We start from the raw sequence: 72,089 nt of genomic DNA on the forward strand, positions 1-72,089 counted from the left end.
CTGCCTGAAATGACGAATCTGGAGTTTATATAGACCCCCAAACTGCCCCTTCCCTCCTGAGAGAAGCAGAGAAATTTTGCTCCCTAGTTATTAACAATCTTTCGGAATGTAAATGACTGGCTCCGGTATCTGTGGTTCAACACCTTTGAAATATAAACACATTGGGAGATAAAAATCCCAGGAGGTCTCTGGCTATTCAATTACCCTTCAGCTTCCCAGGCTAGTTTTTCAAGCCAGGTGTCATACAAAGTTTGCTCAGAAAACTCTGTGCAAAAATATGAATTTTTCACTTCCTGGCAGATTGTTTTCCAGCCTACAATTCAATCCCCAGCCCAACCATCAATACGCGTGAAGGTAAAACGGATCTCACAAAGCTCACTCCTATTCTCTCCTCAGACTGAGCACGTGCTCCTCCACCAAAGCAAGAGAATAAATCAAAAGACAGCATGGGGGATTTCCTGGTGGCGCAGTGGTTGAGAGTCCGCCTGCCGACGCAGGGGACACGGGTTCGTGCCCCGGTCCGGGAGGATCCCACATGTCGCGGAGCGGCTGGGCCCGTGAGCCATGGCCGCTGAGCCTGCGCGTCCGGAGCCTGTGCTCCGCAATGGGAGAGGCCACAACAGTGAGAGGCCCGCGTACCGCAAAAAAAAAAAAAAAAAAAAACAGACAGCATGGGATCCCGGAATACTTTTTAGAGTAAGATTTATGTTTCTTTTAGATGCATCTCCAAAGGCTGAGAATGTCCTTAAAATAAGAGAAGGAAAGCCCAGGTTTAGTGGCATTACATCAAGTGTGATTTGAATGATTCTACTAGGAGTTGTGACAGGGTGGGTGGAATCATCCATATCCCCTTTATTTTGAAGTGGCACAAACTTAAGTGATGTTCACCAGCTTCCCAACACCCCTCTCCTACTACCTCTCACAGGTATTGAGGAACTTGGACCTTGGGATCACCTTTGGTGCCCATTTGGAGTTAGAAGGCAGGCAATTCAAGTAATTACCTTAAAAATGCCTAAAGGATCATCAAAAGGAATACAAACAACAAATGTTGGTGAGGATGTGGAGAAAAGGGAACCCATGTGCACTGTTGATGGGAATGTAAATCGGTGCAGATACTGTGGAAAACAGTGTAGGGGGTCCCTCAAAAAACTAAAAATAGAACTACCATATGACCCAGCATTTCCACTCCTAGTTATATATCCAAAAAAAACCCAAAACACTAATTTGAAGAGACTCATGCATCCCAGTGTTCATAGCAGCGTTACTTACAATTGGCAAGATATAGAAGCAAACTAAATGTCCAACAACAGATGACTGGATAGAGAAGATTTTATATATATATATATATATATATATATATATATATAATGGAATACTACTCAGCCACAAAAAAGGAAATTTTGCCATTTGCAACAAACATGGATGGACTTAGAGGGTATTATGCTAGGTGAAATGTCAGAAAGAGACTAACAAATACTGTATGATATCACTTATATGTAAAATCTAAAAAATACAACAAACTAGTGACTATAACAAAAAAGAAACAGATTCACAGATATAGAGAACAAATTAGTGGTTACCAGTGGGGAGAGGGAAAGGGGTAGGGGCAACATAGGTGCAGGGAATTAAGATATACAAACTATTAGGTATAAAATAAGCTACAGTGATATATTATACAATATAGGGAATACAGTCAATATTTTGTAATAACTATAAATGGAGCATAACCTTTAAAAATTGTGAATCACTATACTGTACACCTGTAACATATAATACTGTACATCAACTATACTTCAATAAAACAAACAAAAAATGCCTAAAGGGTATTATCCCAACTAATTAAATAATTACAGAACAATAGACTTGAAACCTGAAATAAACTTAAAGATCATCTAATGCAACCCCTCCTTTGTATCAAGGACTCAGGAGGATAAAATCAGTTACTCAAAGTTCTCATAGCAAATTTAAGGCAGAGAGGAGACTGAAAGCCAGGAGTCCCATCTTTTCATTGATAGGAAAATAACAAGAAAATACAGCATTCATCATGTGTAGAAACCTTCCATAGATTATTTCACTTAATTCTCATATTACTAGTGTCCCCTTTTATAGGTAAGAAAACATAAAACTAGAAAGGTTCAAGTATTTGTCCCAGGCCACTGAGTGGTGGAACCAAAATTCACATGCAGCTCGTCTAAATACAGGGCCCACACTCCAAATTACTGTACTGGATGGTGTCACTCACAGAAATATTTTCAAAGTTTTTCAGTTGCAAAAAAAACCCCACAAAACTAATTTTAGAGATTTTACAGTCATAAGTGCAGTGCACAGCTAAAAATTCAGTTACTATAGAACAAGAGTAGAATGGATACTGGAAGATAACTAGTAGACAGCCATACACAATAAAAACAAAAAACAACAAATTTAGGAACTTGGGAGTCTGAAATCAAATCTTAGTCTTTTATATTAGGAAGTTTTAAGAAGAGCCAAAAGTTTTATATAAACTAAATAGACCATGTACATACTTAGTATTCTACTTCAGGCTGCTTATAATTCAGATATTAATGTATCTTAACTTACCAGAATCAAAGAACCTAGGTTTGAGCCCATTTAAAAAATTTTTGTCTGTAAAATGACAATAATATCTATCTCAAAATACTGTGAACTAATTTAAAAAATGTAAACTGTAGCGCCTTCTGTAGATGTCAGATATTAATTAGCATACGTCGAGTTCCACTCTATCTCCAAAGTTAAATTGTTTTCAGTGCATTATTAACATATCGCTTAAAAAATGAAAGCAATACAGTAAGAGTTGGGAACTTTAACACCCCACTCTCAACAATGGATAGATTATACAGATAGAGAATCAATAAGGATACAACGGATGTGAACAACACTAGAGACCAAATGAACCTAACGGTCATATATAGAACATTTTAATATAAAACAACAACAGCAAAATACAGATTCTTCTCAAGTGCCCATGGAACATCTTCTAGGGTAGATCATATGTTAATCTACAAAACAAGTCTTAGAAAGTTCAAAAAGATGGAAATCATAACAAGTACCTTCTCTGACCAAAGTGGCATGAAACTAGGAATCAATAACAAGAGGAAAACTAGAAAATTCGGAAACACAATGGAACGTGAAACCAGAACTTACGGGATGCAGTAGAAACAGGTCTAAGAGGGAAGTTCATAGCAATAAACACCTACATTAAGAAGCAAGAAAGATCCCAAATAAACAACTTAACTCTACACTTTAAGGAACTACAAGAAGAAGAACAAACTGAGCTCAAAGTTAGCCGAATGAAGGAAATAATAGAGATTAGAGCAGAAATAAATAGAGAACAGAAAAACAATAGAAAAGATTAACCAGACTAAGAGTTGGTCCTTTGAAAAGATAAACAAAATTGACAAACACTTAGCTAGACTAACTACGGGAAAAAGAGAGAGGACTGAAATCAACAAAATTATAATTGAAAAAAAAGGTAACATTACAACTGATACCACAGAAATACAAAGGATCATAAGAAGCTACTACAAACAACTATCTGCCAACAAGCTGAACAACCCAGAAGAACTGTAAAAATGGAAACATTCTTAGAAACATATAAATTACCAAGGCTGAATCGGGAAGAAACAGAAAATCTGATTAGATCAATTACTAGTAGGGAGAAATTTAAAAATGGAAAAATCTCAGAAACAAACAAAATACCAAGGCTTAATCAGGAAGAAATAGAAAATCTGAATAAACCGATTACTAGTTGGGAGATTGAATCAGTAATCAAAAATCTCCCAGTGAAGAGAAGATCCCAGGATCAGATGGTTTCACTGGTGAATACTACCAAAATTTAGAAAGAATTAACACCACCTTTCTCAAATTCTTCCAAAAAAATCAAAGAGGATGGAATACTCCCAAACTCACTTTATGAGGCCAGCATCATGCTGTTACCCAAGCCAGGTAAGGACACTACTATCCCTGACAAATATAAATGCAAAAATCCTCAACAAAATAAATAATAGCAAACTGAATTCAGCAGCACATAAAAAGGTTCACCGTGATCAAGTGAGATTTATCCCTGGGATGCAAGAATGGTTCCTCATATACAAATCAATCAATGTGACACATCACACTAATCGAATGAAAGAAACGAATCAGACGATCATCTCAATAGACACAGAAAAAGCATTTGACAAAATTCAACATCTGTTCATGATAAAAACACTTAAAGGTAGGCATAGAAGGAACATATCTCAACATAATAAAGGCCATATATGACAAGCCCACAGCTAACATCATACTCAATCATTAAAATTTGAAAGCTTTTCCTCTAAGATCAGGAACAAGACGAGGGTGCCCACTCTCACCACTCCTATTCAACATAGTGCTGGAAATCCTAGCTAGAGCAATTAGGCAAGAAAAAGAAATAAAAGGCATCAAAATTTGAAAGGAAGAAGCAAAACTGTCTCTATTTACAGATGACATGATCTTATGTACAGAAAACTCTAAAGATTCCACCAAAACACTGTTAGATCTAATCAATAAATTCAATAAAGTTGCAGGATACAAAATTAACATGCAAAAATAAGTAGTGTTTCTATACACTAACAATGAAGTATCTGAAATGAAAAATATTTAAAAATTGACCCCATTTACAATAGCATCAAAAACAATAAAATGCCTAGGGATAAATTTAACCAAGGAGGTGAAAGATCTCTACTCTGAAAACTATAAGACACTGATGAAAGAAATCAAAGAAGACACAAGTAAATGGAAAGCTATCCCATGTTCACGGATTGGAAGAATTAATATTGTTAAAATGTCAATACTAGCTAAAGCCATCTATAGATTCAATGCAATACCTATTAAGATTCCAATGGCAGTTTTTTTTTACAGAAATAGAAAAAAATACTCCTAAAATTTATATGGAACCACAAAAGACCCAAATAGCCCAAGAAATCCTGAGAAAGAACAAAGCAGGAGGCATCACACTTCCTGATTTCAAGCTATACTATACTATACTATAAACCTATAGTAATCAAAACAACATGGTGTTGGCATAAAAACAAATAGACCAATGGAATAGAATCAAGAGCCGAGAAATAAACCCAAGCATGTGCACTTAACTAATATTTGACAAGGAAGTCCAAAATACTCAATGGAGGAAAGACAGTGCCTTCAGTATATGGGCTGGGAAAACTGGATATTCACATGTAAAAGAATGAAACTGGACCCTTATCTGACACCACCCACAAAAATTTACCCAAAATGGATTAAAGACTTGAATGTAAGACTTGAAACTGTGAAACTCGCAGAAGAAAACATAGGAAAAAAGCTCCTTAACATGGGTCTTGGTAATGATTTTTTGGAAACCACACCTAAAGCACAAACAACAAAATTAAAATAAACAAGTGGGACTATATCAAACTAAAAAGCTTCTGCACAGCAATAGAAACCATCAACAAAGTGAAAAAACCCTACAGAATTGGAGAAAATAGTTGCAAGCCATATATATGATAGGGGGTTAATATCCAAAATATATAAAGAATTCATACAATCAAAAAACCCCAAATAGACTTTGGGATTAGCAGATGTAAACTATTATATACAGAATGGATAAACAACAAGGCCCTACTATATAGCACAGAGAACTATATTCAATATCCTGTGATAAACCATAATGGAAAAGAATATTTTGAAAAAGAATGTCTATATGTATATAACTGAGTCACTTTGCTATACAGCAGAGATGGGCACAGCATTGTAAATCAACTATACTTCAATTAAAAAAAAATAAAATTAGAAACCTAAAGAAAAAACACCCCAAATAATCCAATTAAAAAATGGTCAAAGGACCAGAATAGGCATTCTTCCAAAGATATATAAATGGCCAACAGGCACATGAAAAGGTGCTCAATTCACTACTTATTAGGGAAATGCAAATTAAAACCACAATGAGATATCACCTCATGGCTGTTAAAATGCCTGACTTCACTTATATGTGGAATCTAAAAGATAAGTGAACAAACACAGCAAAACAGAGATGGAGTCATAGATACAGAGAACAAACAGGTGGTTGCCAATGGGGAAGAGAGAAATAGTTGAGGGAAATTAAGAGGTACAAACTTCCAGTTACAAAATAAATGAGTCACAGGTATGAAATGCACAGTGTGGGGAGTACCGTCGATGATTATTTAATATCTTTGTATGGTGACAGATGGTAACTAGACGTATCATGAGGATCGTCTTGAAATGTCTAGAAATACCACATCACTATGTTGTGCACCAGGAGCTAACACAGTGTTGTATGTCAGTTATACTTCAGAAACAAACTCATAGAAAAAGAGATTAGATTTGTGGTTATCAGAGGTACAGGGTGGGGGAGGGGAACTGGATGAAGGTGATCGAAATGTACAAACTTCCAGTTATAAGTACTAGGGATGTGATGTACAACATGACAAATATAATGAACACCACAGCAAGTTATATATGAAAGTTCTTAGGAGAGTAAATCCTGAGAATTCTCATCACAAGGAAAAAAATTTTTTTTCTCTACATCTTTAATTTCGCATCTATATGAGATGGATGTTCACTAAACTTATATGGAAAAAAAGTTAGAAAATTCTTATGATCTCATAATTCACAGAAGTGAGTTTGGGAAAATAATGATTAATTATATAGCACCTAAATTTAATTCATTGTTACCATTTTTCAGTCCTCATTTCTCAATGTCACATTTTGTTATAGACTATTAAATATAAACTTTTTGGTTTAAATTAAGTAGGTCACCATTTTTTTTTCTTTTTTAATATTTATTTATTTATTTAGGCTGCACCGGGTCTTAGTTGTGGCATGCATGCAGGATCTAGTTCCCTGACCAGGGATCGAACCCAGGTCCCCTGCATTGGGAGCACGGACTCCTACCCACTGGACCACCAGGGAAGTCCCTATTAAATATAATCTTGTCTACACTTATCAGATCAACTGATTCCATAGCCTTCCAATCTGGTTAATACTTTCTGTTTCATACTGGCTGAAAGCTTGTTGGAAGATTGCAGAAGAGTAGCTAAAATATTCCAAGAATTAGAAAAACCAGTACTAATACACACACATTTCATTCAATTAAATGTAAACAGCATAAGAATGAAGTGCAATTAAGTTCCCTTTTACCCTTCTAACCTTCTCTATCGGTCATCCTGAGGTCGGTAACATTTTAAATCAATTATATCTGATCTTAAAAAAACATTTTAAAGCTAAATTTCCTACCTGTTACTTATGCAAAACAATGAATTTATCTTTTGAAATAATAAGAGTGGGGTAAACTGGGCAGGCAATCACTGTTTGCATTTTGGCTGAAGGAATTCAAGAGATTATATAACCAGCCCAAGGTGGTGACAGCTTGAAAGCAGTAGAGGTAGAACCTGAATTCAAGTTTTCTAGCACTTTTCAGAGAGAAGGGGGTGGGTGGGAGAACTCCTGACATAGATAACCATTTTTATAAACACAATGAGTTAATTTTGGCACCAAAGTAGATGGCCTCTGGTCTGGTGGGACTTCCCTGGCTCACTGCATGACGGAACGTGTAAAGAAAGCAGACGGGTAGCTTTGTTATTTTGCAATCATCCATGACATTCTATTTGCAGTTTTCCACATTATTTGGGGGCAGCCTCTAGACCGGAAGAGAGGCAAAACAATGTTGGTTAGTAATTCGGGCCCTCAGATGGGAAATATCTTACAGAAATTAAAATACTGGGACCAATTTATTATACAAACTCAGGGGCAGCTATTTGTGTAAATGCCCCCTCTGTCCTCCAGCTGCTCTCCCTAACAGTGGACTGAAGGTGGTAAGAACATGTGCACGGCCAGAGCTGCTCCTTTCCTGGTTTGAGGGCATATGAAACCTAAGAGCACAGGCCCTGGGGGCGGGCTTGTTCTTGTGTCCTGGCTCTGATAACAACTTGATATTGGAGGCATTTTTAACTTCTTTGAATCTTGGTGTCTTCATCCCTAATAATGTGTAACCTGAGAGTTGTCACAAAGCATACAAAGAGACTGTATACATAGTGCCTGATACCTGGTAAACATTCAATATATGCTTGTTTTCATTATTAAATTCCTGACCCTCCTGACTATCCAGTGACCGAAGTTCAACCCAAGTGAAAGCAAATAAAAAGAAACAGCCATGATCTACAAGAATCACTTATAGGAATTATCTAGAAGGCTTCTGCCCTCCGATTGAAAACAAAAGATAACCACATTCCAAATAAGTTTACTAGCACAGGATGCTTTCCACAGAACTCCCTCGAAATGACAGTCTGCCTTATGGTGATCTAAAACTAAGAGACGAAATTTTTTTTCAGGTTTCCCTTAGCTTACTTGCTACCCTACCCTGATCCATGGGCTCTAAACGAGTACCTGCTGAATCTCAGTTGGATACCTTGAATTGCTCATGGAGGTCCCTCTTTCTGAGGTACTAATATCCTTGTTCAAAGCTGCAGGAAGCCAAGGTTACCACGCTTTTACTCTTCTAATTTTCATCAGTACCCTTTCCTGATGACAGGATCCATTATTTTTTTTTTAATAAATAAATAAATAAATTTGGCTGCGTTGGGTCTTCGTTGCTGCACGCGGGCTTTCTCCAGTTGCGGTGAGCGGGGGCTACTCTTCCTTGCAGTGCACAGGCTTCTCATTGTGGTGGCTTCCCTTGGGGCAGAGCGTGGGCTCTAGGTGCGCGGGCTTCAGTAGCTGTGGCTTGCGGGCTCTCTAGAGCGCAGGCTCAGTAGTTGTTGCCCACGGGCTTAGTTGCTCTGCGGCATGTGGGATCTTCCTGGACCAGGGCTCGAACCCGTGTCTCCTGCATTGGCAGGCGGATTCTTAACCACTGCACCACTGGGGAAGTCCAGAATCCATTATTTTTAAGAAATAAACCATAGTCTCATTTTACACTCCTGTTTCCAAAGTCCAGTATCAATGAGAGAAGTTCAGAACCATTGAAAATGGTAATATTGTAATACATTTTCTCAGTACACATTCAAAAAGTCATCTGAGAATGTTTCTTTTGGTATGACTAAATTTCATGACTATGTACTAAAAATGCTTAATTACCTTCTAAAGTATATTCCATGAACTGCATTGAAATACATGTCACAGCAGAGCTTTTAAAGCATTTTTCATATTTATGATCTTTTGTTAAATCTTTGTAAAATTTTGTAAGACTTGGAAAAGTCATCGTTTAACTGCATTCTGGACCGTAAGCTCCATGAGGTTGAGAATGGTGTCAATCGCGTTCACTGTCGCATCCCCAGCCATCCAGTCCAATGCCTGGCACACACAAGACATGCAGTAAGCATTTGTTGACTGATATACTTTAATCTTACGCCATAGAAAGTACTTTCATGTAAGAGGGATGGAAATATCCTCCAAAAGAGAGCAAAGTGATTCAGTAAACTGGTATTCTGGAACTAAAGGAAGATCAGAATTCTTGTGCAGTAGATCCAGCCCCTTTGGGGAGAAGACAACAGATCATCTTGGAATTCATACAAACCAGAAAGGGAAAGGTCAGGTGTCGACTCAAATACACTCAATTTCTGAAAAGCAAATGTAAACATATCTCCCCAAATGCATGATTTCAGAGATGAAACTCAAAAGCCAGCTCTCAAAATTGCAATTCTGACTCTGCCATCACACATATTCCCCAAAGAACAGCAGGGAGCCACCCAGAACCCGGCGTTTACACTTGACTACACTCCCACGACCTACTTAAAAGATGGGGGATTACAGAACCAAAGACAACTCTAAGAGGAATACAGGAGTTTGTGAGGACAAAGCTGTGAACTGGTTGAAGATTACAGAAATGCTAAGATAAACACAGCTTCTGTAGATATCACAGAATGAGGTCTAGGTCTACAGCTTGGAGCCAAAGATGGACAGATGTCAGTGTCAAGAGAAATTCAATCTTGCTTCTGCTTCTGTATTGAGAATGCCCTTTAAGAAGCAGGGAACATTTACAGTGCACCTCAAAAGTAGTAGGTGTGTACTGGTTACCACACATCTTCACAGCAGGCCATGAAGTAGACATCCCCCTCACTATTTTAGAAATAATGAAATGAAGGGTCGGGGCAGCTAAGAATTTGCCTAAATTTATACGTTAATTGGAAAGCAGAACCAGGATCCAATTCAAGTTTGACTTCAAAATTCTTTCCACTAACCCACCCTCTCTCCTTGCTATCTTGAAAAGATTTATGTGAAGAAGGGTAATTGGGAGCATCTCTGGAAGATATCATGGAATCACACAACTGCTGAAATCTGTCGCAATCCAGAGAAATCACATCCAGGGCCCTTGAGAGACGATCAGTATGGCGACCTTTAAGGAATCAGGAGCAAACGCCACCTTCAGCCCAGGGCCTCACACACAACGCTCGAGACATGCTGAATTAAGGACACACTGTCTTCACGTATCTGAAGCTTTGTCAAGCAGGACTAAACATATTTTGAACAGTTCCAAGGGGGAGAAAGTTCCCAGTTACAAGGGGGTAGGCAAAAAACAGAGACAGAATGCAAGGCACAAGGAGCAGTTAGACGTTTCAGGATGGCAGTGGGCGTTGATTACATAGGCAGGGAATCCCCATCCCTCACGTGCTTACAGCTTTCAGTGAAGTATTAGAAGGAAGCAGGATACATTTAGGCCCTGGTCTCTCACTGTGATGATTTTCAACGGTTACCTTGCCTCCAGCTGGACGTCTTATTAGTCTCCCATACATTTGGTAGGGGTGGTGTGCTGGGTAAAGGAGAAAGGCAGGCAGATGTTCAAGGTAAAGGGAAGACAGGAATGTGAGAGTCGTTCCCTCCCTTTCTCTTTAACTCCTAACTCAGAACTCCAGACTAGAACCCTTAGCAGACTAGTTCAATTCCACTTACACAAAGGGCTTCTACATCTGCCCTGGAACTAATCACTACTAACAGCATTACTCCGGAAAACGAATTCCAGGCTCCCAATGACTCAAGTTACAGATAACCTTACAGGACACAATCCATTCAATTGGAAACTGCATCAACTTGCCTCACTCTCTCATCACAATTTTTTCCCCCAACACAATAGGAGGAATTTGTTAGTATGAGCCTCACTTGATGGTGACCTCTGTAATGTCTAAAAATTCTGTATTTGTGATCAAGTTAATTAGCAGGCAGATAACCTACATTTTAGACTTCCCAAAATTCCCTTCCTCAATCACTACCAATGCTGTGCAAGTTGGCATCAAAAGCTAAATCAAGTTTGTAGACATTCTCTTTGGACAAATAGAAAAAAGGTAGGTGGTTTTTGTATAATGAAAAAGTGGTGACGTTGACACTGGAATTTCCTTCCCTCTCACAAGGCAGATTCAGTGTAAGCATGTTTCAGAATTACCTCGCTGTGATGGGAGGTACCCTTGAACTGCTGGACAAGAGGGCTTCATCATCCAGGGGACACGAAAGCCAGCTGGGTGGGGAGAGGCAGGCTTAATGACCAGGAGACAGGACAGCTGCCACGGCATGACTTTGCTGCTGCCCAGAACACAAGGAACACATGCACAGATGAACCCAGCACCGGTGCCAGAAATTAAAACACAAATATATTTCTCATGCAAAATAGGACAAATGACACATATTTACATGATGCAAATAAAGTGCTGAATATTAAGCTTTCTTTTTGGGGTACCACCATGCTTAGATAGTTTCAATGAGGGTTAATGCCACATGGTGAACTTGCAATTCTATAAAACCGGGACGAAGACAGTATAGAAAATGCACTTTAGTAGAAACCTGGGTATGTGACAGGTTGCTAAGAAAAAATGAAAACAGGAATGACAGAAGTATATTTTCTTTTATATACAAAAACGAAGGCCCCAAAAATGATTTGCTGAAGTAGGTATCCACAAGATGTTAAATTATTTTTCCTTTGCTTTGGTTAAAACAGTCTAGGAACAGCAATCGGTTCCCTTTCTACTAATAGTATATAAACACAGTGACAGGACCACTTTTAGGAGAAAATAATCAACTTTTAAGAAAAACAATTAAATTAGTTTTAAACTAAATTAAACATTTACCAATAAATAAGTTTCTTAAAAAGGTAGCATCTTCATCCTACAATCTTGGGCGTAACATATACACCAATTTAAAAAATAAAATTTATCTCACAATTATAATTACAGGTGTTAATGCAACAAGCTAGGAAATGAAATTACTTTAATATATCTTTAAAAAAAAACCCTAGCAACCAAAAATAAATTTTAAAAATTGATATTTTTCGAAAATGGTACATTCTAAAATAATTAATACTTTATTACAGAACATAATTCAAACTATTGATGGTATTTCAATATATTCCTAAAGAATGTTTAAAAAGAAGTTTCATACACCAGAATTGGAACAGCACTTATAATTCCATTTACAGCTATGAAAAGGCAGTCAACTTCCACTTAAAAGTGTAACCAGTGATGAAATATACTTCAAAAACAAAAACATTTGGTCTGACAATCTTTAATACTGGTTAAAAACAGACAGATGTTTGTTGCTGATGGAAGTAACTTTAATCCAATGTGCAAAAAAAGGGCAGCTGTCTACTTGTACTTGAGATACATAAGACCAACGCTTCTGTACTATTTACACACTTAAAAAATTTTAAACATATTGATTTAAGGAAGGATACTGCATCTCCTTAATGGATAAATCACGTGCTACGGAGAGCCCAAAAGCTTGATGACACTCTTTTAAGTTACACAAATGTATCCGAAGAGGCATACCTGTTCTTGTCTTAATTTTGATCCTAAACAAAAATCCAATTTCAAAATCAATTAGGAATTTCTTTGATCTAGAAAAACTTGGAATTGTTGCAAATGTGCAAGCCTTGTCTCTGAGAGCCAGATTCCTATATTCCTTTTTCTAACCCTCTCATCACTGGTCCATCCCACAAACCCCGTCGGCTGCAGAGTGGCAATGCCCGAAGTAAGAGGAATGAAAAAACTCAGCCCTCACACCACCAACATGCCTTCGGGACGTGTGATGAAACCTTTGCAGGGCAGGTATGGGCAGTCAAAAGGGATGAAGAAACACTTCAGCAAAGCAACCATTATTTGTCCACAAAAATCATGAAAAACAGTGATAGAAAATTAACAAACCAAGTATATAAATCTGAGACCATTTTGCATTCCCAGAACTTGTTTTCACATCTGCGCACGCAGGGTTCTTGGTCAACCACCCACCCGTATTTTCTGCGTCGACACAAGGTACTTTTACCAAAGTTCTTAAAAATGCTGTTGTAACCCTAAGTCACACAGAACGGTGATGATCAGGAAATCGATTCACTCATTTATCACTCTGTGTAGTGCACTCCCCGGTGCAGCAAGCAGAGAGAGGAATTTAAAAAAGGGACAGAAGTCTCTCACTTCTGAACTGGACACAATAGTTCTCAAAATTAAAATCATAAATCATAAAAAAGTGGGGCGGGGGGTGCGGGTGCTTACTGGCAACATTAATACTAGACACCAGACGGGACAGTGAAACTGTTTGGTCAGAACCAAGGAACAGTATTTCCTTGAAAAGTTTTCAAAACACCCAACCAAGCACTGCCTTAAGTCCAGCGAGTACAATGCTCCGCAAGTTTCCACCGAAATGCAGTGGCTGGCGTTCATGGGTCAGGATGCAGGATGCTGGCGGAGCATCCCTGCCCCGAGCATCCTGGTCCCCCTCCTCTAGCTGCAGGCGATGGTCTCCAGCTGCTGCTCGGCCTCCGCGGCCATGGCCGCCGCCTGCAGCTGCTCTGTCTCGCTCTGCATGGCGCTGGGGGTGACCTGCTTCCGCTCGCTGTGCATATTGTTCTCGTGCCGTTTCAGATCCGACGCCTTGGCGAAGGCCTTGGTGCAGGAGCCGCACACGAAGGGCTTCTCGCCCCGATGCCTGCGCTCGTGGTCCTTGAGGTGGGACTTGTGTTTGAAGGCCTTGTCGCACATGTGGCAGGCGAAGGGCCGCTCGTTGCTGTGCACCCGCTCGTGCTTCTTCAAGTCCGGGGCGCGGATGAACGACTTGCCGCACACCTCGCAGCTGTAGGGCTTGTAGCCCGTGTGGATCTTCAGGTGCTCCTTCAGGTGGGCCTGGGTGGTGAAGCCCTTGGTGCACATCTCGCAGACGAAGGGCCGGTCGGCCGTGTGCAGCTTCTCATGCTTTCTCAGCCTGCCCTCGTCCGAAAACGTCTTCCCGCAGGCCTGGCAGGCGATCTGCTCCCGGTGGTGGCCGTACAGCAGGTACTCAAACTTCATGTCGCTGGCAGCTGTGGTCCAGCCTGGCGTCTGTTCGTCCTTCACTTCACTCATCCCATCGTTAAATGTTAAGGCTTGAGGGGTCTGGGATCCCAGATCCTTGGACTCGGGGGTCTCCATGGATTCGACTTCCTGGCCATAGCAATTGACCTTCCGCACCTCCTCACTCCCCAGCTCTTTCAGGATCGCTTCCTGGACCCTGAGCGTCGTCGTGGGCGACTTGCCGTCCTCCTGACTTGGGGGGGTGCCTTCTACCGTGTCATCCGAGGGACTGTCATCTTGGTCTCCGATTTCCTCCACGTCATCATCCTGAGTGTCAGCAGCATCTCCAATGGGGCGATTGATCTTGAGGCAGTACTTGCTTTTGGATTGGCCGTTATTTTCGTCGGGACTGGACACGTCCCGCTTCTGAGAACAGAGTTTATCCAAAAATCGGATACCGAGAATCTGACCTGATGACATCATTAAGTTAACATCTTCTTTTTTCACAGAAATCTTTGCCGTGTACATGTAATTCAGGACCTCTTCAAATATATCAGAACGGAGAAAATCTATTTCTATCACTGAAGAGCTATCGACCTCAAGCTTCTTGAAAAGCTTTTTAAAGTAGGTACTGCAGGCGGCAAGGACACACCTGTGCGCCCTGAACTTGACATCCTCCACCACAATCGCGATATCGCAAAATTCTCCTTCCAGGCGCTGCTCGTTTAGGGTTTTCAGAAACAGAGTTTTATGATCATCGTCATTGTATTTAATGGTTTCAGACATACTGATGAAAAACTCCTACAAAAAATGTTTAAAGAAATACTTTGGTAATTATGCACAATACTTTTCCATACAGAAAATACAGGGAGATTCTCATTTTCTGATCAATTTCCGGTCCCTAACAATTTCAGAAAGTCAATGCCAGGAGTGGTTCAAGAATATGAGGAGAAAAGACGGATCCCAACTTAGGGATTTCCACACTGTTCCTTCTACTTATCTTCACTGTACTCCGCATTTGCCTACTCATAATAACAGCAACTTCTACCGAGCACGTAATACCTGCCTGGCATTGCGCTATGTGCTTTTCTTTCCACGTCTTCACAAATGCAATGATCAGATGGCCTGGAGAGATAGGTATTACTACCCCCACTTTATCGATGAACTGAGAAACCTGCCCAGTATTCTAGCTATTTAGTGGAGTATCGGGGCTCAAATCCAGGCACTCTAGCCCCCAAAGCCGTGCTTCCTGACAACTACGGGTAATAATGACAAATAACTCAGCTTCAAGGTTTAAGAAACAGGTCTCCGGCAAGCATCCACCAGTGCCATCTGCTGCGTCTACTCTAATTTCACGCAGAGGAAGATTCAGTAAAATTTCACACAGAGGAAGATTCAGTAAAATAACTAGCAGCTCTCAGTGTTCTGCTTCCTTGACGGAAGAGACAAATCGCTGCTGCAGAACCAGAGAGGGATATCATTGCCAGAACATTCCATTCAGTGTTGTCTTCTAGTTTCTCCACACCAGTTTCGGGCCACTTGTGAACAAGTGTCAAGGTTTAACAAGACCCTCAGAGAATCAGATGACATTTGGGAAGACAGTGACGAGAGGCTTCAGCCCCTCTGGATGCCGACCTATCTGCCATCCAAGTTGGATGCACTTGACAAGTGCTGCGAGTGTTTTACAAGCAAAAGAAATCTAGAACTGGCATGGAAGACACCTGCCGTGTGTTAAAGTGATCTTTTTAAAATAATGTGTCCTGTTGCGTTTCTTTTCAAAAACATTGTTTCTTTCTTTTATTCAACGAAGTATAAATATGAGGAAAATACATATGTCCCCTAAAGAATGCTAACACATAACCGAGAGAGAGACATTTTAAAGCTAACACCAAACAATATTTTCAGGACATAATATCCAAAGTCATAGTTACCATGAACAACTCAGGCTATTATCTTAATGCTTTAAACACCAAATTCTTCGGATCAGAATAACTCTGATCAGGGGCACGCCAGTCCTACAAGAGAAAAGGACATACAAGAGTAAGGTAGGCTCTTCCCCCATCCCAAATTCTAAACAAGAGTGTTTTCAAGAATTGATTTTTAAAAAGAAACTTTCCTTTTTTGTCTTGCCATTGGCACCTGTACCTATTTTCAGGTTGGGAACAGAGAGGAGGGTGGCTGGCAGCATCAGGTCCAGCTCTGAACAGATACGAAGGAGAAAAGGTAAGGGCTGGAGCACTTGCAGCCTTGGGGGGGTGTGTGTGCCAGGAATGGGAAGGATGGGTTGGAGAACCACTGAGGGATTTCCCCTCACAAAGCCTGTGTCCGTATTTGTAAGGATGTTGATTGCGGCACAGATAGAATAAAAGCCAGTAAATGCCCTCTACCCCTACCGTTTCCTGCTGGATACACAGCCTTCACATTTTTCTCTAGGCTCATATAAACATAGAGTATATATGCTTTTAATAAATATAGACAAAGTTAGAGAGGTACGTACACCCAACATTTAACATCGGAGCAGAGGGAACAATAGCTGCTTTCTTCCATCCACACTTGTGTGTGATGTAACATACATTACTCAAGCTACTCTGGTCTTGAAGCTTGCATTTGAGAAATCCAGGTGTTTTTGCCTCTATCCCTACACGGAAGCTCAAAGAATTCTAGATTTTTGCGAGTTTTAACTTTTACCAGAGGGACTCCATGCGGCAGCCTAACATCCTGAAAAACATAAAGTCTCCTCTACTGAATGGTGACCACACAAACTTGAGTGTGGTAGGACCAGAGTCCTGAAAACCCTCCGAAGTTCCCTCTACGGAAAAGTGAAAACACCGTTAAGCTGCCTGAAGTGGCAGACTGTTTTCTTATCTGCCAAGTGTGAGGGTTGAGCAGAATTATTTCTAAGGATGCTTCCTACTCTGCCTGTTCCCTGGAGGCACCCCAGCCTGTAGTCACCCCCAACGGAACGCAGTCAGGCGAAACCTTCCTACCGGGTCACTTCCTACAGTTGCCAGTCGCTCTCCCTAGGGCTTGTGGGATAAAAGCTCAAGGACCAGGCCTAGGAGTGGTGTACAGTACCCATGGCAACATAGGAGTGTGTTGGGTTTTTTTTTCTTCCTTTTCTCGTCAGTGTGTTATTTGACCCCCACTCTCTCTCCAGATCTCTAAGGACCATTTTTTTCTGTTGAGATGCTAAGTTCAGGTGAGTCAAACTGGAAGATACCCGTGGCCAGTATCCCTGTAGGTGGGGGGAAAGATGAAGGCCAACCACACCTCCAGAACGAAGCTGCCCCTTTATTACGCTTCTCCAAACCGCCGCGCAGGGCTGGAGCGAACTCCTGTAAAGCCAAACTTACATAAGCGGCGGCGGCGGCCGCCTCCCCGACCCCGGGGCCGCCGCGACAATGGCGGCGGCACCCCTTCCCGGTCGAAAGCTGGCAACTTCGGGATGCGGAGGAAGCAGAGAACGGAGCGGAGGACCCAGGGAGCCTCCAGAGCCTCTCCAAGCCTCGCTCCCATCTCTTTCTGCACAGGAGGTGGGGGACGGAATCAAGCCGTGTGCATTGCTTCCCGAACAAAAGCTCCCGCCCGGGTAGCCGGGAGGTGCCAGGGCCGCTTTCCCTTTTAGAATCCGGCTTTTCGGCGCGGGCTGGGGCCGCGGCTCCGAGCGCGGGAGGGAGGACCCACGGCGGCCCCGGCGGCGGGGAGCGGGAGCGGGCGTGCGGCCCGGCTCCGCAGCCCCGCGCCGCGCCGCGCCCCGCTCCGCCCGCGAGCCCGGAGCTCGCGCCCCGCGCACTCCCCGGCCGGCTCGCGCCGGGCCCTCCCCCGCCCTCCCGCGGCCGGGGGCGGGGGCGGCGCGCGGCCGGCTTCCCGAGCTCCGCGGGCGCTCCCGGGAGTGCGAGCGCCAGGGTCCCGGCCCCCTCCTCCGAGGGCGACTGGGGGCGGCGCGGCGGAGCCCGCGGAGCGGAGGGGCGGCGCCCGGCGGGCCGCGCTCGGCGCCGGGTTCCGGGCCGTTCCCACCCCCACCGCGGTGCACTGCGGCGGTGCGAGCGGGGGCGGCCATGAACTCCGCCGCCGAGGCTCGGCGAGCGCGCGCGCGGGGCCGCCACTGCCGCCGCCCGGCCGCTGCCCGAGCCCGCTCGCCGGCCTGCGCGGCCCCCGGAGCGCCCAGGCCCCTTGCCCGGCCCCGCTCGCGCCGCGCCGCCGGGGCCGCCCGCACATCCTGGAGCTGACTGGTGCCCCAGAGCGCGGCGAGAACGCGCTTCTTCCGGGCAGCCCCGCCGCACCAGCCTCCGGCCTCCCCCGCGCCCCCGCGCCCGCCTCGCGGCCGGCCCGGGCCCCTTCCGCACCCCCGGCCCGCGCTTACCTGCAGCCTGGCACAGCCACAGACACTTGCCGTGGGTTCCCCGCGCTCACTGCACGCAGGCCGGGGACGGGATGGACGCGGGGCGCGGGGGCACGGTGGGTGGCAGTGTGTTTTGGATTTTTTTTTTTTTTTTTAGTTTGGGGAGGGGGCGGGGTGGGGAATCGTGCACGTCCCTGATGGTAGGAGCCCTCCTCCTGCACGAGCACAGAATGTCTAGCCGGCCGTGAACACCCCCACCGGCACCCCCCCCCTTCCCGTGCATGCGCGGTGCGGGCGAGGGGGAAGGCGCGCCGCCGGCTTGCGCAGGCACGGAACCCGACTGGGCCTCTAAATGGGTGAGCAGGGAAAGGGTTAATCCGGGACCTTGCGACGCTTTCGTTGGAGTCTACGGGGCCGCCCCTGGAGGGCCCTGGCCTGCGCACGCGCGCGCAGGCGCGCGACTTGGGGCGCGCGGAGCCCGCGCGCGGGAGAAGCGGGGGGCGGGGCGGGGCGGGGGCGGGGCGGGGCTTCGGGAGCGGTGGAGCGAATGCACGAGCGCCGCTCGCGGGCACCCGCCCCGCCTGCAGCTCCCGCCTCCCGCTCGGACTCTCGAGCTCCCGCCCGCGCCCGGCGCCGGCACAGCCCCGAGGACGCGGGAGCCCGGCGCTCCCGTGCGTGTGCATGTGCGTGGGCAGTGCCGCCTTCGGGCGCGCGCAGGCCGGGTGCTGCGTCTACGGGGCTCTCCCGCGACTCCAGGGCGGGCGACCTGAGCACACCGGAGACAGCGAGACGCGCGCTTGCGGGCGTTGAGTCTTAGCTGGTACCGCTGCCACATTTTTGTATATGGGGAAGTGGTAGGCGCTCAATAAACATTTGCAGAACAAATGCAAAAAGTGACACGTTTCATCCCCCAGTCCCGCATGAGAAAGGGATCACCCCTAAAGCTCTGGATCCAGCCAGGGGCGCGCCCACGCTCCCGCACATCCCCGGAAACTCGCAAGGAGAAGTCGGGGGGGCTGGAGGCTGTAGCTTAACCCTGGCAGTGGAGCACCTGGGCTCGGTTTCATTTGCAGCTCCTCCCGGGAACTCGGATGACTCAGGACTGTTTCCTACATCCCTGTTCAGCAAAGTAATGATTCCACTACTGTGGAAGCATCGTCGCGTCCCCTCTAACGCGGTGACGGACCTGGGAGGTCCCTCCTGCGCCCGCGTTTTCTGCTCACCTGAACACAAGAAGCTGGACGGCCCCCCAAGGCTCCGTAGAGTCGCTTGGGGGGCTTTATCACACTTGCTTTAACAGCGTTTCGCCAGAACATTCGTAATTTAATCTAAAAATTAGTGCAGGACCGTCCACGGGGGCTTGTATGATGATTACAGAAGATAATGCTTGTAACAGGTACATAAGGTACGTAAACGTTAAAGCAATTATATTGTGATTGTGTTAAATTCCAGAGAAATTCTGTACGGTCCGAGGTGATTCTGTAGTACTAATTGACGTTGGTTTCAATATTTCGAAAGGTGCTTTTTATACACATCCTTTTTGATGTTCACAAAAGCATGGGGGTTAGTGGGTCTACTGAATGAAGCAGGGTAGAATAGACCAGTTCTAGAGTCAGACATATCCAGCTCAAATACAGGGTACATTATTTAACTTCTCTAAACCTCACTCTTGTTCTCTGATAAGAGCAGGGAATTGTGAGGATTAAATGGAATAATGCTCAGTGAAGTGCTTAGCTCTAATACTAGCCTGATGGTGTTAAATGACCTGCCAGCTCTCTGTGGATAGCGGGTTTAAGTGGCAGGGGCAGAACCGGAACCACCAGAGTTCAGGCTCACACTTGACACCTAGGTGGCCATGTTCCCTCTGATGCCATGCTGGGCCTGGTTATTCTTACATAGCTTTTAAGGTTACACGTCAATCCTGTCTGTGTTTTTAATAGGGGGATAGTAATAGTACTATATCATAGGATTATGTTCTCAAGCACTAAAGCTGTCACTTCATTTAGCAGTGTGTCTGAAGCATCCCCCTTCTCCCATACCACTTAATTGCGTAGGTTTATACACTCATTCTGCATATATTTATCTGTCTACTATGTAAAGACCGTCTTTTTGCATATGGCTAGGTAAAGTCTTCTCAGGATTTGACTAATTCGATCCAATTAAAATAGTTTCGAAGAGTTCTCAAGCACTAGAATGCATTTCTCAAGTGACAGGTTCCATGACATCTTGGTTTTGTATCAATTAATCCTCCTTTTCATTTGCTTTATGTGCTAGTCACTTGGTCTCTGCCTGGCTGTCCCTTACTTCATGGGAATCATGGGATGAGTCTAAATGAAAGGGGACACTCTGTGGGATGGAAAACTACAAAGGAAGGGCCTTACCCAGACCTGGCACCTCACCTTAACCCAGCAGCCTTACCCGGGCGCCGCCCAGCATTCATTAGGCCCTCAATAAATACGGGCGTACAGATAAGTGACAGCCCAGAACTCAATACCATGGGGAGTTATAAGGACACACTGTGGGGTTGATGGGGGGGGCGGGTCAGGACCTTTCTGAAATACACAGACCTGAGGCTGTTGAAGGAAGTCTTCTTGCCTCTCCTGCCAGGAATGCTGTCACTGTACGTGGGGCTCTCAGGCCGACAACTCTGCTGGGAACACCTGTTCCTCACCTGGGACGCCCACAGCCTCCTCTTGAATGGGCCTGCTTGTTAGGATTGTGAGGCCTGGAATATGGGGCCTGTGGCAGGAGTCTGGGGTGCCAGGGTCTACAGTGGCTGTGAAGCAGCCCCCAAAGGACATTGGTAATGTTAGATCATTTGGGTGGAGTTGATTTCTCCATCACACTGATCTTGGGCCCTCTGACCAGTGGAAGATGGGCAGACAAGAGGATGCATGAGTTCTGAACAGAGGCTTTGAGAAGCAGCCTGTGTTCCACTCTCCCACCAGGGCTTGTGCAGTCCGCCGTGAGGGGACCGGGCCCTGGTTGCCACTGCCTCTTCTGTCTGGGCCCTCAAATGACAAGCAGGTCTCAGAGAATGAAGCTGACCTGAAACCCAAGCCCAGTCAAGCCCAGGCAGGCAACAGCTCATCCACAAGACCATGAATGAGAAAGAAATGCTCGCTTTGTTAGGCACTGGAAGACTGTGTTTTATGCTTTGTTATTGCAGCCAAACCTAAAACACCTGCACAAGGAAAACTATCCCACCAAATGCCAAGAGCACCCTCCCCTTGCTGCTCTGAAAACACTGGACACAGTAAATGAACAAGAAATAGATCGAATCCCTGATGACACAGAGGTATGGATACACACATTCAAATATAATCACATAAATAATTATACAATTGCACACTGTGATAATGCTACTAATGAAAAGGTACACATCCCAGAGCGTTATGGTAAAGAGGAACTCATACTGATTGAGAACTCAGTGAGAGCTTCTCCAGAGATGTATATTTGAGACCAAAAGGATGAGGGAGGACAGGCATCTTTGGGGTTGCGGGTAGCATTCAGGCAGAGAGAGAATAGCATGAACGAAAGGGTGGGAGGGGCTTGGTAGCTTGAGGCTCTGTGGGAGGACAGAGTGACCGGAGCCCAGTGGGCATGAGATAGGTCAGTGGAACGGTGGAGCTCAGCACATCTGGGGCTCTGGTCCATAGTGAGGGCTGTGGATTTTATGCTATGCATAGTGAGACCCATCAGAGGGCTTTTCTTTTAAACTAACGTTTACTTAGGTAAGCATGTTAGTCTCATAACTAGGGTAAATGCAGCCCTTGGAATGCAGATATGGTCTTTGAATTTCAAATACCTCCAATGGCACGACTGCTCGTATAAAACTTTTCCCATAGTTCAGGTTATGGGGAATATTTTCGACACCATCAACTGAAATACTATCTTTCACTGTCTAGAAATAAAAGTTAACCATTTACTCACGAAATTTACTTTTGAATAAAATACATTTATCACACTATCCTAAGAAGTATTATAATATGATTCTGGTCAGACTTCCACGTGAGCAACTGTATGACAACTTAGCAGCTTTGAAATGACATGAGGGAAAATGGTAAATTAGCAGAGAGACAAAATATTGCTCTGTTTCTGGGTCAAGAGAAGAAACTTGTTAAATGGCAACAATAAAAATACTATACACTATCCAGAAATGAAATTAAAAATAGCAAATTACTAATGAGATTCACATTTATGGAATATACATTTATGGAACATTATCCTAAGAATTATGATTCCATGAAGTTTTCACTGGAGTTACTGTATAATCACTTAAATAATAGCAATGAAACCAAAAGAGAAAAAGCTCAAACTTATTTTAGAAGAAAGATAAAAAATCATTATTGCTGTGTTTCTGAATGATTTTAGGGGTCTTGCTAAGAACAAAAATATTGTAATTATACTACCTACAAATAGAATAAAATGGAAGCAAATAATTGATGATTCACATTTAAATAATCTACAGTTATAAAACGTTATTCTAAGAGTTGCAATTATACCAAGCTTACATTTGAGCCATTGTATAATCTCTTAATTAATAGCAATAAAACTAAGAGACAAAAAAATCAAAGTTTCTTTAGTAGAAAAGGGGAAAAAGCACCTTGCTATAGTCCTGTATCTTCAGAAATAGGCTTATTGGAAGGTGGGTCTGCTTATCACTTCTGTTTTCTGGCTTTGTAGATACAAGATTGAATCGAGCCCTTGCTATGGATATTTCTTGTTGACCATTTTGGTTGTGCTGGGCCAGGGAAGTCCCTTGGTGGAGCGAATTTCTGAGGAGGAAGAGAAGAACACGGTGTCCTCAGGAACTGCCCCCCGGGACTTCTCTGTCACATCTGATCTCTGAAGAGAGAACCTGGGCTAGCAGCTCCCTTTCAGGAGGGAGGGTTGAATCAAAAAAGTTCTGAACATCTTCCAAGGTAAGGAGCACCAGGACAAGCTTTGCCTTGCACTTGGGGAAGAACTGCTGCATAAGGATAGAGTTGGCTGAATGAAGGGATCCTTCCCCTGTGGGTTTGAACTTGGTGGGGCATCTGGTCTACCCTGGGCATCAGACCCTGGATCCCCATGCCAAGATAGCCTTTGCTCCTCCTCCTCTGGAAACTGGTCATCCAGAGGATCCTCTCATGGTTCTCTTCGGTTAACATTAGAGGGAGCTGGGAGAAGGGTTTAGAGGAAAACTGTTTCTTTTTTTTTCTTTTTTTTTTTTTTTTGGCGGTCCGCGGGCCTCTCACTGTTGTGGCCACTCCTGTTGCGGAGCACAGGCTCCGGACGTGCAGGCTCAGCGGCCATGGCTCACGGGCCCAGCCGCTCCGCGGCATGTGGGGTCCTCCCGGACTGGGGCACGAACCCGTGTCCCCTGCATTGGCAGGCGGACTCTCAACCACTGCACCACCAGGGAAGCCCCAAACTATATTTTTGATAACTCTTCTGTATATGTATTATTTCAAAACAAAAAAATAATTACTGTATAGGTAATTATTTTTCTCTGGTTACTTTCAAGATTTTTTCCTTGTTTTTAGTTTTCAGCATTTTAGTTATATTTCTGGGAATGCATTTTATTAAGATTATCCTATTTGGGATTTACTGAGCTTCTTGAATCTGTAGGTTTATATATTTCTCTAATTTGGGGAAATTTTCAGCCATTATTTCTTCACATTCTTTTTCAGCATCACATTCTTTCTTCTCTTCTTCTGAGACTCCAATGACATAGACAATGGATTTTTTAAAAATTTCTCTTAGGATTATAATATTTTTCATTTTAAAAATATTTGTTTCCCTCTTGTTCAGATTGAATAATTTCTGTTATCTATCATCAAGTTAACTGATTTGTCCTTTTGTCATCTCCAATCAGCCCATTCAGTGAGATTTTTCATTTCAGTTGTCTATTTCAGTTCTAAACTTTCCATTTTCTTTTTCTTTTAGTTTTCTCTTTCTTTTCTGAGGCTTTCTATTTTTTGATTTGTTTTAAGAATGTTCATAATTGCTTGTTGGAGAATTTTAATAAAAGCTGCCTCTAAGTTTTGTTATTTAATTCCAACATCTTTGTCATCTCACTGTTACTTTCTGTTGATTGTCTTTTCAAAAGTCAGTTGAGATTTCCTGGGTCTTTTCATATGGAGTAATTTTGGATTGAGTATGAGGTATTTTAAATATTACATTACAAGACTCTGGGCCATGTGAAATCCTATGGGAAAATATTGATTTCTTTTCCTTTAAATTTTAGCAGACAATCAGCTAGGTTAAGTTCTGGTCACAGGTTTTAACATACATTCTGTGGGCTCTTGCTTGGTATATTTGCATGCTATTTGGATGTGTCTCAAGTATTTTCAGGCACTGGCCAGTGTAGAACCTGGGCAGCAATCTACTGGTTCAGTTCTCAAAGTCTTTAATGTGCTGATTAGGATCAGATCCACACATGTGCAGCTCAAACGTGAACCTAGGATTTGTAAACAGCTTTATGGCTGTTGCTTTCCTGGGCTTCTTCCTCTTTGTGACTCCCTGGCACCTTCTGCCTTACTGGGGCTCCCTTTTTCTTTCTTTTTTTTTCTTTGGTACGCGGGCCTCTCACTGCTGTGGCCTCTCCCGTTGCGGAGCACAGGCTCCGGACGCGCAGGCTCAGCGGCCATGGCTCACGATACCAGCCGCTCCGCGGCATGTGGGATTTTCCCTGACCGGGGCACGAACCCGCGTCTGGGGCTCCCTTTTTCTATCCTCAACCAGAAGGTAGGGGAGCTTGCATGACTGCCCCTGCATCTAGAGCCAAGTGGTTGGAGAACCAGCAGGAAAAAAACTGGTAAACTTGTTGCTGGTTTGGTGATAAGCTTGCTTGTTTTCTGATACATTTATTTTAAAGAGCTATGCATTTCTTCCTCGGGACTGCTTTCCCCTTCCCCATGTATTCTTCCATGTAGTTTTATTTATATTCAGTTCTATGTATTTCTTAGGTTTCTTTATGCCGTTTTTTTGTTTTGTTTTGTTTTGTTTTGTTTTGCGGTACGCGGGCCTCTCAGTGTTGTGGCCTCTCCCGTTGCGGAGCACAGGCTCCGGACACGCAGGCTCAGCGGCCATGGCTCACGGGTCCAGCCGCTCCGCGGCATGTGGGATCTTCCTGGACCGGGGCACGAACCCGTGTCCCCTGCATCGGCAGGCGGACTCTCAACCACTGCGCCACCGGGGAAGCCCATGTCTTCCTTTTTTAACCCATGTTATTTAATAATCCAAGTGTGATAAATGTTATTTTGTTTCTAATTATATGGGAATTTTTTTGACCTTTTTTTATTTTATAACTTCTTATTTTGAAAGAATATAGTAAGAATTCCTATATTCAGTTTACCTTTATCCAGATTTACCACTTGTTAACATTTTACCCCCATTTGTTTAATCATTTGTTCACTGGCTCCCTCTCTCTCTTACTCTTTCCCCTCTCTTTCCCCCTCTCAGTCTCTATGTACACACACACACACACTTCTTTTTCTGAACCATTTTTTAAGAGTAAGTTACAGATATTATGCCCCCTTTCCCTAAATCTGTCAGTGTGTGTTCTTAAAAATGAGGACAATCTCTTCCATAACCACAGTACTATGATGAAAATCAAGCAGTTAACATTGATACACTATTATCTAATCCACAGCCCGTATCCAACATTTCACCAATAAGGTCCATTACAGCCTATACCTTTTTTTTTTTTTTTTTCCTGGTTCGGGATCCAGGGTTACCCATGGCATTTTTGAATTTAGCTATTATGAAGCTGTACTTTCATCATTTATTTCCTAACCTTTTTTATATGCTTCAATACCAATACTGGTCCTTCTTCCAATTCTGTGGTTTGTGTTATGCTAAAACATCTCTATGAGGATGTTTTGTATCTTTTAAATTTTAGAATATCAGAGGCAAGACTCCTTCTCTTCCCTGCTGTCATCTTCCCCATTGTCAGAGAATGCTCTTATCTTCTTATAGGCCGGCATTCCTAAAACCTCAGAAAAATTTTGGTTGCCATTTTTTCTTCTTCTCTTTACCTTGTGTCAGTTGCAAAGCTCAGCTACTTGATTTACAACAGAGTAGAGCATTGATCTACACTTGAGAGTTTTCTTCATTTCCGGAGAACAAACATTAAGATTTGACTTTTGTCCTTGAGCAAAGAATATTTCATCTGCTAAAGTGAAACACATATTCTTATATTACCATTAAAAATATTTTATTCTCCTTGAGCTAGCATGTTACTGAAGCTGAAATTGGTCTCCTCTGTGTTTTTTTTTTTTTTAAAAAGGTGAACACTTTTGATGTGCGGTACAGCTCTTCATCCAACATATGGGCTGATGCTTGTCAATTACCCTTCTCCAACTCGGTGACAGTGTTTGGACACGTGACACTCCAGGCTGTCTGAACTATTGCACTCCAAAAGAATGACACTTTTCTAATTTGGAACTGTAATTCACACAAAATCTCCTATTAATGATACTAGAAAGAAATATCTACCAAATTCTATTTATATCTAATTCCTTTCTCTGTGACCCAAACTGTTTATGATTATTTTCCCACTACTTTTTGAAACTGGTCTTCTATCATGTTGACATTATAAGCCTAAAATATGTAAACTATGTGTTATATTATTTTTGATGTTTAGTGAGCTGTCTAGTTTATGGATCACATATAGAATCGTCATCAGTTTGCTTTAGAATTTAATGTTTTAATTTATCAAAATTATCATCATGATGCCAAATATTATTAAAACATTTCAAAAAAACTGCAAAGTATTTAACCTTAGTTCTGGTGAGCTAAAGTTATAGTTTCCTTTTAGGTACAAAAAGTATATTGGTAAATTGTTTTCTCAGTCATAAGGACTTCACGTTCACCTTAGTAACTCAGTGAAAACTGAAATAAAAATTTCTCCAACTGGAAGAGGGAGCCTCCTACACTGTTGGTGGGAGTGTACATTGGTGCAGCCACTATGGAGAACAATATGGAGGTTCCTCAAGAAACTAAAATTCAAATTGCCATATTATCCAGCAATCCCATTCTTGGAAATATATCCAGACAAAACTATAATTCAAAAGATACATGCACCCCTATGTTCATAGCAGCACTGTTCACAATAGCCAAGACATGGAAACAACCTAAATGTCCATCCACAGAGGAATGGATAAAGAAGATGTGACACACACACACACACACACACACAATGTAATACTACTCAGCCATAAAAAGGAATGAAATAATGCCATTTGCAGCAACACAGATGGAACTAGAGATTATCATACTAAGTGAAGTCAGTCAGAAAGACAAATACCATATGATATCACTTATATGTGGAATCTAAAATATGATACAAATGAACTTATTTACAAAACAGAGACAGACTCTCAAACATAGAGAAAAACTTATGGTTACCAAAGGAGAAGGGAGGGGGGAGGGATAAATTAGGAGCTTGGGACTAGCAGATACAAACTACTACATATAAAATACATAAACAACAAGGTCCTACTGTATAGCACAGGGAACTATTTTCAATATCCTGTGATAAACCATAATGGAAAAGAATATGAAAAATAATTATATTTATTTTTTACTGGATCACTTTGCTGTACACCAGAAACTAACACAACATTGTAAATCAGCTATACTTCAATTAAAAAAAAAAAGAAAAGAGGCTCCTGCTTCAATTCATTCACTTCACAAGTGCACATGGAGCACCTTCTATGCATAAGGGGCGGAGGACATAGCCATGAGCAAGACAGACACAATCCTGCTCTCAAGGAAATTATAATTTAGTCACGGAGGGGGAGGAGGGTGGAGAATTTGGTGTGGTAGAGGTAAAACAGTCTCACGATACCAGAACAAAGGGGTCAGTTGCTGGAAAAAAAAAAGATGTAGCAAATTGTAGCTGCAAATAAAGTCACCCCCAGTAGATTAATAAGTTCACAATTAAATACTAGGTAGGGTCCTGGTAATGTTTTAGAAGAGACAGTCATCATGACTGTGACAGTAGTAAGTACTGTACTAATGGTTAAGACACAATGTAAGTTTCACTTCATTTCTAATATTCCTTAAAAAAAATCTTTCTGCCAAAGTTTGTTTCTCATATTTCAAAGGGAAAGGCCTTTATCACATCTGTATTTTAGGGGACGCAAACTGCAAAATGTTTGAAATTCATGAGGAGACACATTTGTTTCTGGCCCCAAACAATTCTCTATTCCCCAAAGACAAAAATTTCCAAATGTACCTTACAACGTCCTGGCAATCTCTGGAAGCTGAAAATATTCTAGTACCTGAGATTTCAGCTAAAAATAATTCTTTGAGATTTCTCTGCTGACAAGAGGGAGATTATGATATCTTCTTTAATAGATAAAGGTCCACGGAATGGGCGATATCTGATAACTTATCTTAAAAAATCTTCATGTGGAATGCTGGCTTTATTTTGAACTTCCAATCCAGCTCATGGGCATGCATGCATACTGTTCAGATTTCATTATTTATGATTCTGACCTAACTTTAAGAATAGGCAGTTAGACAGGAAATAGAAGCAATTATTTAGCCTCCTAGTCAGCATTTTTATTTATTGATGCTGACTCATAAATCCCTTGATATGGTCACGTCTAGCCAACTCTTCCTTAATTTGCACGCAGTCACAAGAAGGAATTACGACCCTGAAATCACAGCCGGACGACCCTGAAATCACAGCCGGATATCTCTCTTTCAGCTTTCGTGACACAACAGGGCATCCATTGATAACTGGCTTGTCATGTGCTCATTTTTACCTTTGCTATTATTTTATCCCCACACAAATCACTTGCCAAATGTTTCTGGAAGCAGCACAGTTGTTTTCACTTGAAACAACCCCCTGCTGGATGCTTATATTTCTTCTGCTATCAAATTCAGTAACTTGGTCCGAATTGCTATAGCTCTAGTCACAAGTAAATCAGCGCTTCATGTGAAAGTTCTCATTTTTATTGTCGAGGTATTAAACGCAATCAAGACTCATAAAATGACTTATTCCCCTGTGGAGTAGAAAGGACAGTAATCAAGTATATCCAAAATCTTTATAGTCACCACAGCAGCCAGATTGAACTAGAATCCAAATGATCTCTAGACTCCGTCATGCATCCTAAGTCCTTTTTTCTCTTATATTTGCTGGTCTTAGAAAAACAAATATTCATCTCAGTAGCCTTTAGTTGAGGTGGTCATTATGATTTTTGTACAGTGCTATGAAATTAACATTCACATGTATATTTCACGTGGGTCCCCTGCATGTAAAAATGCTTTGGGGAGAGCATTGGATTGGGAGAGTCAATATTTCTTTTTTCTTTATTAATTTATTTATTTTTGGTTGCATTGGGTCTTCATTGATGCACAGGCTTTCTCTAGTTGTAGCAAGCACCACTCTTCGTTGCGGTACACAGGCTTCCCATTGTGGTGGCTTCTCTTGTTGCAGAGCACGGGCTCTAGGCGTGCGGGCTTCAGCAGTTGTGGCGCATAGACTTAGTTGCTCCGTGGCACGTGGGATCTTCCAGGACCAGGACTTGAACCCATGTCTCCTGCATTGGCAGGTGGATTCTTAACCACCGCGCCACCAGGGAAGCCCAAGTTAGTATTTTGGAAATGGAGAAAACAAGACTCGGAAGCTAAATGACTAGTCCAGGATGATACAGGTACCAAGTGGCCCTGCGGATGCTGGAATCCTCTGACTCCCTGACAAGGCTACCCTCTCTGTACTCCCCTCAACAAACCAAATAAAACAAATGAAGTTAGAAAGTAGAGGTGATGTGTCTGGCAATTGACAAAAGGATCTCCTTGCTGGGATGGACAAGCAAATGTGACCTTTTGTTTGGTTCTGTTAAAAAACCATGATCCTCTGTCTTCCATTTGATGTCTGTAGTTCCTGGGGTTTCTTCCACGCCTTTAACCAATTCCATTTGATAGAGCTGCCCTTTTGTCTAACGTTGCTTTTACTTTCAGACAGTGAAAATAGTATGGGGTTAGAAATTTTATCAACCTAGGTCTGAGGGTCAATTCTGCTACCATTTGTGTGACCTAAAGGCATGAAAAAAAATCTCTCCCAAGCAAAACAGTAGCTAAATGAAAATTTACCTCGTCATTGAATTGCTGTGACTTTTTAATGACAATTCCGTGTATGCATAGTGCCTGGCACAGCTAAGGTAATCCACAAATGCCTTTCCTTTGATATGATCACATTCTGCCTTCTGTGCGCATTTAGGTTATATACTTGTTTCATAGTTACAGTGCACTGCAATGACGGCCAAGAGAATAAGGGAAAAACGAGGCTCAGACGGATTCAATACACATCCTCTAAATATAATAGTTATCTGGTCTAACATCTGTATCAGCGTGATGAATTTCAATTAAAGCGTCCAGAATCTCCTACTGGAGCAAAAAGCTCTTAGTAATCTGTAAGGCCAACTGGCCCGAGGCAGGGGAGCGCAATCAGACTCACAGGTTGCATCAGACCGAAACTTTCCGGACCACCCAGTTCCAGGAACTGACCTGGGGGCTTTCCACCCGGGCCAGCCTTCCCACCTTTCGAGGGGCGGGACTAACGGTCCCAAGACTGTTGCGACTGGCACCAGATATTGCCACGATACCCGAAAAGACCACCAAATAAGGAATACCCTGCGCCCTACCGGATTCACCACACCCCTTTCCCTTCTTCCCCTATAAATTCTGCCCAAACCCTCGCCGAGAGCGCGACTTCTCTGGCCCCTTTCTCTCGGACCAGTGAACCTCTCCCGGGAGCGTTCCCAAATAAAGCTTGTATAAGCTCTCCCCCGTTTCTTGGTGCCGTTCCTTACATAATCTATACGTGCAAATTATTTAAACCTTATATTTAGAAAATGGTGAGCAATACAGAGATTCTTTTAATCCAGTGCCATAGACTCAACGTGAAAGGATGCGTGAACCTAAGTGTACCTGGTTAGCTACCATTCCCTCATTTATTAAATAAACATTGATTGAGTTCCTTCCTGGAGCCTGTTAGTTTCCAGGTAGAGAAGCAACCAAAAGTTACCACGGCATTCTTGAATCCTAATGTGTCTCTAATGTGGGGAAAGATGGGTTTCAAGTAAACTTGGAATCCATATAGTTTCAAAATTGACCTGACACTAAGGATTCCCTGCAACGATCAAGCTATTTCATGATGGCGGGTAACCGGAAGAGGGAGCTGGCCCCTTCTGTTCAGTGTCACCAGTGTTCTTTCTACCACACTAAAGGGGTTACCTATTGTGAAGTGCTGCCTTCCAGCCAGCTGTCTCCAGACTCCTGGACACACCTGGGAAAATGGGAACATGACATAAGAATGTTCCTTTCGATTTGGACTCTGATTTTAATCATGAATGTCAAAGGTAAAAGAAGCCTTAGATCATCTTATCCATGCCTCTATTTTACAGATGAGGAAACTGAGGCCCAGAGAGGCAGAGCCTTGACATATGTAAGTGTGCATATTTATACTAAATATTCGTTGTTTATCTGAAATTCAAATTTAGCTGAGCACCCTGTATTGTTATTTGCTAAATGTGCAACGATGTCCAACAAAATAAAATGTTAATCCAATGTAAGCCTTTAAACAGTGTTATCAGCCCTGTTTCTATAGTCATTTTCTTATTTTTAAAGGTCTCTATAGTATTCCTAATTCATATTATTTGGGGATCTGTAACTTCAAGGATGCCTTTCATTTGTTGGAGTGGAAATGATTTTAATAGTGATCTGAGATCATTTATATAATTGTAATTAAGCTTAAGTAGAGTACTTGAAATATGTATGCCCCACATTTAAGAGTAATTCTAATTGGTAGTGGGTCCTTTTCTTTTTCAGATTTAGCCTGATAACCACTGAGAAAGGGAGAGACTGAGCCTACACTCAATTCATTACAAAAGCCATAATCCCAGTAACGAAGATTTCTTCTTGTAACAAAGAAGACAGTAAAATCAAAGGGGAAATATTTAAAGTGGAATGAAAGGAATTGGCACTAGAAAAGACGATGTGGTGACTGGAGAAAAACAGGAAAAGATTTTAGAAGTTCTCCATTGTGGGGGGACTCTACAGTCACTGGCTTTGTCTCTTATCCAGTTTCCTTCCCTATTGTACTGACCCTGTGCTTCCTGGATGTCTGCTCCAAACCAGCAGAAAGAGGAAAGGTTTCCACATGCTAATATGTAAATCCAAGCAGCCCGTGTCTGCGCGGAGCAACCAGTGACTCAGTAATGCTCAAAAGCAAGGTCAGAGGCAAAGCAAGCCTGCCTTCCCCCAGATGCTTGGTGACTGTGTCCTAATTATCCACCCTGAAAGTCAGTGCCTGAGGGCAAGTATGCAGCAGAGAACAGCCGGCACAGAAATACCTCAGTTCCTGCAGCGGAAAAGACAGAGGGTCAGAAGTTCTAAATCTTGGACACCACTCTACCAGCAACGAGCTCTCATTTTGGACAAGTTCTTCATCCTCTCCCTTTATAGAATGAAGACATCGGACAAGACTAAGCTCCTTATCCAATGGAGCTCCAAAGCACCTTAATTGAATTACCCCCAAACCCTCACTTCCCTTGCCCATCTTTCCCCCCAAATCTACCTAGCACAGCTCTAACCCTCAATCAGCCCAACTCTTCTAATCTTTGTGTCGCTGCCCCCAAGCAGCTGAGAAGCACGGGAGAAAGTGTCGCAACTGGGAAGGTGGGTGCCACCCCCGATCCAGAGCGAGCAGCCTCCCCCTTTATGCAGCAAAGGTCCTCCCTCAGTTTAGAGAGAATAGAGAACCCCTCGGTCCCTGCCTTCTGCCTGCTCTGCAGACTCACTGCCGCCACAAGGGATCTCCTCTTCCCATCTCAGTAGAAGAGGGATATTTCCCTGGACGACGCTCCACTGATTAGCATTTCTATGAGATATAACTTTCTTCCATTTTACTGCGGATTTCTTCAGCATAAAATGCTTCTACAATCTATTAATTTTTTAAAAGCCCTCCCTTGTGTGTTCTGAGGGCCGTTTGCTTTCTTGAGTTAAGCTCAAGAAAGGGTGGTCTGTGACAATCATGCCCACTTTCTTTCTTTCTTTTTTTTTTTTTTTTCCCCGGTACGCGGGCCTCTCACTGTTGTGGCCTCTCCCGTTGCGGAGCACAGGCTCCGGACGCGCAGGCTCAGCGGCCATGGCTCACGGGCCCAGCCGCTCCGCGGCATGTGGGATCCTCCCGGACCGGGGCACAAACCTGTGTCCCCTGCATCGGCAGGCGGACTCTCAACCACTGCGCCACCAGGGAAGCCCATGCCCACTTTATCTCAACTCCCTCCTTCATTCACTTTTACCTGGCTTCTGCCCCGGCCACCCCAAGTGAACACCCCTCTCCAAATTATCACCTGCCTTATTGCTAAAGCCAGAGGACAGGTTCTAGTCGTCATGCCTAATAGCACTTGCACTGAAACGTCCTTTCCCTTGGCTTTTATAATCCCCCTCTCTCTCTGTCTCTCTCGCTCTCTCCGACTTAAATGTCGATCTCCCCCATCGACAGTGTCTCAGGCTCTTCTTCCCTGATTGGATGGATTTACCAACTTTCTAGATTTCGTTTTTCCAAAACCGAACCAGTCATCGTGCTCTCTAAACCCTCTGTGTCCTGCTCAACTTGAGGTACCAGAAGTCACTTTATCACCAATATCAAAAACCTTAACCCCATTCTTGAATTCACCATTTCTTTCACCTTCATTATAGTTGGTCATTGAATCACATCAGTTCCACCTCTGTAACGTCACACTCGTTATCAGGCAGATGTGATCTTGTCATCACCACCAACCACCTCTGAGACACCACACTGAAAATTTTTAGAGGTTCCAGAGCACCGACAAGATACAGTGCAGTTCTTTGCCATGGACCTCAAAGCCTTCTGAAAGCCGTCCCGTACGTACTGCACTGATCTCACGTCCAGCCACTCTGTGCTGTTGCACTCTGTATTTCTGTCAAAACAAGTGCCTGTGGTCTCCAGAATATCTCATGCTGGTACTCACCCAGGGGCTTTGCACATACTTCTCCTTCTGCTAATTTCTCTTCCTACTCCTCTGCTCCCCATGTCCGCTGACTCGAGTCTACCTACACATGCTTCAGACTCAGCTCCGGTGTCTTCTCCACAAAAAGTCTTTCTTGGTGGCCCAGTCTTTGTTGGTCTAGTCCACTATCTGGAATATAGCAAAACGTTTCAATGTTTTTGACAGTTCAATGATCTGCTTCAATGATTTTCTCTTTTATTTTATTTTTTAAAATTTTATTTATTATTATTATTTGGGGGGCTGCATTGGGTCTTCGTTGCTGCACGTGGGCTCTTCTCTAGATGCAGCGAGCAGGGGCTTTAGGAGCGTGGGCTTCAGTAGTTGTGGCGCACGGGCTTAGTTGCTCCGTGGCATGTGGGATCTTCCCGGACCAGGGCTTGAACCCGTGTCCCCTGCATTGGCAGGTGGATTCTTAACCACTACTCCACCAGGGAAGTCCCGTGATTTTCTCTTTTAAACAATTCAATTTACCCTCATTTCATACGCCTGATCTCTAAAGTACCTCAACTTTATTTGTGCTTCACTTACTCTTCTTTGGGTCTTTATCCCATTTTCAGTGTTATCACTTTTAATTCTGTCTTAAACAGTTCTTACAAAATATTTTCCGAATAAAAATGTTAAAGAGAAGCAGATGAAGGCATGGGATTAATAGAAAACTGTAAAATGAAAACGAGATGGGGTTGGGACCTAGTTTACCATGGCATATCTGGCCCTCCCGCTATTTCCCCCATGTGATATTTCCAGAGCTGCTTCAGTTACAATTCCTTAAATTTTAAATATTGTATAAAGCTTCTAGCTGCCTTGAATGTAGGAGTTTTCAAAGAGGGCGTAAGTACTATCAGGGTGTGTTTAAATGTGAATATGAGTGTTAGTAAAGACACAGGCTAAGCTTCTGTGATGAAGAAACTCAAAAAAAAAAAACAACCCCTGGCTCCAACAAGGTAGAAATTTATCTCTCATATAATAGCTGTAGCCAGACAGTCCAGGGAGGCTGGGCAGGTCTACACAAGAGACTCAACTTCCTTCTGCCCTCTCGTTCTGCCATGCTCTAGAACTGCTCTGTCCAATATGGCATCCACTACCCATGAGTTCCTGTTGAGCTCTTGGAGTGTGGCTGGTTCAAACTAGGACACGCTGCAATACATGTACAAACACAAACCAGTTTTCAAAGACTCCGTAAGAAAAAAGAATTCAAATATTTCATTAATAACTTTATATTGATTGCATGTTGAAATAATATTTTGGATGAATTGGGTTAAGTAACATATGTTATTAAATCTCATTTTATCCATTTTTTTTGTTTGTTTAGAAAATCTTTAACCACACTTGTGGCTCACATTATATTTTGCTTCGACAGTGCTGTTCTAGAATGTAGTGTATTATCTTCATCTATATGGTAAAAGCTGGCTCACAGTACCACATATGTGGTCAGAAAAAAGCAGGAAAGAAAAATAGCAGAAGACAAATCTCTAAGGAGATGATGTGCGATCAGTTCACTCAGATTCCATTGGTGAGGGCTTAGTCACGTGACCCCATCAAGCTGCCCAGAATATAAGGAAACGTAGTGTGTGGCTGGGCAGCCATGTGCTGTACTGGAGAAAAAGGAGGGAGAATGGATTCCAGGGTAATGTATACTAACTACGTGGTCTCTGTCACGGGTATGTTTCTAGAAAGTGTTATCAGAGTTGACTTTGAGTAGAAGGGCATTGAAGACGTTCCCTTGGTTGAGGGGATGGGGAAAAGAGTAGAAGGACATTCAGACATCCAATGAAAAATAATCAAAGTAAGATATTTCAACACCTGGTTTGAGAAAGTAAAAGAAGGAAGAAGAGGTAAACAACGGCTCCAGGAAAATAGGGGGTTGGCCAAGCGGGAAGATGTCCTTATGTTCAAGGCAGTGCTTAATAGAAGAAGGTAGGAGGGTGAAGGTAGTCAGCTTTCTGCTTCTGTAAGTGGGGCGGAGGAAGGTGGGATATGACTTTGCTCCTACATGTTGGAGAATTAATATGGGAAATCAATAGTCAACTGAGATCCTAAGAGGCTCAAGAACTCAAGACAGAGGATGATGAAGAGAGCATGTAATGGGCACAAATGCACATGGATGAATCTCCCAGACACAGTGTTGAACGACAGAATCAAGACACCAAAGAATATATACAGTATTGTTCAATTTATATAATGTTCCCAAAGTGGCAGATCTAATCTATGGTTATAGACAGCAAATGCTGATTGCCTTGGGGAAGGGTAATGCATGAGACAGGCTTCTGAGTTGCTGGTAATGCTCTGTATCTTGATCTGGGTGATGTTTATATGGATGTGTTGCTTGGTAGTAAGTCATTATTCATGTGTCAGTGCTTGTCTGTATTAATATTATATTCAATAAAAACTGTATAGAAACAAACAAGCAAACAAGGGGATGGGTGACTGTGAGTGATCGAGTGCCTACGTTATAGACCAACCATGATTCATTCCTTGGGACTGGGGAGTGGCTGGCATTACCTGAGCACACTGCTGCTCACTTAATACCTGAATGAAATCAAGGTTCTGTTTACAGGGAAGCAGGGGAGAATGGCTGTTAAGTAGGCAGCAAATAGTGGCTGATAACATGCAGTTATTTTTCAGATGACTTCACTTCATAGCCATTGACCTGGGTGAATATCCACCATGAATTTTGAAATAAGAAAGATAAGATGCTAAGTAATATTCTCATTCTACTAAAATTATCCTTCCCATATTTGGAGAGAGACACACCAGGCTATCAAAACTGGGTCCCTGAGGACAGGTGGATGGGAAAAATGAGGGGCAGAGCTTGGAAGGGTTTTCTTGGTTTTGCATTGTTTCACTGACTATAGGAAGCATGTGCACTTTTATATTTTTTTTGAAGCAGAATTTACTAGGAAGTTTAAAATGAAAAAAGGTTCAATAATCTGGTCAATTAGAAACGAAGGTACTAGTGTAACAGAAAAGAACAAACCTGACTCCATATTAGATCTATTTCCTTTAGCTTTAACTTTGTGCTCTATTGCCTGTGCTTAGTCTCGCTGGCTCTCCACCTTTTGTAAAACAATGTTGCCTATAGCCTGAAATATACGTGGTAGCCCATTCTCAAGGCCCTCTGACCCATAAACGTGTAACACTTTTCCATTCATATAGAGATAAAAAGTTGCAGAACAGAGAATACAATTGTCTTGTTGGAGGTTTATAGGCACATTGTGACCAGACCTATATGGACAGCTGTAAGAACGAATTGGAAGATAGTTCTTGGGACACTAGTCCGCCATCTTCTCGGTCTGCTGGCTTTCCAAATAAAGTCACTATTCCTGTCCCAACACCTTGTCCCTCCACTTACTGGCCTGTCGTGTGGTGAGCAGTACAAGCTTGGACTCAGTAATACTAGGAATGGGTGAATTTCATAAAGCAGAGTAAGGATAAGACTAGACTAGACTCGAAGGCCAGGTAGCAACCCTTTATCTTTTACTCTTATGATGTCATTAAAAGAAGCACTGTTTTAGCTGATTGCCCCCTTAAATAAGCCCCAGAACCAGATGGTACGGTGCTTTCTAAGTGCTTTTGTTCCTTAGAACGAGTTCTTGAGTAACGTTTGAAAACTATTAACATAGAACAGAATTCTCAGCAGGATTCAATTTCTTTCTGTGTCTTAAAATCTGTGGAGAAGGGGGAAGTGGGAAAAAGTCAATTTTGTCTGGCAACACCCACCTGTCAGAGGCATTTGTTTGCCGGGAGGAGAAAAGGTACCACCATTCTGAACAAAATCAGTTTTTCAGCAAATCTGATTCACAGATCTGAGGATTCAGGGCATTCACACAAAGCTTTTTCATTAGTTATTTGGGCATCATTACCATTTCATCTAATAAATGCTAATTAATACTGACACTACAGTGTCAGATTCACCTTCAGGACTTTTCCTCATTTGTGGAGGTTGCCTTAACTTTTTCTCAGGTGTGAAGCAAACAGCAGTAAAAACGTTAAATTCTTCTGTCATTTGTTTAGTACTGAAATTACTCATTTTTGCCTTCCTTCTTGACTCAATTTCATATTCAGCTATGCGTAAAACATCTATGCAAATACAATTAAAATTCACTGTCAAACTGGTATGCATAGACTTTTTTTTTTAAAAGAAACATTTCTAGAAATATTGGCTTTGGAGTCTTCAAATTAGAGTCAAGTCCTTTTAAACAATGTGACAATTTAAAAAATTATACATATATCATTTTGCACATACTGTGTGACTGTATCTATAGAATTACCAGAAGTGAACGTTTTTACCTTTTTCTTTTTTTTTTTTGGTTTTATAGGATTTTTTTCTTGATTGTCAAAGTACATCCTTACTATCAAAATATCTATATCTATATATATGTAAGGTGAAAAGGAGCAGAAAATAGTCCATCACACAGATGGAACCACTGTTAATATTTTAGTCTATTATTTCCAATCATGTATCTTTGGAGTCAAATACTCCAAACTTTTGCTCTACTGATGATTAGCTGTGTGACCTTAAGCAAACTATTCATTAACTCTGAACCTTAGTTTCCTTATCTGTAAAATAGGGAGTATCTATCAATACTTATAATTGTTATGTGAGTGGACTGGAATATGGTATGGTAAAGTCACTGTCTCTTTTAAAAACTCAGGTTTACTAAGGATAATTTACATAGTATAAAATTTACATTTTGTAGTATTAATTTTTTTAAGTTTTGACAAACATATACAGTCATGGAATCACTACCATGATGAAGATATAGGGAGTTTCTGGCATGAGCAATAACTAATCTAATTTCTGTCTCTATAGATTTGTCTATTCTTGACTTTCCATAGAAATAGAATCATACAATATATGGTCTTTCATGACTGATTTCTTTCACTTTGCATAATATTTTAAAGGTTCACCCATGTTGTAACATGTACCAGTAATTCATTCCTGTTTATTGCCAAATAATAGACTTCATTGTATAGATATACCATATTTTATTTACCCATCAGCTGATGGACATTTGGATTGTTTCCACCTTTTGGCTATTATGAATAGTGCTGCCATGAGCATTTGTGTAGAAGGCTTTTTTGTGTGTATGGGGAACATATGATTTCAATGCTTTTGAGTGTATAGCTAGGGGTGAAATTCTGGGTCATTTGATAATTCTATATTTAGCGTTTTAAGGGACTGCCAAACTGTCTTTTAAGGCTGCTGAACCATTTACGTTCCTACAAGCAATGTGCGAGGGCTTCTCCCACAACGTAGTCCATATTTCCTTTGTCCTCAACAAGCACCTCGGTTGGTTGTGGCTTTTTGCCTGGTTGGGTAAAACAAACATTTTTTCCTGAAGGGTCTGGGCCGTTAGTATTCCTGCCTGTGTTGGGTTGCTGTAGTTTTCCATTGACTTTAATTCCAGGGCACAGTAGTAATAAGGGCTCACCAACACTCTAGGCGTACTCTTTCTTACTCCCTTGTGGAATAGCAGTCCACTTCCCCCTTGGGAGGTAGGCTCCATTGCCCCAGACAGCACAGTATCTCTTTACTGTGTCTATTGATTTAGAGGCAAGACTGGCTGGGTGGCAATCTTATCTTCCAGTTCAATGGAATCATTGTTGCATCTTCTGGTGGAAGCATTCCTCCCTTTAGAGTAAGACCTGCAGGCCAGCAGAGCATGAAGTCAATGGGAACAGGAAGCAAAAATGTTGCTACTATATCATTAGGGGTAATAGTAAGTGGTTCTACTCCCATTTCCACCCCTTGATGCCTGGACCTGTGAATCCTGGCTAGGACAGAAAGAACATCATCTATCGAACGCTGACTCAGGACAAGGTCAGCCTCCTGGAGAACCCTGCCCCAACCCTGCAAGGTATTGCCACCTAGCCGACATGATAACTGAGTCTTCAAAAGGCCATCCCGCTGTTCTATGGAGACAGCTGCTTCAGGCTGGTGAGAAACATCTTAAGACCAATGAATTCCCTGAGCATGGGCACACTGCTGCACTTCATTTGTGCTGGAGTTCCTTGGTCAGAGGCAATGACAGTGGGTAAGGCACTGTGGAAGCCCATAGAAGGTAGTTTTGGCAGAAGCACTGCGTGCAGGGAAAGCAAACCTGTATACCAAGTAAGCATCTATTCCAGTAAGAACAAAACACTGCGCTTTCCATGATGGAAGTGGACCAATGTAATCAACCTGCCACCAGGCTGATCACCCCTGGGAATGGTACCATCCTGGGGGCTCAGTCTTGGTCTCTCTGCTGCTGGCGGACTCGGCACTCAGCATTGGCTGTAGCCAAGTTGGCCTTGGTGAGTATAAGTCCATTCTGCTGGCTGCTTATACAACCCCCGTCCCTGCCACCAGGGCCACTTTGTTGATGAGCCAATTGGTGGATGGCAGAAATGTCTGGGGGAAGAAACTTGACTGGTATCCACAGAAGGGGTCATCCTGTCCACTTGATTATTAAAATCCTCCTCTGCTGAGGTCATCCTTTGATAAATGTTCACATAGGACATAAATATCTTCATGCTTTTCACTCATTCAGAGAGGTCTCCCCACATTCCTTTAAACCTCCTTGTCACCGATTTTCCAATCATGTTCCTTACAAGTCCCTGACCACCCAGTCAAACCACTGGCCACAGCCCATGAATACATAATATTCAGCTCAGAATGTACAATTGCACATCTAGCCGTTTCTCCTTCCAAGAAAAATGAACAACCAGGTGCACTGCTTAAAGTTCTGTCCGCCGGGCAGATTTCCCTTCAAAATTGTCCCTTAGGGATGTCCTAGAGAGGGCTTCCAGAATGCAGCTGTCCACTTTTGGGTGGTTTCTGGGTATTGAGCAGAACCATCTATAAACCGGATCCAAGTTCTCTTTTGCTCTGTCAGCTGATTGTAGGGAACTCCTCACTCCTCATAGGCACAGGCTGGGAGAGCAGGAGTGGAGACCACGGGCATTTGGGCCACTGCTTCACGTAACTTACTTGTGCCGTCAGGGCCCACTTGAGCCGAATCTTGTATATTCCACCTCCACTTGATGGTGGGGTGCTTCTGTGAACCCCCGACTTTATGGCTTGGTGGGTCAGACAACACCCGCAGTACATGATGGGTAGCACAGGGTCACACAATAACTTGATGGCCCATGGTTAATTGTTCAGCCTTTACGAAGGCCCAGTAGCAAACCAAAAGCTATTTCTCAAAAAGAGAGTCATTGTCTGCAGAGGATGCCAGGGCTTTGCTCCAAAATCCTAAGGGTTTGGGGACTTCCTTGGTGGTCCAGGGGTTAAGACTTCACCTTCCAGGGCTTCCCTGGTGGTGCAGTGGTTAAGAATCCACCTGCCAATGCAGGGGACACGGGTTCGAGCCCTGGTCCGGGAAGATCCCACATGCCACGGAGCAACTAAGCCCGTGCACCACAACTACTGAGCCTGCGCTCTAGAGCCCGTGAGCCACAGCTCCTGAAGCCTGCGCGCCTAGAACCTGTGCTCCACAACAAGAGAAGCCACCACAATGAGAAGCCCACACAACGCAACGAAGAGTAACCCCCGCTCACTGCAACTGGAGAAAGCCCGCACACAGCAACGAAGACCCAATGCAGCCAAAAGTAAAATAAATAAATAAAATTTTAAAAAATTAGCCCTTCTGATGTATATGTGTGTAATGTACAGTGTATTGTTGTTGTAATTTGCATTTTCCTCTTTACTGATGGTGTTCAACACTTTCATGTGTCTTTTGGCCATTTGGGTAGCCTCTCTTATGGAGTGCCTATTCAAGTGCCCATCTTCGTTTTTCTTCTGGGCTGTTTTTTCTTTTTTTTGTAGAAGTTTAAAAAATATATTTTCTAAATTAAAGTCCATTGTTAGACATATGTTCCCACTTTCTGCTTTGTTTTTAAACTCACAGTGGTGAATTTGGTGAATAAAATTTCTTACTTTAAATGCAATTCCACTTATTCAACTTTTCCTTTATAAGTATTATGGTCCCTGTTGATGAAGCCTTTCCTTATGTCATGCTATAAATTTGTATTATATTTTCCTTTCACATTTATATCTAAAATTCACCTAGAATTGATTTATGTGTATATTGTGATGTAGGGGTCAGGATTTATTTTGTATGTTTGGATGTTCAGTTGTCCCAAAACCTTTTATTGAACAGGTCATTTTCCCACCCTGCTCAGCTGTGTGACCTTTTCATAAATCAATCATCCATGTAAGTGTAGCACTGATTGTAGATTCCTTTCCTGATTGTAGATTCTGTCCTTTGGTGTATTTGGCTATCTTTGCAGAAAAACAACACTCCCTTAATTACTGTAGCTTTATAATAAATCTTTTTATCTGCTAGAGTAAGTCCTCCTGTTTTTTCCCTTCAACATTTTTTTCAATATTCTTGGCCCTTTGCGTTTTCAAATAAAATTAGAACTATTCTAATTTTATACAAAAGAAACCTGCTAGCATTTTTAATGGGATTTTATTAAATCTATAACTCTATTTGGGGAGAATTGACTTCCTTAACTTTAACCCATTAATATGAGTTCCAAGTCTTAAATCAATTAATCCAAGTCTTTAACTCATTAATATGTTATGTCCCTTCCATTTATTTAGGTCTCAATAACTTTTTTTAGTTTTTGGTGCAATGGTTTTTACACAGTTTTCATTTGATTTATTCTTTAAAATTTCATATATTTGATGCTATTTTGAATTAAATCATTTAAAATTATATTTTCTAACTGTTTACTGCAGGTATGAAGGAATACACTTGGGTACCTGATGATATTGCTAAATTCTAACAGTTTTTGTCTTATTCTGGATTTGACGTGCATAATTACGTCATCTGCAAAGAACACTTAATTTTTTATTCCAATCATTATACCTCTTCTTTATTTCATTTATTTGTTTGTTTGCTTGTTTACTGCCTTACTGTGCTGGCTAGGACACATTACAGTGTTAAGTTTAAGTGGTAAGAGTGGTAAGACTGAGAACCTTGTCTGGTTCCCAACTCACAGGGAAAGCTTTTGTTTTACCATGAAGTACAATGCTTACTATAGGGGTTTTGGTACTCTTTATTTAGATTAAGGAAGTTCCCATCTATTAATAGTTTGCAAAATGTATTGACCTTGGATGGTGAGTTTTATTGAATGCATTACTGTCTATCTGTTTTATGACCATATATGATTTTTTCTTTATTAAAATAAAGAAACGAATTGTAGTCATCACTTCTCGAATGTTAAAACAACCTGTGTTCTTAGAATAAACCCAACTTGTTAGCAATGAATTATTTTTATATAACTTGGACTTGATTTACTTCTTTTTTTGTTTAGGATTTTACATCTATGTTTATAAGAGGTATTGTCTGTACGCATTCTTTGATTTTATTTCAACTTCCCCATAATGACAACAACTTCTTCCCAACAAGATGTTCTTGGTACAAATGAAAATGTTCTCATTGGCTATGAACTGAATTGTGTCCCCCTCAAAATTCACGTAAGAACACTAACCCCCAGTGTGACTGTATTTGGAGACGGGGTCTTTAGGAGGTAATTAAAGTTAAGTGAGGTCCTAAGAGTGGGGCCCTAATCCAATAGGACTGGCAGCCTTATAACAAGAGGAAGATCTCCCTCTATCCCCTGGTGCATGCACTGGGGAAAGGCCATGTGAGGACATAATGAAAGGCAGCCATCTACAAACCAGGAGAGCACTCACCAGAAACCGAGTTTTCCTGCACCTTGAAAATGGGCTTCTAGCCTTCAGAGCTGTGAGAAAGTAACTATTTGTTGCTTAAACCACCCAGTCTGTGGTCTTTTGTTATAGCAACCTGAGCAGACTAAGACATCACCTGTATCCAAGAAAGAAAGGTATAAAATTCCACCAGTTACATATCTATCCACCTCTGGGTGTTTTTTTGTTTGCTTGTTTTTTTCGGCCACACAGCACGTCATGCAGGATCTTAGTTCCCCGAACAGGATTGAACCTGTGCCCCTGCGGTGGAAGCTCCGAGTCTTAACCATCAGACCCCCAGGGAAGTCCCTCTGTGTGTTATTAACTAACGGGTTTCCTAGCTCATTTACGAGCCCACCTGAGTACGCTATAATGCAAAGACTAAACTGCAAAGGCAACAACCATGAAATTTCTTTATACCAAGTAATATAGAAAAGGAGGATGATGGCAGAAATATTCAAAACATGCCAAGTCATAAAAACAAGCAAGAGAAATAGGCCTCACTGCCACAGTCTTCATTTCTATTGCTGACTGCAAGGCTGTAGTTGATAATAATAATTTCATTTTATTCTACTAACAATTCCATGGTTCCTGGGCCCTCAACCAGCACCTAAGCTAGTTGGGAATTTTTACCTGGTGAAGTAATCTGAAGTTTCATTTCTGAAGGGCTTGAGTTCTTAATGGTTCTGTCTTTGCTGGATTGCAGTGGTTTTCTGTTAACTTTTATAAATGGACAGGGAAGTAGTAAGAAGTGCCCCCAGGGAAAGTCTTCTAAGGTCCACATTTTATTCGCTGATGCCATTTCATAATAGGAATCGACATGGCACTGACCTGGTTATCAGAATCAATTTCCCCAACTAGTCTCTGTTAGTTCAGGGACATAGGACCTGAAATGGCCAGATGGCAGACTCTACTTCCAATCCAACACATCCTTTTATTGTGTCTCCTGGTGGAAGCATTCCTCCCTTGGGAAGCAAACCTTGAAACCAGCAGAAGCCAGATGTGTAGGAATTAGAAGCAAAAATTCTGGGAATGGGTTTTAGGTTTGATAGTGAGAGGAGCCACTCCCACATTCACCTCTTAATTTCCAGACCAATATATGCCAGGAGTTAGAGAAATGGCATCATATATTGGGTGCTGCCTCAAAGCATATTCTGTATGATAATGTCCAACATAAAATATGAGGGGGGGTGGAGTAAAAGGATAGAGTTTTTGTATGTGATCAAAGTTAAGTTGTAATCAGCATAAAACAGACTGTAAAATCTATAGAATGCTTTATGTAAGCCTCATGGTAATGACAAAGAAGAAAACCTACAGGGACTTCCCTGGTGACACAGTGGCTAAGATTCCATACTCCCAATGCAGGGGGCCTGGGTTCCAACCCTGGTGGGGAAACTAGATCACACATGCATGCCACAACTAAGGAGCCCACGAGCCTGCTACAACTAAGACCTGGTGCAACCAAATAAATAAATAAATAAAATATTTAAAAAAAGAAAAAAACCTACAGTAGATAAACAAAAGACAAAGAGAAGAGAATCAAAGTATACCACTATGGAAAATCATCAATTCATAAAGGAAAATAGCAAGAGAGGAAGAAAGGAACAAGACAACTACAAAACATCCAGAAAACAATTACTAAGATGGGATTAGTAAATCCTTACATATTAATAATTACTCTAAAGGCAAATATATTAAACTCTCCAATCAAAAGGCATAGAGTGGCTAAGTGGATTTTAAAAAAGGACTCAACTATATGTTGCCTACAACAGATTCACTTCAGTTTTAAGGATATACATAGGCTAAAATTGAGGGTTTGGAAAAGGATATTCCATGTAAATGGAAAACAAAGAGATTAGTGGTAGCTATAGTTATATCAGGCAAATAGACTTTAACTCAAAAACTGTAACAAAAGATAAAGAAGGTCATTATACAATAATAAAGGGGTCAATTCATCAAGAGGATATAATAATTGCAAATATATGTGAATCCACCATTGGAGCATCTAAATATATAAAGCAAATACTAAAAGATCTGAAGGAAGAAATAGAAAACAATGCAATAGTAGGGGACTAGAATACCTTACTTTCAACAACGGATAGATCACTCAGACAGAAAATCAACATGGAAATGCTGGATCTGAATTATACTTTATAGCAAATGAAGCTAACACACATATGCAGAATATTCCACCAACAGCAGCAAAACACATTCTTCTCAAGTGCACACAGAACATTCTCAAGGATAGATCACAAAACAAGTCTTAAGAAATTTTTAAAAATTGAGATTATACCAAGTATTTTTTCTTACAATAATGGTATGAAACTAGAAATCAATAACAGGAGGAAAACTGGAAAATTCACAAATGTGGGGAAATTAAACAACACACTTCTTATCAATCAATGGATCAAAGAAGCAATCAAAAAAGAAATTTAAAAAATCTCAAAACAAATGAAAATGGAAACACAACACACCAAAACTTATGGGATTCAGCAAAAGCAGTTCTAGAGGGAAGTCTATTGTGGTAAATGCCGACATTAAAGGAAAAAAGATCCCAAGTGAACAACCTAACTTTACACCTCAAGGAAGTAGGAAAAGAAGAATTAACTAAGTTTGTTAAAGTTAGCAGAAGGAAGCATATAACAAAATCAGAGCAGAAATAATGATATAGAGACCAGAAAGATAATAGATCAGTGAAACGAAGAGCTGGTTGTTTAAAAAGATAAACAAAATTGAGAAACCTTTAAGCTAGACTAAGAAAAAAGAGAGGACTTAAATAAATAACATCAGAAATGAAAGAGGAGACATTACATAGATACCACAGAAATACAAAGGATTGTAATAGACTACTATGAACACCAACAAATTGGAGAGCCTTGAAGGAATGGATAAATTCCTAGAAACATACAACCTACTAAGACTGAGTCATAAAGAAAGAGTAAACCTGAACAGACTAATAATGAGTAAGGAGATTGAATCCATAATCACAAACTTCCCCAAAAAGAAAATCTAGGACCAGATGGTTTCACTGGTGAATTCTACCAAATATTTAAAGAATTGATACCAATCCTCCTAAAACTCTTCCAAAAAGTAGAAGAGGAGGGGACACTCCCAGACTCATTTTGCAAGGCCAGCATTACCCTGATAACAAAGCCAAAGACACTGCAAGAAAATAAACCTACAGGTCAATAAACTAATGAATATAGATACAAAAATTTTCAACAAAATATTAACAAATAGAATCCAATGAACATTAAAAGGATCATACACAATGGTCAAGTGAGATTTATCCCTGGGATGCAAGGATGATTCCACATACACAGATCATTCAATGTGATACACCACATTAATAGAATGAAAGATAAAAACATATGATCACCTCAACAGATACAGAAAAAACATTTGACAAAATTCAACATTCCTTCATAAAAAAGTTCTTAACTAATTGGGTATAGAAGGAACATACCTTAACATAATAAAGGTCACATATGATAAGCCCACGGTGAACATCATACTCAGTGGTGAAAGGTTAAAAAAATTTCCTCTGAGATCAGGAATAAGACAACTATGCTCACTCTTACTACTCCTATTCAACATAGTACTAAAAGTCCTAACCCAAACAATTAGGTAAGAAAAGGAAATAAAAGGCATCCAAATTGGAAAGGAAGAAGTAAAATTGTCCCTGTTTGCAGATGCTATAATCTTATATGTAGAAAATCCTAAAAACTCCACCAAAAACTAGAAGAACTAATAAACCAATTCAGTAAATTTGCAGGATACAAAATCAACATACAAATATCAGTTGTGTTTCTATATACTAACAACAAATTAGCTCAAAAAGAAATAAAGAAAACAATCTCATTTACAATGTCATCAAAACCAATAAAAATACTTAGGGATAAATTTAATGAAGTAGGTGAGTTATCTGTACACTGAAAACTGTAAGACTTTGATGAAAGAAATAAAAGAAGACACAAATAAATGGAAAGATATTTCATGCTCATGGATCAGAAGAATGAATGTTGTTTAAATGTCCATACTACACAAAGCCAAGTATAGATTCAAGGCAATTCCTATTAAAATTTCAAGGATACTTTTCACAGAGATAGAAGAAAAAAATCCTAAAATTTGTATGGAACCACAAAAGATCCCGAATAGCCAAAGCAGTCTTGAACAAGAACAGTGGTGGTGACCTTACACTGTCTGACTTCGAACTACATTACAAAGCTGTAATAATTGAAACGGTATGGTACTAGCATTAAACAGACACATAGACTAATGGAACAGAATCAAAAACCCAGAAATAAACCCTTGCATATGCGGTCAAATAATATTTGACAAGAGAGCCAAGAATAATCAATGGGGAAAGGACAGTCTCTTCAATAAACAGTGCTCAGAAAATTAGATAATCACATGAAAAACAAAGAAACTGGATATCTATTTTATACCACTCATGTAAATTAACTTAAAATGGATAAAAAACTTAAACATTAGACATGATGTTGTAAAACTCCTGGAAGAAAACATACAGAAAAAACTCTTTGACATGGATCTTGGCAATGATTTATTGGATATGACACCAAAAGCAAAGTGACAAAAGCAACAATTAGTGAGGGGGACTACATCAAACTAAAAACTTCTGCACCACAAAAGAAACAATCAAGAAAATGAAAAAGCAAACTATGGAATGGAAAATATCTGCAAACCATCTATCTGGTAAGGGGTTAGTATCCCAAATATATAAAGAACTCATACAATTCAATAGCAAAACTCCAAACAATCTGATTTAAAAAATGGGCAGAGGAACTGAGTAGACATTTTTCCAAAGAAGACATCCAAATGGCCAGAAGGCACATGAAAAGATGCTCAACATCACTAATCACTGGGAAATGCCAATCAAACCCACAATGAGATACCATCTCATGCCTGTTAGAATGGATATTTTATATACATATAAAAAGACAAGATGGTGGTGAGGATATGGAGAAAAGGATGCCCTTGTGCACTCTTGGTGGGAATGTAAATTGGTACAGTCACTATGGAAAACAGTATGGAGGTTTCTCAAAACAATTAAAAGTTGAACTATCATAAGATACAGCAATCCTGCTTCTGGATATACATCCGAAGGAAACAAAAATAGGATGTCACAGAGATAACTGCTCTCCCATGTTCACTGCAGCACTATTCACAATAGCCAAGAATGGAAACAACCCAAGTGTCCATTGACAGATGAATGGATAAAGAAAACGTGGCATGTATATATACAATGGAATATTATTCAGACAAAAAAGAAGGAAACCCTGCTATTTGTGACAACATGGATGAACCCTGAGAACATTATGCTAAATGAATAAAGTCAGACAGAGAAAGACAAATATCGTACAATTTCACTTAAAGAGTCGAACTCACAAAAACAGAGAGTAGAGTGGTGGTTACCAGGGACTGGAGGTGGAGGAAACGGGGAGGTGTTGGTCAAAGTGTACAAACTTCCAGTTATGAGTGAATTCTGGGGATGTAATATACAGCATGGTGCCCGTAGTTAACAATACTGTATTGTATTAAGAGAGTAGATCTTAAATGTTCTCCACACACACCAAAAAATGGTAACTATGTGAGGTGATAGAGGTACTAACTAAACTTGTTGTGGTCATCATTTCACAATATGTATATATGTGTGTCAAATCATCACACTGTACACTTTAAACTTACATATATGTCAATTATATCTCAACCAAATGTAAAATAGCTAGCTAGTGGGAAGCAGCCGCATAGCACAGGGAGATCAGCTCGGTGCTTTGTGACCACCTAGAGGGGTGGGATAGGGAGGGCGGGAGGGAGGCTCAAGAGTGAGGGGATATGGGGACATGTGTATGCATATGGCTGATTCACTTTGGTGTACAAGAGAAACTAACACAGTACTGTGAAGCAATTATACTCCAGTAAAGATCTATTAAAAAAAAATAAACAGAAGAAGAGAAGAAAGAGGCCTAGGATAAACCCTAGGGAGAGAAAAGGAAGCTTACAAAGAATTAGAAAAAGCAGCCAGAGAAACAGGGGAGAAACAAGAAGAGTAGGCGTTGTGGTAGCTAAGGAAACAAAATATCTCAAAGAGGGAGATTGCAGTGGTGTCAAATGGTGCAGAAAATGAGGAATGATTGGGGAGGTCTTTGATGACCTTGGCAAAAGCACTTTGGGGGAATGGTGAGGGTGGAGACAAAAAGGGGAGCGGTGGGGGGGCTGAAGTCGGAGAGGAGGCGAGGTGGTGGGGCAGCTGTGGTCAGAGTGGGGCGTGTGAAAGCCAAGTCAGTTTCCTGAGTTGCCTTTGCAGTTCTTTCTCTGCCCACTGGCTCCCACCCCCGCCTCACGCCCACACACGTGCGTTCCTCTACAAATACTGCTGGCGGCAGGAGCCCCGTACATCCTGAAATTGGGTGGCAGACTTCCTAGATGTCTTTCATCCTTCATCCCTCAGGTCCACCCCCCGCAACCGCAGGCGCAAATGGGTCGTTATCCGTAGCTTCCCAGCTGGCTTCCCCAAAGCTAGTTTTGTTTGTTTCCAATTTCACACGCCACACTGCCATCAACTTTTAAAATGCAGATATGATTATCTTTTCCCTCTGATTAAATTAAGGACACTCCAGTGCGTGTAAGTTATGTGCAAATTGCTCATCATAACCTCCTAGGCTTTCCAAATTCTGGTTCCTGCCCCTCCCTCTCCTCTTGGCCAATGAAGCTACGCTCTTGTAACTACAGCTCCTCAGACTTTTTTCAAACTAGCCCTGCTCTTGTGTCTTTTCCTTTTTCCAGGTGTTTGGAAGAGTTTCTACTCATCTTTCAAGATCAGCTTCAAGCACTTCTTCCATGGTAATCCCCTCCCTGTCCACCCCATGATCACTCCTGTCCTTCATTCTTTATTTCTGTTATTGTTTGCTACCTTTTATCCCATCCATCCTTTATTGTGTTGTATGTTTACCTTCCCCAGCAGACTATCACTTCCTGGATCACAAAAACTATGGTATTCATCTTTGTATTTCTAGGATTTATGACAGTGCCTGGCATGGTGAGTGAATCTTAAATTGCTGTATCAACTACAACTAGGGGAGCAGTACTGATATTTCTGATATCTCTGTTCCTGCTTTACCAATATCAGAGGTCTGTCTGCAGAGCAATGAAGGATGTGCGCCTCATCATCACATTAAGTCCCCAGGTGTCCCTGGGCTCCAATGAGCAAGCATCCTCTCCTCAGCAGACCTGGGTCTTTTGTTCAAGTCCACCTGAGATATCAAAGACCTTTCTTCCCATTGTCAGGACCCTGGAGCTCTTTTCTTGGCTTTTCAGTCCAATCGGCTTCCTGAGGATTCTGCCCCAGAGACCCAGAGGGAGCCCCATGGGTGGGTACGAATGGGATGCCAGATGGCTACTCCTTCTTGTGCCCTGACTGTGGACTCAGGGCTAAACGCGATATCTGCTTCTGGGAAATATCAAAAGATGGAAGTAACAAAAGCTACTGTGGCACCAGTGAGGCCAGTCTAGGTAAAACTGAAAAACAAGAAGTACTCCAAATGCACCTATCTTTTACTCTTTCTTCCATCTGATTATACTTTTTCTGCTTTTATCCTGTTCATATCTGCTTTAGACCAGTTGACAGTGTGTACAAACAATTTTTTTCTTGGTCACTTCTTTAAGTAGATCACATTTTCACTTGGTCTGGGTTGCTTTAAAAGTTCCCCCATTACGCGCTATTACAGTTTAATTCTTGAATTCTGATAGCATAAAAAGAAAATGGCTCCACGCTTGTGTCCTGCTTGAGATCACTTAGGCGCGACCGAATTCCCATCCACTAAACTGATACCAATAGGAGTCATGGAAGATCGTTCTTAACAGGCCAGTCTGTAGTAACTGTTCCTGCTGTAAAGGGATTTCCACTTCATTTATATAGTACTTCATTTTTTAATGTGTTCTAAGGAATAATCCGACAGGGTCTAATTCAACCATTTCTATAGATCAGTTATTTCAAAGGTAATAACCTGCCTTATAAAGTGACTGAAATTATTGTCACCTCCATGTGGGTTTCCCAGAATGGCACTTTTTGAACGAAACAGGAACATCATTATGTACTTGGGTCACGTACTCCATGTTTCTGTGTCTTTCCTCCTTGGGCAGATAAGACTGTAAAGGTGGTAGGAAAACACAGGCAACCAGTAACGAGGGCCTGGGGCCATCATGTAAGGCCAGACTCTTTCTCCCCTAATAGCCCAAATGGGGTACACTTCGCTGCCCCACTGTGTCTAGCACGTGGGGTTCTCCCTCTCTCTGTGTGTGAGGATTATAGACTAGGGTAGGGTCATACTCCAATGATGTAATGAGGGTGGCAATCTGCTTGTTTACCTGGCCAATTTCACCCCTGTGTGGTGCAGGGCTCAGGGTGAATTGCTATTTACCTGTCTACAGGTCTACTTTGTTATTCTCTTGTTTCCTACATCCCAGGCTGATTTGGGCAAAGTTATGTTTCAAAGTAAAAGTTGTCATTTACTGAATTACTCAGTAGCTCCCAAATGACTTTAAGGAAAGAATTAGTCATACTCCTTCCTGAGTGGTAACAATGAATCTTGACATAAAAGATGTGACTTCCTAAAGCCAGTGCTGCTCAGGACTGCCCCTAAGAGTCCCTTCACCAGGGCCACAGGACCCAGGAGGCCTTCAGGACTGTGACACCCAGCAAAGACACTGGCCATCTGCAGAGGTGGCCAAATTGTCTCTCGGAAAAATATTGCTCTAGGGCCTTGGAGCTTTCAAGTTTACTTTCGAGAATTCTCATTTCAGACAAACTCAGACCTATTGACTTGTGAGATTTGAGGAAAACAAAGATAATGTAGCGGAGATTTGCAGAGGTACCTAAAGTTCGTTCAGCAAGTGTCTTATTACTTTAGAAAAAGAAATGCCACGTTCTTGGGAAATCTAATTTGTTCAATAACAAATCATCCCAGAAAAATGACAACTCATGCTTAAAATGTCACAAGACTTGTACAATATTCCGGTGTTGAATCATTTATTCAGTAATATTGACTGTCACCTAGAGGTTATAGCCGAAAGGAGAATATCAAATTATGCGAGATTTTATCTGTAGTGCATATGTCAAGCTCAAAAGGAAATCATATTAAAGCAAAACCAAAAGCCTTTGAATGTCTTTCTGGACACTTGGAAATGGCAAACTGCTTCTTATATTCAGATTATCATTCCCAGGTGATGTCTTTTAGGTTGATTTCCAGGTTAATGTCAGAGATGATACCACAATCCCTCCATTCAAAGACTTGCCTAGTCTTGGATTGGAAGAAGGATTTATAGTTTCCAATGCCAGGTGTGAATGAAAAATGTTATGTCATGTTAAAGTCTCTAGTCAAGTAGAAACTACAATTAAGTTTGACCCCTGCCGTGCACCAAAGGAATAAGAACTCTACTGATAGATAAAGAATCTGGCACAGGGAGTGAAAATAATTTAGTGGAGCCCAAACCCATATCAGAAATACTATTAAATAGTCATTTGTATGTAGCCCAAGGGTGAGATTAGAAAGGCCCAGAGGTGCATTTTTATACCTCTGTCCTCATTTCGTCCAATGGCATAAAAGTCAAACATGAAATGAAGTGATAAGAGTTAACATTAACATTAATGTAATTAACATTAAATGTTAACATTTTCATGTTAAGAGTTTTTTCAATCATACACTCTCTTTAGGACATAGCAGGGCAGGAGGCACGGAGGTGGGGGTGGGGTGGAAGGGTGAACTAACCTATTGAATAGAATTCCTAAAAAAATTACAGGCAAATTGGCTTCATCTCTACACACTGACAACTAACAATGTGACCACCTAGAGGGGTGGGATAGGGAGGGTGGGAGGGAGGGAGACGCAAGAGGGAAGAGATATGGGAACATATGTATATGTATAACTGATTCACTTTGTTATAAAGCAGAAAGTAACACACCATTGTAAAGCAATTATACTCCAATAAAGATGTTAAAAAAAACAGTTCTATTTACAATAGCATTAAAAAAATACTTAGGAATGAACTTAACCAAGAAGTCAGAAGACTTGTACACTGAAAAATATAAAACATTGGCAAAAGAAATTAAAGAAGACACAAATAAATGGAAAGACATCCTGCATTCATGGATTGGAAAACTTAATATTTTTAAGATGTTAATACTACCCAAAGTGATCTACAGATTCAATGCAATCCCTATCAAAATCTCCCAATGATGTTTTTTTGCAGAAATAGAAAAATTCATCCTAAAATTTATATGAAACCTCAGGGGACTCTGAACAGGCCAATCTTGAACAAAGTTGGAATTCTCATACTTCGTAATTTCAAAACTTACTACAAAGCTACCATAATCAAAATAGTGTGGTCCTGGCATAAAGACAGACATATAGACCACTGAAATAGATTAGAGAGCCAAGAACTAAATCCCCACATATATGGTCAAATGATTTTCAACACAGGTGTCAAGAACATTCAATGGGGAAAAGAATCTTTTCAACAAATGTTGACACAACTAGATATCCATATGTAAAGGAACAAAGTTGGACTCTTACCTTATACCACATGCAAAAATTAACTCAAAATGGATTAAAGACCTAAAAGTAAGAGCTGAAACTATAACACTCTTAGAATAAGACATAGGGGAAAGACACATGTCATTGGATTTGGCAATTAATTCTTGGATATGACATCAAAAGCATTGGCAGCAAAAAGAAAACTAGATAAATGGGATTTCATCAAAATTAAAAACTTTTGTGCATCAAAGGATACTATCAACAGAGGGAAAAAGCAACCCACAGAATGGGAGAAAATGTTTGCAAATCACATTTCTGATGAGGGGTTAATATCCACAATCTGTAAAGAACTCCAACTCGACAACAAAAAAAACAAACGACTTGATAACAGGGTAAGGAGTTGAAAAGAAATTTCTCTAAAGGCATGCAAATAGCCAATAAGCACATGAGAAGATGTTTAATATCATTTATATTTAGGGAAATGCAAATCAAAACTACAAGATACCACTTCACACCTATTAGGATGACTGTTACTAAAACAACAACCACCCCTGAGCCAGAAAATAACAAGTATGGGTGAGGAATTGGTGAAACTGGAACCCTTGTGCACTGTTGGTGGGAATGTAAAATGGTATAGCCACTATGGAAAACAGCATCTGATCTAGCACTTCTACTTCTGGGTATATACTCAAAAGAACTGAAAGCAGGCTCTCAAAGATATATTTGGATAACCATGTTCATAACAGCATTATTCACAATAGCCAAAAGGTGGAAATAACCCAAGTGTACAACAGATGAATGGATAAACAAAATGTGGTGTAATGGAATATTATTCAGTCTTTAAAAAGAAGCAAATTTTAACATCTGCTACAACATGGACAAACTTTAAAGTCATTATGCTAAGTGAAATAAACCAGTCACAAAAGGACAAATACGGTATGATTCCAGTTATATGAAGTACCTAGAATAGTCAAATTCATAGAGACAGAAAGTAGAATGGTGGTTGCCAGGGGCTGGGGGGAGGGAGGCTGGGGAATTATTGTTTCATGGGTACAGAGTTTCTGTTTGGGATGATAAAAAAGTTCCAGAGATGGATGGTGGTGATGGTTGCATACTATGTGAATGTATTTAATGCCACTGAATTTCACACTTAAAAATGGTTAAAATGGTAAATTTTATGTTACATATATTTACCACACATACAAAAAAAATTGCAGGCAACCCTATAAGGAGGGTTTAGGGTATAATCAGTTAAAGATGATAATTTGTGCATTCTCTCTGATAAAGTAACACAAAAAGTCCTCTGTAAGTAAGCATGTATCATATTTTCCTTGGAGGTAAAGGTATTATATTATCTAAATATGTTCTGATTTCTAAATTTTAACCAAAGGAATAATAGAAGGAAGTTAAACATTATTGACTTATTGTTGATTCCCATACTTATGTTGCGAAAGCATTAGAAGCATGAATGCAAAACGTCAAGAATTAAACATACTTCCAGAATAATCGGTAGCTGAAAGAAAACGTAGCAACAGGAAGTAGATTTGTTTCTGGAGAGAAGACTCAGACTTCCGAGCCTCAGGTTGTATTGAAATATCTCTGGGAATGTTGCCTTTAAATATGTATTCAGAGATGCTTCTGGGCCATTGAGGAAATGTGTTCAGGGACAGGAAAGACAGAAAAATAATTGATCAATAAAACTTTTGATTTTTTAATGTAACACAGAGTTTCTTCATAGCCATATTTACAATTTTTATGTTTTGTTTAGTCTCTCCTGTACCAGAATACAAGCTCCATGAAGATAGAGTTCTTATCTGCCTAAATCACAGGCGCCACTCTGTATACAACAAAATCTAGCATGTAGAGAACATTTATTATATACTTGCTGTGTGAAGGAATAAATGACTCTCTATTTCTAACACTACCTAACACAGTGCCTTATGCGTGAAAGATAATAGATAATAAATAGTCGTTGACCTGGTTATATATGCAAAAAGAAGACTGATGTGAGTTGAGTTACAAGTTGACGACGGCACACTAGGGCTTTTGCTAGGATCTCAAGGAATAGGTATTGTATTTTACTTAAGGCTCCATTGATTGAAAGATGAACGATTATTTTAGGAAAGCTTAAGAAAGAAAAAAATTTGCTGATTAAGCCATGACCAAACATCAATGGTAATTGTAAAATCTCTCCCATCTTGACTGCAGAGATTTTAAGAATACAAAGAATGCGCATCTTAGGATCTAAGAGATATAGTATATAACACAGAATTTCCCCTAAGACCTACTGTAATATGTCTCTCTTTTCATGGAAACCTTGGACTGAAAAGAACCCCGAAAAGGGCATTAGTCTAAATTTTCGTACAGTGCTAAGGCAAACATTTGTTCATAGAATGATGGGAAGGAAATGTAGGTCCATATAAGCTCAGTTATGTTTAAGCAGCATTTGAGATGTGGAAAAAGATGGAACTGAAATGCTTTTCCTCTTCAATCCTTACTACTTTATCAGATTCCAAGCACACATTCTTATGAGAAGAAAGAAGGAAGCAGCAGCAGAAACAAGTATGAAGGGAGTCTGGCGGGAACCTTCTAAAGACCACCTTGTACCAATGACAGGTGAGAACCCAAAGAAGATGCAGGGAGACCAGCTAGGAGGCTCCCCAGTAAGTGATGCTGGTAGCTTACACTAGGATGGTGGAAGTGGGGATGCAGATTCAGGAGACAGTGTAGAGGCAACATGGACAAGATTTGGTGATGCATTACATTGTTTTTCCTTCCCCACCCCAATCATGTTTTTTAATTGTTTGGCAAGGACTTGTAGTGATAAATGCCTTTGATTCTAAGTTTAATTTTATTTATTTATTTATTTTTGGCTGTGTTGGGTCTTCGTTTCTGTGCGAGGGCTTTCTCTAGTTGTGGCAAGCGGGGGCCACTCTTCACCGCGGTGCGTGGGCCTCTATCGCGGCCTCTCTTGTTGCGGAGCACAGGCTCCAGACGCGCAGGCTCAGTAGTTGTGGCTCACGGGCCTAGGTGCTCCGCGGCACGTGGGATCTTCCCAGACCAGGGCTCGAACCCTTGTCCCCTGCATTAGCAGGCAGATTCTCAATCACTGTGCCACCAGGGAAGCCCCCTGATTCTAAGTTTAAACAGCAGCACACACTAGGAAACATTCCATTATTTAAAAAAATGTATATTTGACTTAAAGTTTCTTTCAGTAGCAGAAATAACAAGATTCCCATATTTCTGAGGATATTTTTCATTTAATTAGTTTATTTTTATTTATTTATACTTTTAAATAAAATTTTAAAATTAATTATTTTTGGCTGCATTGGGTCTTTGTTGCTGTGCATGGGCTTTCTTTAGCTGCAGCAATCAGGGGCTACTCTTCGCTGTGGTGTGCAGGCTTCTCATTGCGGTGGCTTCTCTTGTTGAGGAGCACAGGCTCTAGGCATGTGGGCTTCAGTAGTTGTGGCATGCTGGCTTAGTAGTTGTGGCTCGCGGGCTCTAGAGCGCAGGCTCAGTAGTTGTGGTGCACAGGCTTAGTTGCTCCGCGGCATGTGGGATCTTCCCAGACCAGGGCTCGAACCCGTGTCCCCTGCATTGGCAGGTGGACTCTCAACTACTGTGCCACCAGGGAAGCTCCCAGTTTATTTTTAAATACTAAAATTTTAAAGACAGAAAGAGTTCCCAGGGTCCGACTGGCATAGAATGATAAAGGTGTGCTGTTTCTTAAAGGGCCTGGCTTCAGGGGGTATTTAGAAATTAGGGGCTTGTACCCCTAAAAACTGTCGTTGTGCTCACCGCACTGCTGTGGTCACGACCAAGTTGAGGTACCTTCTGTACGGATCCATGCAGTAAATTCTCATTGTACTTACTGTGAATTACCTATCCACCTACTGATAATCTCTAAAGTGCTAACAAAGAAGAAATAACATAAAATTCCAAGTCTAGGGGTTCTTTGCACAATTACTATAAAAATTAGAGGTAACCGTAAGGTCGGGACCTCCATCGCCACCTGTGTCCACTTTTTTCCTTTCCACACACTCTATTGTATTCTGACCTAGATTATGAACAGATTGAAAGATCAATTGTAAACTACAGTAAACAAAATTACATTTGTGTGTGTGTGAGATTTAAGAGTAAGATTTTCAAGAAGGAGAAGATTGAGTAGCATAGCTCCTACTGAATTAAAATGATATAGCAAGTTAAAAACAAGGGCAAATTTATATTTTTTAATAATTCTGTGTATATAATACAGCACTTACATAGGAAGTAGAAAATGCTGGAAGCCATTCATTCCACTCTATTTCCACTGCCTCTAACTTCAGTGACATCTGACAGAGTGGGGTGGACTTTTAAAGACACAGTAGAACCAAGATCTGTAACTGGACAGAGAAAAAGCTAGCATTGAATCCTCAGCTCTAGCTAGAGGCTTATGTATGAAAAGGCTTTACAGAGATCCATATCATTGGGACCGTCAACAATTGGATTTTTTACTCTCTCCCTAATTATACTCTAGCTTTAAGATTTAGGATTCTGGCTTCTACCTCATTCCACTTTAGTTTCCCTCCCTTAATTTTTAATCTTGACTTAAAAAGAAAGACTTTAAATATATTCAAACACTGAATTCTACTTGGGCTACAGCAGGTGTGTTATTTTGAAGAAGATGAAGCTCTTTGCTCTATAAACATCTGTTATGGAGTGAATTGTGTCCTAGGACGCTGAAGTCCTAACCACCAGTACCTGGGTAGGGGAAGTAAGGTCCTGCCAACACCTTAATTTCAGGCTTCTATTCTCCATAACTGTGAGATAATATTGATACATTTCTGTTGTTTGAAGTAACCCAGTTTGTGGTCCTTGTTAAGGCAGCCCTGGGAAACAGATAAACCCCTCATCTATCCATCTATTTATCCTTACGCCCATCTCCTCATTCATTCATCCATTCATTCAAATAATATTTATTTAGCACTTGCTGTGTACCAGGCAAAGTGCTAAATATTTCCAAGGAGGCAAAGAAGAGAAAGAAACGATCTCTGGCCCTAAGACCTTTTGATCTCAGGAGACAAGAGACTTTGGGACACAAGGAGGAGGGACTGACTCTTCCTGGCATGTGGAGACGGGGATGGGTGTTGATCGTGGAATATGTAACAGAAAAGAAACTTAAAGAGTGGCCTTAAGACGGTGATGGTGGAGAAAACTTGCATTTCAGATATAAGAATTTAAGATGCAGTGAAGGGAATTTACAGTTTAATTTTTTTAGCTCTAAATAAAGGAGACAGATGCCCTTACAGCCTGTGACTGGCCCAGCGTCACACAGCTAGTGGTGGAGCCAGGATGAAAATTCCTGAGAAGAAAAGCTTCTATGTGCTACCCACAGTGCAGGGGCTGTACCTGCACCATCTTCCTTAGCCCTCACCTCAGTCCTCCTTTTCAAAGAAGGAATCTTAAGGTCCAGAGAGGTGATGTGATTTGTCCAAGTAAACTGAATTGTCTATTAAATGGCAGAGTCCAGGTCAGAGCTGCCTTCGAACTCTTAGGGCCCTGCATTATACAACATACCCCAGGTTTTAGAAATTCCAGATCTACTTTTCTTTCCACTCTCCCACATCTCCTTACAACAATTTATAAAAGATCACATTAAAATGAGACAGTTCCTTGTAAAGTCAATTAAAACTCCTGGAAAGAAACTAGAATTAAACATGTAATTGTGCCTTTAGGCCTCACATTCTTTTAGCCTCAACGGAATGTACTATTCATAAATCATGTGAGTGATACAAGCATATTCATGTATTCATATAAATATTGAAATTAAATTACCATTCCTATTGTCATTGCAATCGTCACAGACAATAGATAAGATTTATTTCTCTTTCAAATTTCAGAGGGAGAAAAATATAATGAAAACTATTGTTCTACATTGATGTCCAGAGTGGTTCTGATACTAAGATGATTTAGTCCCAAGAATATTTCCAAACTGATTACAGATGCATACTGATGGTCTTAGAGTTTGTACATATGTACAATTTATATGGATAGAGAATAACTCTGAATCATTCAACAAATATTGTCATACTAGGGTAAGGCGGTATCCCTTGAAACTTGAAGAAGCAAACTGAGGACTAATAAAAGTAATTCAAACTTTACAGAGCAATAATCTATTTACAGATGCATTGTCCTAGGAGGTAAAGACAGTATAAACAAATTATAATGGTGTCATCATGTCCTGGGACTTTTCATGTTCTGGTCCATGGGGTCCAGGGGTAGGGCTGCCATGTTTACCAAAGGCTTGGGAACATACATGGGAAGGAGCTACAGAGAACTTTTGATCCTTAAGTATCTGTCTTAGTGAATCTCTGTAAATCTTCCTTCTGCATCTTCAGTGGGTGGCTTAGTACTCAGACCCTCTCAGTTCTGTTAAATGAGGCCATCTTAGCATCTACCAAACATGGGTCACTTCAAGGACACCTACATTATTGGAATCTGTAGCCAAAGGAAGGAAACCTCAAAAAAAGAAAACGAGTTCCTTTTCTGACCTTGAAGCCTCCCATTCTTGACTTCATTCCCTGAAGATTAACCTCTTTCACGGAACCTCATCCCCGATCTAGGAAATGACCACACCTTCTAGGGCAAATGAAGACTTCCGCACAGGGCTATGGGATTTTTCTAAGAGGCATCCACGGGCATTCATTATACTCTACAGGGATACAAGGCAACGCCCCCACATTAACATAGAAGAGCCACACAGCCAGGACTGCCTGCGGCGGGGGTGTGGCTTTCACTGCCACGAGGGTCGGATTTTTTCACAGCTGTCATTTGTTCAAGTGAATCAGAAACTAGAGAAAAATCAATGTGGCTCTCCGTAAGCATCATTTAAGAGTTTCAGGCCATAGAATTGATCCTACCTATGTATTTCTTCACTGAACTGTCACAGAAAGTGTAAGTATGTTATTTGGCTACAAAACACATAACTGATTTTCATTCCTGGCTTATAGAAATCAACCTTTTTACTTTACAGTGTACCCTATAATGAGCCAGTTCTCCTACCTGAGTTAAAAATGGTTTTCCTGCTCTCTCCCTGGTCTAGTGACTTTGTTTATGGTATCTTCTCAACAAAGGTTTTACATATTCTACAGTCTTTTTTCAAAAATAGCTTCTGGGTTTCCAGCCGTGAATAATAAGGTCTTCCTTGCTGTTTGGTTAGATAAAGTTTCATAGCATTTCTTATAAGTATTTTAATTATTTTATTAACACCAGTTACATCCATTGTGCATCTGGCATGAATTTTTGTCTATGCCTAAGTTGGAGGCCGTCTTTTATTTTCTTCTAGAAAGATAGATCTTTTTACACCAGCACGTTTATTAGACAAACCGTTTCTCCACTGGGTTAAATGTTTTTCGCGTAGTAATTCTCACTTACCGACGTTGTTTGTTGCTCCTTATTCTGTCCCATTGACCTGTCTCCGTTCTGACACCAGCACCATGTTCTGATGGCGGGGGCTTTACTCTGGGTGTTACTCCATGGCCTGGCGCAGCCCCACGTGAACGCTCAGATCTCCTGCAGGGGGAACTCAGCAGCTTAGCTGAGAGGAGTTAAGCGAGCTGCCGGGGTGCAGTGTTGGGGCCTGGCAGCCCCCAGCGAATGACTGAGCTGATGTGGCAGAAGCACGAAGCACGCCTGGTCACTTCTGCCCAGTGTAGGACGCCACCAGCCGCGGAGGTTTTTTTTCTTTTGGCGGTACGTGGGCCTCTCACTGTTGTGGCCTCTCCCATTGCGGAGCACAGGCTCCGGACGCGCAGGCTCAGCTGCCATGGCTCACGGGCCCAGCCGCTCCGCGGCACGTGGGATCCTCCCGGACCGGGGCACGAAACCCGTGTCCCCTGCATCGGCAGGCGGACTCTCAACCACTGCGCCACCAGGGAAGCCCCCAACCGCGGAGGTTTTGCTCCACCCAGAGCTCTCCACTGGGTTGGGCGGGACTTTGTCACGTCTGCAAGGCGGCTGAGGCTCTTCCTGACTCTTTCCTTTCACAGGTGTCAGGCCTCTTCAGGGCCTGAAGGCTTCCTCCCTTTCATAGGCATTCTTTCCCCTTCCCCTTCCCCCTCCCCAAATTAACCTCTTGTGCTCCTAACTCTATCTCAGTGCTTTCCAAGGACTCACACTTACACCCAAGGTAAATTCCCCTCCCCTCGCCTCACCAGATCTCCTTCTTCCCTTGGCTAGCCTTGGTCTTTTCTTCTTCCATATACATATCATATACATATGATCAGTGTACTACAGAATTATTTCCATCAAAGTTTGGGGGGCTTCCCTGGTGGCGCAGTGGTTGAGAGTCCGCCTGCCAATGCAGGCGACACGGGTTTGCGCCCCGGTCTGGGAGGATCCCACGTGCCGCGGAGCTGCTGGGCCCGTGAGCCATGGCCGCTGAGCCTGCGCGTCCGGAGCCTGTGCTCCACGACGGAGAGGCCACAACGGTGAGAGGCCCACGTACCGCAAAAAAAAAAAAAAAAAAAAAAAAAAGTTTGGGATTATAAATTGAATCACATTGAATTTTGGTGTTAATTTTGGGGAAACTGACACAATTTGTAATTATATATTTAACTGTGTATTTGCTTTATGTTTACATCTCCCACTAAACTGTAAACTCCATGAGAACAGGTATTTTGTTTATTTTGTTCACCGCTCTGTGCCTAACGCATATCCCAGTGCTGGTTCGTAACAGATACATGACAGATATTTGCTGAATAAATGAAATAACCAACATCCAAGGCTTATTACTTTAAAAGGTGAATAAAGACACTTAAAGCAGGGACTTCCCTGATGGTCCAGTGGTTAAGACTCTGTGCTCCCAACACGGGGGGGCTGGGTTCCATCCCTGGGCAGGGAACTAGATCCCGCATGCCACAACTAAGACCAGCACAGCCACATAAATGAATAAATACCTTTTAAAAAGACATTTAAGGCAGGCAATATATGGTGAGGAGAGTAGTTGTTACTAATAACATTCTTTGGTAATTGAGCAATATATGATGCTGTTTCTTTTCTCCGTAACCAATTGCCCAATACAAATGGATTTTTTTATTAAAAAAATTTCATTTTAGATATATTAGCCAAACTTGGAATACATTTACCTACGGAAACAAAATTTATAAGTAGAAGTTAGATTATTATCCTATTCCACAGTGTACGCAACTCAAAACTATATTTTGGCTTAAACAGGCTTCTGTGGCACTAATTGCTATTTGGAAAAGTACTATAATAAGAATAAAAGCATTAACCAGTTCAACTGGGAAGACAGGAGATATCAGTCTGCTCTCTCCTACCATCCCCACCACTTATAACAGGAAAGGAAGCATAACACAGGGAAACAGCAGGTTCAAATTACATCCGCCTCACTTAGTGGCCAAATGACCTTGCAAAATTGACCTTTCAGTTTCTAAGCCTTATTTCTGTAGTATCTGTAGTGACGATGATGTTGTCTTTCAGCTCTTGTTCTTCATTAGGCGAGCACGCATCCAACTCACCTGGAGAGATCTTTTGAACCAAAACACAAGGGCCCAGATCCCAAGCTGGGATGGGGCCCAGGTATGTGGATTTAAAAGTCTGCTCACGTGACTCTGATGGGAACTTGCTCTTATCAGCCGGGAAGGTCTAAGTTATGCTGTAGTAATAAGAAATACTGAATTTCCTGTGGCTTAACACAAAAATTTATTTCCTATGCATGTTACATGTCCCATGTGGGTTTTGGGGGGTGGACTGCTTCACAGTTATTCGGGGCTCAGAATCACAGAGGCTCTGCTGTCTGGCGCATTCCCAGACAGGACAAAAGAGGAGTGTCATGCACAAGCAATTAAATGTCCTGAAAGTGACCTACGTCACCTGCTCACAGCATTTTGGCCAGAAGTAGTCACGTGACCCCGCCTCCCCACAAGAGGGCTGGGAAGTGCCTTCCTCTGGGTGCCCAGGAAATAATGAAGAACCTGTCTGGTGAGCAGGAGTAATGTCTACACACAGACGTTGCTAAGAATGAGCGCATTCAATTTGCTAATTAAATGAGATACTAAAAGTATGGAATTACTTATCTATCCAATATGGTAATCACTGCACATACATGGCTGTTTAAGTTTGAACTAAAACTGAATACAATTTAAATGCAGTTCTTCAATCACAGTAGCCATGTTTCAAGTCCAAAATAGCCAGATGTGGTTTATGGCTCCTCCACGGGACAGCTGAGATGTGAAAGACTTCCACCACTGCAGAAAGTTCTGTTGGACAAGGCTGGTCTAGTCCACAGTCGGTCTCCTTCCCTGTGTGCCATCCTTTTATTCTATACCCGCACACGGCCATTAGTAGAAACTCTGACAACATGCTGCAACTGCTCAGGAGCTCTCCACATGAAGGGCATTTGCAAGCTAGATGATCATAAGGCAGAGAATGTAGGTAGGGGCTGGGGGAGGGTGTGGGATACATTTTCAGGTTAGCAAAGCTAATGATAAAGGGCTAAAGAAGGATAGATATACGTAAAAAAGGGGTCAGGTGGAAGACGTGTGGGTCAAAAAGGGGATAAAAATGGTTGTCAAAGCAAACCTGTAAGGATTACAATTAAGCACATCGAGAAGGCAGGGAGAATTGATTTTCCACGTTTTTACAAATAGGAATCGTATGCTGAGTAAGTGGAATAACCAACCTTCATCTCTACTGAAAACAGAATCAAAGGTGATGGGATTAAATTTGATTTATGTATAGGGTAGGATGTATTGGGTGAAAAATAGCTGATTGCAAATACTTATCTATAGTATTGTAAAATGGAAGCCGTATTATATTTTTATAGTTTGGAGAAGACTGTACCCTTTGAAAATGTGGCACAATACGGTGTAAAATTTTGCTGAATGACCTCTCGATGCCTCTTCTAAAGCTGTGATTCTATTTGTGGGTCCCTCACATAGCCAGTGACCTATGATTCTGTAATTGTTTAGGACAGTGTCTCAAGTGTTGCCTGCAAGCTCCAGGAGGTCCCCAAGAACTTTCAGCTCAAACTGTTTTCCTAATAACACTGTTTTCCATTTTCAGTGTTGACACTTGCATTGAAGGTGCAAAAGCATTAGTGGATAAAACTGCTGGCCCTTTAGTACAAATCCAGCCAGTGGGACAAATCTGTTCTAGCAGCCATTGTCTTCAATACAATGCACTTGCAATAAAAAAATAAAAATTTAAAAATGCTAGTTTCACTGGGATGACCTTGAGGAAGCAGTAAAAACTACTAAGTTTATTTGATCTTGACCCTTAACATATCTCTGAATGTTTTGGTGGTGAAATTGGAAGTATGTGAAAAGCACTTCGGCTGCTACAGGTGCACGATGGTTGCCTGGTGGCCATTTGAGTTTATCTCAGGGACTTCCCTGGTGGTCCGGTGGTTAAGACTCCGCACTTCTACTGCAGGGGACACGGGTTCAATCCCTGGTGGGGGAACTAAGATCCTGCATGTGATCCCACACGTGGTGAGGCCAAAAAAAAAAAAGTCAATGAGCTGCAAACCCAACTTATGGTTTATTTTATGGGATATGATTGACTGAGAGACAAACCATAGCTAGTCAGACTTAGGGATTTGGCAGGTATTTTCTCAAAAACAAAAAGAGGGGATGAGGGGAAGATGGCGGAAGAGTAAGATGCGGAGATCACCTTCCCCCCCACAGATACACCAGAAATACATCTACACGTGGAACAACTCCTACAGAACACCTACTGAACGCGGCAGAAGACCTCAGACCTCCCAAAAGGCAAGAAACTCCCCACATACCTGGGTAGGGCAAAAGAAAAAAGAAAAAACAGAGGCAAAAGAATAGGGAAGGGACGTGCACCAGTGGGAGGGAGCTGTGAAGGAGGAAAGGTTTCCACACACTAGGAAGCCCCTTCGCGGGCGGAGACTGCGGGTGGCGGAGCGGGGGAGCTTCGGAGCCGCGGAGGAGAGCGCAGCAACAGGGGTGCGGAGGGCAAAGCGGGGAGATTCCCGCACAGAGGATCAGGGCCGATCGGCACTCACCAGCCCGAGAGGCTTGTCTGCTCACTCACTGGGGTGGGCGGGGCTGGGAGCTGACGCTTGGGCTTCGGAGGTCAGATGCCAGGGAGAGGACTGGAGTTGGCTGTGTGAACACAGCCTGCAGGGGGTTAGTGCACCACGGCTACCCGGGAGGGAGTCCGGGAAAAGTTTGGACCTGCCGAAGAGGCAAGAGACTTTTTCTTGCCTCTTTGTTTCCTGGTGCGCGAGGAGAGGGATTAAGATCGCTGCTTAAAGGAGCTCCAGAGACGGGCGCGAGCCGCGGCTAACAGCGCGGACCCCAGAGACAGGCATGAGACGCTAAGGCTGCTGCTGCCGCCACCAAGAAGCCTGTGTACGAGCACAGGTCACTCTCCACACCCCCCTTCCGGGGAGCCTGTGCAGCCCGCCACTGCCAGGGTCCAGGGACAACTCCCCCGGGAGAACACACAGCGCGCCTCAGGCTGGTGCAGCATCATGCTGGCCTCTGCCGCCGCAGGCTCGCCCCGCACGCCGTGCCCCTCCCCCCCCGCAGCCTGAGTGAGCCAGAGCCCCCGAATCAGCGGCTCCTTTAACCCCGTCCTGTCTGAGCGAAGAACAGGCGCCCGCCCTATACGCAGAGGCAGGGCCAAATCCAAAGCTGAGCCCCTGGGAGCTGTGAGAACAAAGAAGAGAAAGGGAAATCTCTCCCAGCAGCCTCAGAAACAGCAGATTAAAGCTCCACAATCAACTTGATGTACGCTGCATCTGTGGAATACCTGAATAGACAATGAGTCATCCCAAATTGAGGAGGTGGACTTCGAGAGCAAGATTTATGATTTTTTCCCCTTTTCCTCTTTTTGTGAGTGTGTACTTGTATGCTTCTGTGTGAGATTTTGTCTGTACAGCTTTGCTTCCACCATTTGTCCTAGGGTTCTATCCGTCCATTTTTTGGTTTGTTTTTGTTTTTCTTTAAAAAATTTTTTTTCTTAATATTTTTTATTTTAATAACTATTTTATTTTATCTTACTTTATTTTATTTTATCTTCTTTCTTTCTTTCCTTCATTCCCTCCTTCCTCCCTCGCTCCCTCCCTCCTTTCTTTCTTTATTTCGTTCTTTCTTCTTTTTCTCCCTTTTATTCTGAGCCGTGTGGATGAAAGGCTCTTGGTGCTGCAGCCAGGAGTCAGTGCTGTGCCTCTGAGGTGGGAGAGCCAACGTCAGGACACTGGTCCACAAGAGACCTCCCAGCTCCACATAATGTCAAACGGCGAAAATCTCCCAGAGATCTCCATCTCAACACCAGCACCCAGCTTCACTCAACGACCAGCAAGCTACAATGCTGGACACCCTATGCCAAACAATTAGCAAGACAGGAACACAAGCCCACCCATTAGCAGAGAGGCTGCCTAAAATCATAATAAGTCCACAGACACCCCAAAACCCACCACCAGACGTGGACCTGCCCACCAGAAAGAAAAGATCCAGCCTCATCCACCAGAACACAGGCACTAGTCCCCTCCACCAGGAAGCCTACACAACCCACCGAACCAATTTTAGCCACTGGGGACAGACACCAAAAACAATGGGAACTACGAACCTGCAGCCTGCAAAAAGGAGACCCCAAACACAGTAAGATAAGCAAAATGAGAAGACAGAAAAACACACAGCAGATGAAGGAGCAAGATAAAAACCCACCAGACCTAACAAATGAAGAGGAAATAGGCAGTCTACATGAAAAAGAATTCAGAATAATGATAGTAAAGATGATCCAAAATCCTGGAAATAGAATAGACAAGATGCAAGAAACATTTAACAAGGACCTAGAAGAACTAAAGATGAAACAAGTAATGATGAACAACACAATAAATAAAATTAAAAATACTCTGGATGGGGGCTTCCCTGGTGGCACAGTGATTGAGAGTCCACCTGCCGATGCAGGGGACATGGGTTCGTGACCCGGTCCGGAAAGATCCCACATGCTGCAGAGCGGCTAGGCTCGTGAGCCATGGCTGCTGAGCCTGCACATCCAGAGCCTGTGCTCCGCAACGGGAGAGGCCACAACAGTGAGAAGCCCACGTACCACAAAAAAAAAAACCCCCAAAACCAAAAAACTCTAGATGGGATAAATAGCAGAATAACTGAGGCAGAAGAATGGATAAGTGACCTGGAAGATAAAATAGTGGAAATAACTACTGCAGAGCAGAATAAAGAAAAAAGAATGAAAAGAACTGAGGACAGTCTCAGAGACCTCTGGGACAACATTAAACGCACCAACATTCGAATTATAGGGGTTCCAGAAGAAGAAGAGAAAAAGAAAGGGACTGAGAAAATATTTGAAGAGATTATAGTTGAAAACTTCCCCAATATGGGAAAGGAAATAGTTAATCAAGTCCAGGAAGAATAGAGAGTCCCATACAGGATAAATCCCAGGAGAAATATGCCAAGACACATAATAATCAAACTGTCAAAAATTAAATACAAAGAAAACATATTAAAAGCAGCAAGGGAAAAACAACAAATAACACACAACGGAATCCCCATAAGGTTAACAGCTGATCTTTCAGCAGAAACTCTTTCAGCAGAAACTCTGCAATATTTAAAGTGATGAAGGAGAAAAACCTGCAACCAAGATTATTCTACCCAGCAAGGATCTCATTCAGATTTGATGGAGAAATTAAAACCTTTACAGACAAGCAAAAGCTGAGAGAGTTCAGCACCACCAAACCAGCTTTACAACACATGCTAAAGGAACTTCTCTAGGCAAGAAACACAAGAGAAGGAAAAGAGCTACAATAACGAACCCAAAACAATTAAGAAAATGGGAATAGGAACATACATATCGATAATTACCTTACATGTAAATGGACAAAATGCTCTCACCAAAAGACACAGATTGGCTGAATGGATACAAAAACAAGACCCATATATATGCTGTCTACAAGAGACCCACTTCGGACCTAGAGACACATACAGACTGAAAGTAAGGGGATGGAAAAAGATATTCCATGCAAATGGAAACCAAAAGAAAGCTGGAGTAGCAATTCTCATATCAGACAAAATAGACTTTAAAATAAAGACTATTAGAAGAGACAAAGAAGGACACTACATAATGATCAAGGGATCGATCCAAGAAGAAGATATAACAATTGTAAATATTTATGCACCCAACACAGGAGCACCTCAATACATAAGGGGAAATCGACAGTAACACATTCATAGTAGGGGACTTTAACACCCCACTTTCACCAATGGACAGATCATCCAAAATGAAAATATATAAGGAAGCACAAGCTTTAAATGATACATTAAACAAGACGGACTTAATTGATATTTATAGGACATTCCATCTAAAAACAACAGAATACACATTTTTCTCAAGTGCTCATGGAAAATTCTCCAGCATAGATCATATCTTGGGTCACAAATCAAGCCTTGGTAAATTTAAGAAAATTGAAATTGTATCAAGTATCTTTTCCGACCACAACGCTATGAGACTAGATATCAATTACAGGAAAAGATGTGTAAAAAATACAAACACATGGAAGCTAAACAATACACTACTAAATAACGAAGTGATCACTGAAGAAATCAAGGAGGAAATAAAAAAATACCTAGAAACAAATGACAATGGAGACACGACAACCCAAAACCTATGGGATGCAGCAAAGGCAGTTCTAAGAGGGAAGTTTATAGCAATACAATCCTACCTCAAGAAACAGGAAACATGTTGAATAAACAACCTAACCTTGCACCTAAAGCAATTAGAGAAAGAAGAACAAAAAAACCCCAAAGTTAGCAGAAGGAAATAAATCATAAAAATCAGATCAGAAATAAATGAAAAAGAAATGAAGGAAATGATAGCAACTATCAATAAAACTAAAAGCTGATTCTTTGAGAAGATAAACAAAATTGATAAAACATTAGCCAGACTCATCAAGAAAATAAGGGAGAAGACTCAAATCAATAGAATTAGAAATGAAAAAGGAGAAGTAACAACTGGCACTGCAGAAATACAAAAGATCATGAGAGACTACTACAAGAACTCTATGCCAGTAAAATGGACAACCTGGAAGAAATGGACAAATTCTTAGAAATGCACAACCTGCCAAGACTGGATCAGGAAGAAATAGAAAATATGAACCAATCACAAGCACTGAAATTGAAACTGTGATGAAAAATCTTCCAACAAACAAAAGCTCAGGACCAGATGCCTTCACAGGTGAATTCTATCAAACATTTAGAGAAGAGCTAACACCAATCCTTCTCAGACTCTTCCAAAATATAGCAGAGGGAGGAACACTCCCAAACTCATTCTACGAGGCCACCATCACCTTGATACCATAACCAGACAAGGATGTCACAAAGAAAGAAAACTACAGGCCAATATCACTGATGAACATAGAAGCAAAAATCCTCAACAAAATACTAGCAAACAGAATCCAACAGCACATTAAAAGGATCATACACCATGATCAAGTGGGGTTTATTCCAGGAATGCAAGTATTCTTCAATATATGCAAATCAATCAACGTGATACACCATATTAACAAATTGAAGGAGAAAAACCATATGATAATCTCAACAGATGCAGAGAAAGCTTTTGACAAAATTCAACACCCATGTATGATAAAAACCCTGCAGAAAGTAGGCATAGAGGGAACTTCCCTCAACATAATAAAGGCCATGTATGACAAACCCACGGCCAACATTGTCCTCAATGGTGAAAAACTGAAAGCATTTCCACTAAGATCAGGAAAAAGACAAGGTTGCCCACTCTCACCACTATTATTCAACATAGTTTTGGAAGTTTTAGCCACAGCAATCAGAGAAGAAAAGGAAATAAAAGGAATCCAAATCGGAAAAGAAGAAGTAAAGCTGTCACTGTTTGCAGATGACATGATACTATACATAGAGAATCCTAAAGATGCTACCAGAAAACTACTAGAGCTAATCAATGAATTTGGTAAAGTAGCTGGATACAAAATTAATGCACAGAAATCTCTGGCATTCCTGTACACTAATGATGAAAAATCTGAAAGTGAAATCAGGAAAACACTCCCATTTACCATTGCAAAAAAAAGAATAAAATATCTAGGAATAAACTTACCTAAGGAGACAAAAGACCTGTATGCAGAAAATTATAAGACACTGATGAAGAAAATTAAAGATGATA

General features: G+C 41.7%; 1 protein-coding gene and 1 long non-coding RNA gene across 3 annotated transcripts; one reads left to right on the forward strand and one right to left on the reverse strand.

The window, feature by feature from the left end:
* Window positions 1-11,587: 11,587 nt before the first annotated feature.
* Window positions 11,588-18,777, reverse strand: ZBTB14 (zinc finger and BTB domain containing 14). 2 transcript variants are annotated; one of them, XM_004275943.3, is made up of 3 exons: window positions 18,637-18,777; window positions 16,205-16,288; window positions 11,588-15,074 (listed from the first exon to the last, which is right to left on the reverse strand). In XM_004275943.3, the coding sequence occupies exons 2-3, from the start codon at window positions 16,205-16,207 to the stop codon at window positions 13,728-13,730; spliced, it is 1,350 nt and encodes a 449-aa protein (XP_004275991.1). In that variant the 5' UTR covers window positions 16,208-16,288; window positions 18,637-18,777; the 3' UTR covers window positions 11,588-13,727. The 2 variants fall into 2 exon arrangements, with proteins under 2 accessions (XP_004275991.1, XP_033295254.1); XM_033439363.2 differs by lacking the exon at window positions 18,637-18,777 and adding an exon at window positions 17,627-17,683.
* LOC125961297 (uncharacterized) lies at window positions 17,615-35,576 on the forward strand. Its single transcript, XR_007471836.1, has 5 exons — window positions 17,615-17,806; window positions 21,785-21,913; window positions 23,302-23,540; window positions 32,022-32,062; window positions 32,446-35,576. It is a non-coding gene; the product is annotated as an uncharacterized LOC125961297 (long non-coding RNA).
* Window positions 35,577-72,089: the final 36,513 nt, after the last annotated feature.

Source organism: Orcinus orca, chromosome 15, assembly GCF_937001465.1.
Source record: "Orcinus orca chromosome 15, mOrcOrc1.1, whole genome shotgun sequence".
Lineage (NCBI taxonomy): Eukaryota > Metazoa > Chordata > Mammalia > Artiodactyla > Delphinidae > Orcinus > Orcinus orca.